This window comes from Schistocerca cancellata, chromosome 4, assembly GCF_023864275.1.
Source record: "Schistocerca cancellata isolate TAMUIC-IGC-003103 chromosome 4, iqSchCanc2.1, whole genome shotgun sequence".
NCBI lineage: Eukaryota > Metazoa > Arthropoda > Insecta > Orthoptera > Acrididae > Schistocerca > Schistocerca cancellata.
Window position 1 is genome coordinate 512,846,756 of NC_064629.1, and position 72,089 is coordinate 512,918,844.

Genomic DNA, 72,089 nt, shown 5'->3' on the forward strand with positions numbered 1-72,089 from the left:
AAAATAACACAATTCTATGTAAAAAAAATATTATATGAAATTGTAACAAAGTGCACATCATTGCTTGTTGAGAATGAAAGAAATGTCTCAGTCTCCTGACTGATACAAATGTAATACTATTTACCATTCCACATACATATGATTTATCACAGTGGTCTTGCATAAACCAGGAAAGTAGTCAAGCAAATAAACATAAGAAAATATGCAATCATTTATAAAATATGTCTTACTACAGATATAAACGTTGTGGGCTGTAGTTTCTGTACAACACATGGGTTACATTTCAATGGATTAGGGGAGAGACTGCTAGAAAATTTAGTGCCCAATGAAGCAGTGAAAAACCAATAACACCCACCTGTGAACACTACTATCTCTCATTTTTTGAGAATAAACCACTGTTGGACTAGATCACCAAAAAATATAATTTGTAATGACACACAAGCAAAAACCATAACATACCACACAATGATAGGAATGTATTTCAATGTGACAAAAATGAGGCAATTCTATTTCTCATTAATATGTTGTCACTCGTGGAAACTTCATTGACAACACTGGCTAGAACATACTACAGCATACTCTGCCAAACAATGGCTAAATATTTCAAAAAGAAATGTATGTCCCATTTGGAAGCACACAGATCACAAGCTATTGCAGAACCTGTACTGCATACCGGTATGGTGGAGTATCAATCACTTGGAAACACTCTACATATAATGTAGTTCCAAATTTTGGTTTGAGGAAGATATATTTGAAAGGTATTACACACACACACACACAAAATTATAGTTGTCTGACTCCATCACACACCAGGAACAAATTTTCATAGATACACTGAATATGCTAGTACTAATAGTTTTAAGATACAGACATCACAAACATTTTGTAGTTGGTTATAACAACATAGACATAACGGAAAAGGAAGAATGTGCATCATTTATTAATTACAATAAGGTTACATTCCCAGTTTGCCTCAATATAATGAGTGCTTTATACAAGATGCCTCACACACTAGACCTCTGTGTACAAATATCAGTTACTGACCTTTAAAGAGTACCAGTTTTGTATAGGTTGTCCTGATTTTATTTTCATGCAATGCATCACTTATTCTCTTGGCCGCATGTTTTTGCTGTGTCAGGAGGTATCGTGTGGCAATTGCTTTAATCAGCAGTATCATATGATTGTCCAAGGGATGCTGATTTTTCATGTGGTCTGCTAACTCCTTAAACACTGGCTTGAATATGAATTCACTAAGCACCTCAGACACACATTTGGAAAACTGATTTTTCAAAGGAACTTTAGAATTACCTGTAGTATAGCACTTGAACACTTTTTCTTCACACACACAGATGTCAACAACATCATTCGATGGCAAAAACCAACCATCCCCTACTCTTTCTATGAATGGTAGAATAAGCAACATGGCTACCATCCCCTCTCAACACAGATAAACATGGTTCACATTTTAAGGTTTTCTCTAAGTGACGCATCACAAATCCAGCTATATATACTACAATATGGACTGCCACTTCAGAGAGATAAATTCCAGTAGCAAAGTAATCGTGGTCGTTGTCAGCTGTCGCTGCACTATTTTCCGTGCTTAGTAACTGCCACCGTTCTGAAGTGTTATTTATGTGATCTTCAACATCGGAACTGCTGAAAGTAAGAATGGGAATATCTTCCAAAGTTATACAATTCCCTCTTTCTGATCCACGGATCTCACTATGAATTAGTAGCCTCTTGTATGCTGCAACAAACTGGCGAGCAGTGGGGTTGTTATTCCAACCACCACGACTTCGGATGGCACTAAAAAACATTTCCAAGTGGTCCTGAGAACATTTGTAAAGAGGCAGAAAATTCAATAGAGGAGCATGAGTTTGTGTCCCCACTACTTTGCTATAGATGTGTAAAACACTGGATATACACACCAGGAATCCAATAAACCCTGTCTTTCTATTTGAGTCAACAACTCTCATTGCTTGAGGATTTGGAACAACAGTGAGTTCCTTGATGTACCTCTGTGCCTTTAAAAGAAATCCCTCTACAGCACTAAAATTTGCTGTATTTAATGCCTGCTTGAAACCACTTTGTAAAAGTGTTCTGGAATTGCAGACATCAAAGAGACAGTTGAAAATGCGTATAAATTTTACTGTTGCAGATGCCTGTTCAAAACCTGGGAGTTTCAAGTCACAACAGTACTGTATGGCATCTGCCACAGAATTGCTAAGCAGCTGAGTAGCCAGTTTCACCTTCACTTTATTTTTTAAAAAATTAAGGTGACTGGCAGTGATCTTGTTGCCTATGTGGAGCCCTTCCTCGACCTGTAATTTATGTAACAGTTCCAAAAAGTGCCAATAAATGACACCACCTTGCTCATCCCAAAGAATTTCTTTATCTCCTAAAGCGTTGCGCACAAGTTTCAACATATGTAGAGGGTCTAGGAAAAATGACATTTCATGATCATTCCCTTCAACTGAAAAAGTACTTTTCAAAGTTTCACAATTGAGATTGCAGCCTAAACATCTAGCCATTGACAAATTGCTAGCTGAACCATCACATGTGAGCGAAACAACTTTCACACCACTTGAATTGGTAAGATCAATGCACTGTTTAACTATCTCGGCTTTTTGCTCACCAGTTATACCAGCAGTCACGAAATACCCAACTGGGAGCTTCCAAGAAGCATTAATAGCCACAAGCATGAGCACAAATGCTTCTTTGGCATTGGGCAAATTATCTGTCTCTACAGATGACCCCATGTCAACATAACCGTAATAGCATGTACCATCAAATTCTACATGTTGCCTGATGGCAATTTCATCAACTACCAAGCTACATATAGTTGGAAACTTTGTGTCACGGTGACTAGCTTCTGCCGTGATTACCTTAAACGCCTCGGATGTGAAGCCAGGTGCTCCACCCACACACTGGTACCACTTTGTTAATGTTCAGGGGTGTGGCAAACATGTATTAAAACAGCACCTAACGTAATTATACGCCCTGTGGGAATAAAAATGCAGTGTTAAGGCAAAGGAACGCAGTATGACCTAGGTACAGCTTGTGCCCCAGCTTTCGCAGTTTGTCGCTGCAGCAAGTCTCTCTGCATTCCAGGTATGCTTTCTAGTATATTTAGTGAACTTTCATCCACAAGATGCTTGTCCTTCAGTACCTTAATGATAGCACTCAAAGAAGCCACTTTCTTCTTAAGTCGTCGCTTAGACTGCTGAAGAGTTTTAATTTGTTTTTTGTACTGATCAGTTTTTCTTATGAGGTGTTCACACTTCGTCTTCAGTTCCTCACTTTCAGAGGATGTCTGACTACGTTCTGGTGGTCCTGCAGTGTACTCAGGAACAAGAGCAGGAACTTCTTCATCCTGCACTCTGCTGACGGCAGCCAAAACTGAAGATGGAAAGGAAGAGCTCTCCTTCCGCAATGGTGGCTTTCTCTTCTTGTCTCCCTAAATGAAATAAACGGATGGAAAACATTAAGAACTGTTTTTAACAGATGGTTGAAGGTGTTACAGTCTTTGTCATGAACAGCATGTTACAGCCACTAATTACTCCTATTCTTAGTCCTTTCCAGAAATATAAATTCTATTTTTCCAGCAACTATTTATCTTGTTCATAAAATACTCATTACTCTAACAAAAACCGTTGTTGTGTTCAGCAGACAACTTGAAATGCCTCCCATGTGTGAAGCTACAATTAATACACACTTATTGAAAAAATATAAACTTTGAACATGTAAAATATTTCTGCTGGGGTGTCTTGTTTAACTATCACACTGTATCGCTATGGGTGCTGTCAGTTAACAAGTTACCGGTCCAACAGTTAATGATATAAAATTGTGTGTTATATCTAATTTTGCATTAGTGGTTGGTGCATATTCAATGTTCCACAGTTGTGGATAATGTTAACAAGAAGGTACTGCCAAAGCTTTTTAATCAATGATATCTTTCAATGGAGAATGTCAATGAATAGTGCATCAAACAAAAGAAATGTTCATTTGCTGTGCTTAACCCAAATACAGAGTTATATTTAACACAGCCCAAGTGGTAATTTCTGTGACTTCACTAAATAATTATACCAGACAAACTTGTTAGCTTCAGTAGTCTCATAATCTAAACAGCGAACCTGAATTTTCTTCTCAAATATTCTCTTGTGTGCAGAGGCTGATGCTCATCAAAAAGGAGTTTCATAAATTTGTTTCTACATGACAATGTGGAGAACCAGATTATCTCTTTATAACATACTGTGTAGCTGCAGAAACACTTCAGTGTTCCAGCACCTCCCCTCTTAAATTCTATATACAGCATGTAATCATTACTCGGCAAAGGCTATACGTAAGGATCTAATCAGGTGGAAAGTGAAATTAATGTATTCAAATGACCTGAAGGAATCCTCCCAAAATCAACATATATAAGTAAAACTAGAGCTGTATCAATTACTCCTAAAACATAACTGCCATTAACTAGCAAAGACAGTGCAATAAAAATGTTGTACAACACAGTGGACCAGACAAAGTGAGATGTTCACACACTACTGCCTTAAATATTCATATAACTGATATAATTTACTTCACACATGTATTCCGTTACTTTCGGAGTTAGAGCTAAATAATAGAAACTGAAAACTAAGTTAGCTATACCCTCCCTCCAAAGCCCCATAAATACATTTTGTTTGTAATACGTACTGGGACATTTCAGTTACGTTACTCTACTGGGAAACATTGTTCATTACCACCAATATTTACTGAAATACGGTACATAGAATGGCAAATCTACACAGTGTACTGTTTAGGCCTATACTTTACGCCAGTTAATGTAGTGTTAGCTTTTAATTTGGTACATGATGAAGACAAAGTGAGTTACTCAACGCTTCGATTATGGACGATACATACGTATTATACTGAAATGTGAACTTGAAAACTAATAATTTAATTCTTTGAATTAACATACCTTTTGCAAATGTTTTGGGTGTGTAGGGAAAACTGATGGTACAGCATTTCCTCGGAGCCTTACTGTTGAAAGGGAAGTTCGGTCTATGTCCTCTTCTCGGAAATGCTGAGAACATATAGTGCTCCATTTAGACACACGCCAATTCTTCCTCCTCACGGCATTCTCCCACAGAGCTTTCCGACTTTCATTTTTAGGAAATCTAAAATCATACAGGAGAAAAACACGCTATAGTACAAGTACCGATGTAGCACACGTTCATTCACAATGAAGTTGTAAAATCACGCTTAACGAGACAACTTACACATGAAATGTTATTCCCTTCGATTTCGCATCACAATCAGAACGATTCGTACATCTGAACACCACACAAGTCACCATAATAATGCAAAATTCTTCCAAAAGCAAGCGACAAGCCTATGCACACAAGCTTACAGCAGCAATGTTTTGGTCGGACTGAGATGGCTACCCTGGGCTTCACATAGCTTCGCAGCTGTGACATCACGGCATCTCCCTCTATTCTTACCTCCATGGAGCCAATACAAAAAGACAATAAAGACAGTGGTGTTAAAAATTTGCCAGACTGATTTTGCGAGCATTCTGTCCTACAACATGATGTCTGATGGTACAACCACAGAAATCGTTGGAAAGTAGTTATGATGTTGTCCTGAAATTTTTGGGAGATATGTCAGGAGAAAAAAATGAAGTCTGTTTTAAGGCTAGAGGATATTTTTCAAACCTACGTCACTTCAGATTTCTTATTTTTCTGAAAATGTTAACTTCACCATTCAGCGTTATTGAACCACTTCATTCTTCTTTTCCAAAGAAATCGTTGTCATGCCAAGAAATAAAAACTTTTCTGGCAACTATGTCTGCAAACCTTTACAAACGAATATGTGAAAGGTGTTTGACAAACAATTATTTTTTCTGGAAATGGGTTGGTTTCATTCAGGACTCCAGTATATCATATCGCAACCCACGCTTTTGGCTACAAAACCCTCACGCCACTTTATGATGAGGGCCTGTATGACCACACAATACCACTCTACTGGTCGATGTAGGAGCCAATCATGGGCGCCGACTTGTAAAGAATTTTGGGGGCCCATACTGGCAGTCTTGCCCCTGGAAATTTTCTAAATTTTAGATAAAAAAAGTGATTTTTAAAGTTTTCTAAGCATTTTAGAGTCATATGATCAACATTAGAACCCCAAAAACTGGACTCTCGATAACTCGACACTCTAGGAAACTGGACAAATTTTTTGGCTTTGAAAAGAGAAACAAAACATAAACACGCACGGTATTTTCGTAAAAAGCTAATTTAATTTACAGTAATAATCATGCAAATAGACTGTTACGTCTGAGAAGACTGAAATTACATTTAAATAAATCCTAAACAATCATTAAAAGAATAAAACATAAAATATTGCTGTCGCACAGTAATAGCACTTTGATTAATAAGTGAAATAGCTAATTTAAGCTTACTTTGAATAAGACTCAGAGTTCATTAAATAAAAACAATATCTCAAAGTCAATGCTTTAATACAGTTAATAAAGTTATACAGTATGCCTAATACTTCTAGTGAAAAATATGTAAAAAGCGGGTTTTAATTGGGTCTTACACCCTAAAAATATTTAAGTATTTGAAAATATCTAATACAGTACTATAGTAATACAGTACTAAACTAGTACTAATATTTCAAAACTGAAAATTTAACAATATTTATGTATTTAATTCCCTATTTTATAAAGATTTTTTAACATTGCTCTAAATGACATTATTAGGGCTAGAGTGTCTTTAGAAAGGTGCAAATGTCGATCGTCTGACTGGATTACTGAATACGAAATCATTGATGACTGGCTGTATACCCAATTCATCCAAAACATCTCCGTGGGCATGAAGAACAACCAAGTTGTTCAACTGCTTTTGTCCCATTGTTGATCGGAGATATGACTTCAGACGTCTAAGGGCGCTAAATGACAATTCTGCTGTTGCTATCGTGACTGGAACTACTTGGAGAAGCTTACTGCACTTCACTACTTCACATAACATTTCTCCAACTGCAGGCTCTTGTGTAATATACTTGTTGTTTTTTATTAGCGATATTGGTTAACATATTCAAGTTTAAGTGCAGTCTCTCAATTTCCAGGTCATTTTTGAAAAACTCAGTTGATTTTTCCAAATGTGTTTCACCTCTGTTTACTAAAAGCAAGGATTCTTCTTCAACTGCAATGACCTGTGCGAGTCCAGTTGAAGCAAACCGCTCAGTAATGCAAGATTGCACTGTTTTACAAACTTCAATGTAAATAGCTTTGTAGTATTCCTTTGGGGTTTTAAAAGTGTGTGGTGAGTTGGCTTCATTGTTTTCATACTTCTTTAGTATACTTCAATTCCGAGGAAGGGAAGGATCAACAATTTGTGAAGGTTTTTCTTTTAAACACAATTCCCAAAAGTAAGTGTTCAAAACTATCAGGCTTTTCATTCAACATACAAATCAAGTACTCATATATTTGTTTCCGGATCAGCAACACTTAGATGAGGGCATTGAATTTTTTCATTGGCATCCTCTACTGGGTTCATTGCATATCAATAAAAACGTAAAAAGAAATAAGTCTTGAATTGTGACATTGACTCAAGGTAGTCTGCACATTTGTAACCTGCCTCTATTTTGTCCTCTGCAGAAAATGTTTAAAAAAAACTATAGAAATTTTTCAATTGTTTACAAGAGTCTCAAGATACTAGAAGCTCGCATAGTTGGGCAAAGGGGTTGTAGACCAGCTTGGTCGTTGGCACTCTCACAGCGTATGCTTCTGAAAAGTCCCATCCTTTTGTTGGATTCCCTTACGATGTTTATTAAGTCCTTCGCTAAAGCCATTATATCCCTCATAGACGTCTGGCGGAGACTGTCTACAACTGCCAAGTCTAAACTGTCATATTTGAGGCACCATCATAGCACTGTCCTCTTAAGTTATCCATTGACAAATCAGTACTAGAAAAAATGTCTTTTAAAATACTAAACAGAGTTTGTCATTCAGAGTTGTGGGGGGGTCTCATATAAGCCAATAAAGTCTTCGTTGATGGTTAAGAAATCATTGACAGTACGAGTACAAAATGACAATTGTTCGTGAATTGAAGAATCACTTGTTTTGTCAACCATAATAGAAAAACGTTCAGTCTTCTTGATTGAAGCCAATACCTTTTGTCAACACAGACTTTCCTAGTAGATCAGTGATCTCGTTTTGAATATCGTGGGACGTCCACTTATACCCCAACCGCTCTAACCAATCTTTAAACTCATGTACGTCATTCTTTCAGAATTCCAACAACTGAAAAAAAAATTGAGTTTACGTCTTCGTGCCCTCTAATTGCTAGTCCTTGTCGGCGTAGAAATTGCACAGTAGTAAAAATTGTCTCAAGAGCTAAAGGGCCTTTCTTCATATCACTATCTGTTCATTCAATTGGGAGGCCACACTTCGGCTAGTGATAGAATTTAATTGTAAGAGACTTTTAGCATCTGCCAATTTGCAGATTTTGCAAAAAACTTTTTCGGTAAATGCTTCATATTCTAGCCATGTTTATTTGATCAACCAAGACTTCTGAAATGATCTTCCCTTACTGGATGGTCCAGGTTTCGGCTGTGAACGGTTCTTACCTGAAGACGACAAAGCAATTGACGACTCGATAACTGTTGGAGGTTGAATTGCAGTGTCATCAGCTTCCAAGCGTGCCTGTTTGGCAACAAATTTATCCATTGCAAACTTAATTCACAATACACTAAGAGACTAAAGTAAATGAATAAAGTATAGTCATACAAAATAGTCGACTAGACACTAGAAGCCGCAGCACTGACCCGCCGGCGCCAGACTTTACCCGAAGGTTTGCACACCGAGACAAATTCTAAGTGTGCCTGCAGCACCGTAACACTATCATGATTCACACCACTTGTTTGCAGTTAATCTTCTTAATACCATAATAATTATTTGTTTTAAGTCATTACTGAATGTATTGTGAAAGGTACTATCGTCAAACAAGGAGAATAAAAATTCCAACATAATTTTGTGATTTTACAAAGCATAATATAACTAATAATTTTCTTTTCGAATTTTTAAGGGGGCTCGGGCCCCCTCAGGCCCCATGGAGTCGGCACCTGTGGAGCCAATTACGTGCTTCTTCCCACCATCCACGTTCTGCTTCCTGCAGAGAGCATCCGCCATTGGACCAAACTGCATGAAGTTGGAAGGTGCGAGATCTGGGCTGTAGAGGGGTTGAGGAAGAATAGTCCAATAAAGTTTTGTGAGTTCCTCTTGGATGTGCGGACTTGTGTGAGGCGTTGCATTGTCATGGAGATGGAGAAGTTCATTTGCATTTTTGTGGCGATGAACTCGCTGAATTAATTCCTTTAATTTTCGGAGGGTAGCACAGTACGCTTCAGAGTTGATCGTTGCCCACGAGGTAGGACATCAAGCAGGATAACCCCTTCGGAGTCCCTGAAGACCGTTGTTGACTTTGTAAGCTGAGGGTGTGTCTTTGAACTTTTTCTTCAGAAGAGAAGTGGTGTGGTGTCAGCCCATGGACTGCCACTTTGTTTTCATCTTTTATCGCCTGTGACGATATTCGACAAAAAATTGTAATGAGCAGCCTCGTACCGCACAGGCAGGTCACACAGATGGTTCTTCGATTGCTCTTTATGGTCTTCTGTAAGGTGATGCGGATCCCAGTGGGCACATTTGTTTGAGTATCCCAACTGGTGGATGCTTGTGTCAGCACTACTAACAAAAATGTCCAGTTGTGCAGTGAGGTGTCTGATGGTGATCCATTGATCGCCTCAAATGAGTGTGTCCATACGTTCCAACACTGCAAGAGTCACAGATGCAGGCAGCCAGTAGGCATGCAGAAGATTGGACAGGTACGTGTCACCTTGTTGCGATGATAACATACACCGCGCCCACGACTCACCACGCTTTTGTTCACTAACAGTTCTCCATAGGCATTCTACAGCACCTATTAATATTTTCAATGCTCTGGTTTTCCATCAAAATAAACTCAATGATGGCTCTCTGCTTGGAAGGTACCTCCGTTAAGGACACCGTTTTGAAGGCTATGTATGTCGCCACCACCAATCAAGACTTGAAGAAACTGGGCTTAAGCAGGAATATCCACAATGCCCCGTAACAAATTCATCTTTTCAAGCGAAACTCTCTGAGAAAAGAACTGTATTGCATTACTTATTGAACACCCCTTATAAAAGATGGGATGCAATGATTGAAAGTGTTCGGATTGAGAGATCTGAGCTTAATAAAACAAGGCTTACATTAGCAGAGTTACAGAACATTCACCAAAAAAGACTGTATTTGTTTCAAAGAAGCATGTAGTATCACAGGTGCCAATATTCCAAAATTTCTGTGGATGCATACCAATGGCAGAAGGTAGTATATGTTTTCAGGGGAGTCTTCATATTTTTTAAAATGATTACCTTTTATTTATAATCTTTTATGAACACTGTCTTGTCATAAAGGGCTGTGCTATGTTAAAGTAAAATATACTTGTAAAGATAAGTTGGGGCTGCCCTAGCTCATTCAGTAACAGAGCTGACTTAAACGTAAGACAAGTGGTTCAGAACTTGGTTCCAAGTGTACTTGGATGCAGCCACAGGCCACACATTTCTGAGTTTGACTCATTATCTCAGTCTCAAAGGGGCAGGGTCAATCGTGGGACCAGAGTGACGGACTGACTGACCGACCAGGTGTTCGCCCACAAAAAGGCCTTTGTGACAATGCCTGGCCGGAAAGGGCTGTCATGTTAGTGTATTTGGGTTATAAGGATAAATTACTGTTATTAGTATTCTTAACATATGTCATCCTAACATAAATAGAGTCTTCCTGAATTAAATTATTAGTCTGATTTTCAAGTTTTAATTCACCAATAAAATGCCAGTTAGATCTGTAATTATCAAGTATTGGATACTTTAATCAACTTACGTGCACAATGAATGCGAGCGGAAATGATATTATCAACACAGAGCCACGTCTATGTGATCCTTGAGTGCTTCCTAGTGCTTCACAGAGAACTAGAAAATAATGTGAACCATCTTTGAACTATACCCAAAAAATATAGCACAATTACAGATGATTGACTGCATCACTAACAACCGAGTTCAAGCCGTGAGCACAGTAAAGGATATAATGAGCTATTAGATTTTTTCGATGATACAAGCTTGAGTACCACTCATCTTTCTCTCCATGTTAATTCCATTGTCGTACGATTGTCCTTGACAGTCTGCATGTGGTTATGTAGTATTGAAGCAACAGTTCTGTAGGACCTTTCCCAGTAGCGTAACTCGCTTATATAAAAAAAAAATTCTTTAGTTGCATCTAGCTTGGAAAATATATCTACCACTCTAAAAGCCATGTTTAACTGCTCCTTGTGACTTAAATCTGAGGTACAATCCAATATTATTTAATAATATTTCTTTTTGAGTATGGCGTTATTCAGGACAGATACAATCTCATCAGTAATTATAGTAATGATTTCATTTTGTATGTTCTTATGTAAGTAACCAATCTTTCAGGTTTAACCACACAATTAATATTATCATTTTATATGGGATTGAATTTGGCCATAAACTTATTCTCCTTGCACTAAAAAGTTTCCTGTTTCATGGTTATCTCTTAATGGAAGATTTCCTTCGGCATGGAAACATAGGCCTACTGTGGAAAATAACCTTAACAGAAACAATCTCCACCTGTTTTAATCCTGATCATTTGGATCTTGTGTTGTCTTATTAATTAATTTTGAATTTTAATTCTCTGCAAGAACTCTTTTCACTTGCTCATTTCAGGAATATGGTTGTGGGACAATTCGCGATTAGAGAGTAATTTTGAGAAGCTTTGCCAGCCTCTTAAACCATTTCTTGTGAGAGAGTCAGCACTAGAATTTAAAAAAACTTGCAGGAAAAAGCAATACACTGCACCTTTTGTTCGATAATAAACTACCACGTTCGCTTAGCTTTTTCGTCACTTGAAAGATGACGGAAGCAATCGAAAACAGTAAAACACCTTGTCTAGCTATCCACAGGAAACTTTACATTTCTTCACAAATGTCCTGTGAACTTTCCCTACGTGCTCTTATCCTAAAATTATCATTAATAATATCTGGTCAGGTTCCCAGATTGCTACGATCATTGACAACTTGAAGGCCGTTTCTTCCTTAGATGATTTTCTTTCTTCTTGGTGTTGTTGACCTGCTCTGGTTTCTTACGCAGTAATAATACTGTCACAAGCTATTTCCGCTGGTGGAACTGTTTCACCAGCCACTAGTTCTTGCTTGCACAAAACATACGATTCTTTAGCATTGTCAACTGATGAAGCTTCAGCATCCGAGTCATCATTGCATTAAATGACACTGCCGCTCAGTAGAGGGACGATTCAGAATTGCAGAAAACCATTGAAGCCTTAAAGAATAAAGAACTGACCATAGGAAGATTCCAATTAATAAAGGGAACATTTTATAAGAGGAACTATGCTGTGGTGGAGTGGAAATAGTTGCTCATTATCCTAGGTCATCACAGCTATCCTGTAATTTTCCACGATGCTACGTTTGGTCACTTGGGATTTGTGAAGACTCTACACCAAATCAGAAGCAGGTATCATGGGCCACATCTTTACTGACCTGTTAGACACTGTGTTAGCCACTGTAAGGAATACTAACAACAGAAGCACATACTGTAGTTACCTTCGAGGCATCTGGTACCAGCTCTGCCTGTAGGAACACCATTCCACCAAATTGGAGTCAACCTCTTGGAGAGGTTCCTGAAGTCGGCAAACAGAAACTGATGGATCATATTCTTCACTGGCCATCTCACCCAATTTGCTGTCACCAAAGTTGTGCTGACTGCCAAATCTCTAGAGATTGCAACATTTCTTATAGCAGATATCATTTTGAAGAACAGAGTAGCCCATATGATGATTTCAGATTGTGGAAAAGTTTTCCCATCGAGACTAGTATCAGGGGTAATTCCTGGTTGCAGCATCACCCACAGGATTAGCTTTCATAACACTTTAACCCTCTGACTATCGATTTTATTTCAAAAACATTAATGTATGGTTATTTTAATTATATCTTAGTCAGAAGAAACACTACAAAAAGGATCTTTCCCGCTATTTGGTTTCCAAGGGGGTACGATGGAGGGGAGGGGGGGGGGGCGCAGGACATACAGAATTATTTGTAAGTACCTTCAGGGTTTCAGAAGATGACTGTACAACAACTATGACATGCGGAAAACAGATGACATAACTGAAAACAGACACATATCAGTAGATAGAGTGCCTCTCCAAGTTTGTAACTTACACTGTAGGTGCTCAATATGGGCTTCATTTGTGATGTGCCAAGGATCAGTTCATAGGTGCAAGTCACCGACATCATATGTCTGGAAAAGCAGCCCGCTTTGCGAATCTGGTCATTGGGTTGCCTAGATGCAGATATGAACTAATTTGATGCGATAGTATGGAGACGAGGGTTAACAATGAAACTTGTAGACAGCACAGCCTACAGGTACTATCTGTAATTATAAGAATTCTGCTAACCACTAGTAGGCTCCCCTTTACCAGTGGAACATTGATACATAGCACTAACATGCGACAAATTCCAATTGGATCGCTGATAACCTATCGTGAGACACACACATCCCAATGGTGGTCCATGGGTTAATGACGTTGGCAGATATGCTCTTGATGAAAGTTAATGTCAAAGAGAAAGTCTGGCGTACCAAACCATCCATTCGCATAAAGCAAGACACTACAAGCTTCACACCATTCTTCCTGCTCCATGGTATCGAGGTAAAAATGACAGTGTATACACTGTTTCCATTTCAAGTGTCTGACACTCAAGATAACTCTCATCACTAGATTCAAAGAAACAAAACGGCTCACACTGAGATGCTGGATGCCATGGAGAAAGGTCAAGAGTGCCATAATGCCAAGCATCGGCCAGTGAGGTATAGCCCGGAATACTGGGTGTGGGTTTTCACATCTGTGTAGGATGAGGGACTACTGGTAAAGTTAATAAAGTGATACTTGGATCATATCATTACCTATTATTCATCTCTTGTCAGATGTTTAAATGATCCATTACACATCGATATGGAAAACACAGCACATAGCTGCAACTGATTAACAACTTCAACAAGTTGGAGACTTTTTGCCCCCTCACTTTAATTCATCACTGTTACTCCTTGGTAATATTATGTTTAGTAAATACTTCATGATAGTGGCTCCAGGCCAACTGATGCCAGAACAGTGCACATGCACTAGAGTCAATTAGGATTAAGTTTCCCTAGTGTGTAGCTTTGATGAAATTAATGCAAGCTGCATCTCACTTTCACAACGTTGTATGGTATTATGTCCACAGTATTGACATTCGAATAACCTCACTGGGCTGTCAATCTACCCTAAGGTGGATTAATTCAATATTTATGATCTGGTAAAATAGGTCCACTGAAAATCAGTGTAGATGTTACTGTCCTCCTCCTCCTCCTCCTCCCCCCCCCCCCCCCCCCCCCGCCCAAATCAACATTTAAATTCTTATGTTTATTTTCACATACATCTTTTTACCAATATTTCTTTAATTCCTGAGTATTTGTGTTAATCAAATTGGAGCATTAAACTGACTCATCCTCCAATCTTGCTAAAAGTCAATGTATTCTGAAGCTTCATCATGACGAGAGAGAGAGAGAGAGAGAGAGAGAGAGAGAAGGGTGGGATTCCGAAATTGTATTGTTTGATGGAATTTAGACGCTCCTGTTGAAACAATCTCATTTCTTGATCGTTTAACTGACTAGTGATGCAGTGCCAGTACTCTAAAGCCCTTTAGTTTGTCTTCCATGTCCTCTTTAGACAGTTCGGTGGGTGCAGGGAGGGAGGGAATCGTAAAAATTATTGTCCTATTAATTGTCACTGCTTCTTCTTTACTTGTAGCTGTATTGGGATTATTCCTCAAAGCCGTTTTTGTCATATAAATTGTATTATTCCCTGATACAGACATTCAAATGTGAGTTTCTTGTTAGAAAAATGGAAAACACTATAATTGCTAGCAAAAATTAACACATTTAGAACTTGATGGGTTACAACATGAGAACATTAAACTACTTTTTCAGCAGTGACTAAATCTAGAACTGTGGCAAAGAGAAACAAGAGACGACAGAGGAGGAATGGAAGAAGAGCAGTGAGGATTTTGTAAACAAAGCAGCCACGGAAGTTTTAGGGGAAAACAAGAAAATTTAGGAGAAAGAAAGGCATGATGATCTGGACTGAAGAAATACATGAGGTTGTAGAGGAAAAGCATAGAACATACAAAATACTTTTATGCAGCCCTACAGCAAATAAACAGAAATTCTATAGGATAAGGACAATTATAGCACAGAATCTAGAAAAGAAGAGCATCCATGATTCATGCAATAAATTCATTTAAAACATTGAAAATGATGTACATAGTTGACAGTCTCTCTCTTCCAAGGCACTGAAAATTTTACACAAACAACAGAAAGATACTGTGAAACCAAACGTGATTGAACAAGGAATCCTGGCACTTGTAGAATGGAAATCCTTGGTAAGAAGATAAGAATTCCAAGCAACAGGCATATACACATGGACATCGTGGATTAGAAATCATCTCTTTCCAGGATGTTAAAAATCACACAGGCAGCAAGAATGAAAGGCATTGATGCTGAATGCTGGAAATATGGTGGAAACTCCTTAAAGAAATGCTCCATAAAGAAATGCAAATTAACTGACAAAGGCTTTACAAACAGGGCTACAGACAGACAAAATTCATGGTTCACTAAACAATTATCAAATATGGAAAACCAAGTTATGGTGTTGCACAATATATGTAGCAATCAGAAAACAGAACATGCCAGATTAGCCTATATAAAATGCAGGAATAAGTATAAAAAATCCATTGTGGAAGCCAAAAAAGCACATAATTCCACAAATAAGTGCAAAGCTGCATGGAAATTAATAAATGGTGTTGCTAAAGATGTAAGAAGCAAAAAAATTAATATAAGTCCCAAAAATTCAATGATTTCTTTATTAAATCCGTTGAAGATGTAGGAAATACTATAATCAAACCTGATATCAGTTCATCAGAGTTACTTTCTAAAAATGTTTGCAGAACACCAACAGACACAGGTACGTTTATGTTCTCCGAGGTCTCATCTAGTCATGTCCTACGCATTGTAAGACAGATGAAATCTTCAGACAGTGTAGATATATATGACATATCCTGTAATTTACTAAAGAAAGTAATAGACTATATTGTGTACCCCTTAACATTCTGTATAAATAAATGCATATCTGATGGATACTTTCCCAAAGAACTCAAAGTGGCTAGGGTAGTCTCAATATATAAAAAGGGAGATATAGACTCACCTTCCAGTTACAGACCAATCTCCATAGTCCCAGCTTTTTCTAAAATACTGGAATGTGTAATTTACCAACACCTATCTGTCTATTTTGAAAAATTAGGGACAATTAGTGAATCTCAGTATGGTTTTAGGAAAAAGTTGTCTACTGTGGATGCTATAGACTTTGTAGTCAAATACTGACATCAAGTGTTTGAGGATAAGGGCTATGCTCAACTCACATTTTGTGATCTAAGCAAAGCTTTTGACTGTGTAAACCATAAGCCACTCCTAGAAAAACTGGAATTATATGGCATTAGACATAACAGCCTTAAATTAATAAAATCATATCTTCAGAATCCTAAGCAAGTTGTTTGTGTAGGGAAAGAAATGTCGAGTATAGAACAAGTCAAGGTAGGTGTTCTGCAGGGATCTGTGCTGGGACCCTTTTTGTTCCTGATAATGATAAATGATCTGCCGTCATTTATCAAGTCCACCACTGTGTTGTATGCAGATGATACAACATTTCTTCATGCTAGTGATGATTTCCATAGCCTTAAAACTTGTGCATCAAAGACAATTGACCAAGCATCCTATTGGTTCAAGGCAAATGGATTCCTGCTGAATGAAAACAAAACACAGCAGATGGTCTGTAGTCTTAGAGACAAGCTTCTGTCAGATGATCCAAGTTGTCTCAAATTTTTGGGGGTATACATTGATGATAAATTATCTTGGGGTCAACATGTACAATATATTAGTGGTAAATTGTCAAGAGTTATTTACCTGTTAAGGTGACTTATGGATTGTGTTCCTGAAAAATATGTTAGAACATCCTATTTTTCATTCTTTCAAAGTATAACAGCATATGGAATTATTTTGTGGGGGAACTCTAGCTGTGTACATGACATACACTCCTGGAAATTGAAATAAGAACACCGTGAATTCATTGTCCCAGGAAGGGGAAACTTTATTGACACATTCCTGGGGTCAGATACATCACATGATCACACTGACAGAACCACAGGCACATAGACACAGGCAACAGAGCATGCACAATGTCGGCACTAGTACAGTGTATATCCACCTTTCGCAGCAATGCAGGCTGCTATTCTCCCATGGAGACGATCGTAGAGATGCTGGATGTAGTCCTGTGGAACGGCTTGCCATGCCATTTCCACCTGGCGCCTCAGTTGGACCAGCGTTCGTGCTGGACGTGCAGACCGCGTGAGACGACGCTTCATCCAGTCCCAAACATGCTCAATGGGGGACAGCTCCGGAGATCTTGCTGGCCAGGGTAGTTGACTTACACCTTCTAGAGCACATTGGGTGGCACGGGATACATGCGGACGTGCATTGTCCTGTTGGAACAGCAAGTTCCGTTGCCGGTCTAGGAATGGTAGAACGATGGGTTCGATGACGGTTTGGATGTACCGTGCACTATTCAGTGTCCCCTCGACGATCACCAGTAGTGTACGGCCAGTGTAGGAGATCGCTCCCCACACCATGATGCCGGGTGTTGGCCCTGTGTGCCTCGGTCGTATGCAGTCCTGATTGTGGCGCTCACCTGCACGGCGCCAAACACGCATACGACCATCATTGGCACCAAGGCAGAAGCGACTCTCATCGCTGAAGACGACACGTCTCCATTCGTCCCTCCATTCACGCCTGTCGCGACACCACTGGAGGCGGGCTGCACGATGTTGGGGCGTGAGCGGAAGACGGCCTAACGGTGTGCGGGACCGTAGCCCAGCTTCATGGAGACAGTTGCGAATGGTCCTCGCCGATACCCCAGGAGCAACAGTGTCCCTAATTTGCTGGGAAGTGGCGGTGCGGTCCCCTACGGCACTGCGAAGGATCCTACGGTCTTGGCGTGCATCCGTGGTCGGTCCGGTCCCAGGTCGACGGGCACGTGCACCTTCCGCCGACCACTGGCGACAACATCGATGTACTGTGGAGACCTCACGCCCCACGTGTTGAGCAATTCGGCGGTACGTCCACCCGGCCTCCCGCATGCCCACTATTCGCCCTCGCTCAAAGTCCGTCAACTGCACATACGGTTCACGTCCACGCTGTCGCGGCATGCTACCAGTGTTAAACACTGCGATGGAGCTCTGTATGCCACGGCAAACTGGCTGACACTGACGGCGGCAGTGCACAAATGCTGCGCAGCTAGCGCCATTCGACGGCCAACACCGCGGTTCCTGGTGTGTCCGCTGTGCCGTGTGTGTGTGATCATTGCTTGTACAGCCCTCTCGCAGTGTCCGGAGCAAGTATGGTGGGTCTGACACACCGGTGTCAATGTGTTCTTTTTTCCATTTCCAGGAGTGTATTAATACTGCAAAACAAGCTATTAGGATAATTAGTGGTTCTGTATATAAGGCACACTGTGAACTATTGTTCTGTGAACAAAAAATCATGACTGTTATAAACTTGTACATATACTATGTTCTAATTTATATGAAGAAGAAATTACCAGAAACAAAAACCAGAGAAAATGTACATAGCCACAATACAAGAAGGAATAGGTGCCTCTATATTCCTTACCACAGATTGTCAAAGTCACTCAACAGCTACGAAATCATGGGGTACAAATTATTTAATAATCTTCCTCAATCTGTTCAAGAATTACCTGAACAATTATTCAAACAAACAGTTCATGACTGGCTAGTCCTCCACCCATTCTATGATAAGAGAATTTATCAACTGTAATATAATACTATAATGTTAACAAAAAACCTGTTGTTTCTTTCAAACTATTAATTGTATTTTAGTATGTATACGACATTGTCTATTGCTGTAATGGCCGAATGACAATAAAATTATTATTATTATTATTATTATTATTATTTCTTTTTCTCGGACGTTATGTCTGGTCAAAAATGGAAAGTGACGCAGACCTTGATCAAGCGTGACTTACTTTCAACTGTACGGTATATGTTATATTGCATTTAGGAACTTTCGGGTAATTGAACATGTATCAATAATTACGGATTTCTGTAGTTGCATATATAAGTTTGGATGTAGCTGTATTGCATTGATGTAATGGTGGATATTGTGTGGTATGACTCCTGTAGTTGATAGTATAATTGGTATAATGTCAACTTTATCCTGATGCCACATGTCCTTGACTTCCCCAGCCAGCTGGATGTATTTTTCAATTTTTTCTCCTGTTTTCTTTTGTATATTTGTTGTATTGGGTATGGATATTTCGATTAGTTGTGTTAATTTCTTCTTTTTATTGGTGAATATGATGTCAGGTTTGTTATGTGGTGTTGTTTTATCTGTTATAATGGTTCTGTTCCAGTATAATTTGTATTCATCATTCTCCAGTACATTTTGTGGTGTGTACTTGTATGTGGGAATGTGTTGTTTTATTAGTTTATGTTTTATGGCAAGTTGTTGATGTATTATTTTTGCTACATTGTCATGTCTTCTGGGGTATTCTGTATTTGCTAGTATTGCACACCCACTTGTGATGTGATCTACTGTTTCTATTTGTTGTTTGCAAAGTCTGCATTTATCTGTTGTGGTATTGGGATCTTTAATAATATGCTTACTGTAATATCTGGTGTTTATTGTTTGATCCTGTATTGCAATCATGAATCCTTCCGTCTCACTGTATATATTGCCTTTTCTTAGCCATGTGTTGGATGCGTCTTTATCGATGTGCGGCTGTGTTAGATGATACGGGTGCTTGCCATGTAGTGTTTTCTTTTTCCAATTTACTTTCTTCATATCTGTTGATGTTATGTGATCTAAAGGGTTGTAGAAGTGGTTATGAAATTGCAGTGGTGTAGCCGATGTATTCATATGAGTGATTGCTTTGTGTATTTTGCTAGTTTCTGCTCGTTCTAGAAATAATTTTCTTAAATTGTCTACCTGTCCATAATGTAGGTTTTTTATGTCAATAAATCCCCTTCCTCCTTCCTTTCTGCTTAATGTGAATCTTTCAGTTGCTGAATGTATGTGATGTATTCTATATGTGTGGCATTGTGATCGTGTAAGTGTATTGAGTGCTTCTAGGTCTGTGTTACTCCATTTCACTACTCCAAATGAATAGGTCAAAATTGGTATAGCATAAGTATTTATAGCTTTTGTCTTGTTTCTTGCTGTCAATTCTGTTTTCAGTATTTTTGTTAGTCTTTGTCTATATTTTTCTTTTAGTTCTTCTTTAATATTTGTATTATCTATTCCTATTTTTTGTCTGTATCCTAGATATTTATAGGCATCTATTTTTTCCATTGCTTCTATGCAGTCGCTGTGGTTATCCAATATGTAATCTTCCTGTTTAGTGTGTTTTCCCTTGACTATACTATATTTCTTACATTTGTCTGTTCCAAAAGCCATATTTATATCATTGCTGAATACTTCTGTTATCTTTAGTAATTGGTTGAGTAGTTGATTTGTTGCTGCCAGTAGTTTTAGATCATCCATGTATAGCAAATGTGTGATTTTGTGTGGGTATGTTCCAGTAATATTGTATCCATAATTTAGCATTTATTTATTTATTATTTAGCATGTTGGATAGTGCGTTCAGAGCAAGGCAGAACCAGAAAGGACTTAATGAGTCTCCTTGGTATATTCCACGCTTAATCTGTATTGGCTGTGATGTGATATTATTTGAATTTGTTTGGATATTAGGTGTGGTTTTCCAATTTTTCATAACTGTGTTTAGGAACTGTATCAATTTAGGATCTACTTTGTATATTTCCAATATTTGTAGTAACCATGAGTGGGGTACACTATCAAAAGCTTTTTGGTAATCAATGTATGCGTAGTGTAGCGACCTTTGTTTAGTTTTAGCTTGATATATCACCTCTGCATCTATTATCAGTTGCTCTTTACATCCTCGTGCTCCTTTGCAACAGCCTTTTTGTTCTTCATTTATAATTTTGTTCTGTGTTGTATGTGTCATTAATTTCTGTGTAATGACTGAAGTTAATATTTTGTATATTGTTGGTAGGCATGTTATGGGGCGATATTTCGCTGGGTTTGCTGTGTCTGCTTGATCTTTAGGTTTCAGATAAGTTATTCCATGTGTAAGTGTATCAGGGAATGTGTATGGGTCTGCAATGTAACTGTTAAATAATTTAGTTAGATGTGAATGTGTTGAGGTGAACTTCTTTAGCCAGAAATTTGCTATTTTATCTTTTCCAGGGGATTTCCAATTGTGAGTAGAATTAATTGCTTGGGTGACTTCATGTTGCAAAATTATCACTTCAGGCATTATTATTATTATTATTATTATTATTATTATTATTATTATTATTATTACACATTAGGTTTGTGTATCTGCTGAATGTGTACTGAGACAAGGAAGAGTACTTCAGGATTAGCTAAAAGTGAAGATGATACTTATTTACAAGAAAGGTGATGGGAGTGTATGTGGAAATTATAGGCGCATCAGTTTACTGGACAGTGCTCATAAAGTATACTTCAAAATGATCAGTAGTATAGTTAATGGCATAGCAGACACTATCATTAGCAAAGAACAAGTGGGGTTTAGGCAGGGACACTGTACATGGTATACCATTTTCATAGCGATTTAGACCAGATTAAAATTTAACATCCTATCAACAGCAAGGTCATTAGATATGGAGCAGAAGCTCAGATTACAGAGGGATGGGGAAGGAAATCTGCCATGCCCTTCAAAAGAATCCTCCTGGCACTTGCCTAGAGTAATTTAGGAAAACAGTTGAAAACCAATGGCTGGATGGGGATTTGGACTATTGCCCTCCCAAATGCGAGTACAGTGTGATAATCGCTGCGCAACCTCACTCAGTTTTCATAGTGAAACAAATGACTGAGACAAGAAGGGAATTCCATTTCGAAACTTACATCACCTCTACTGACTTTCCAAAGGGATTTTAGGTCTGATATAATGCTCTCGCCGCAGAAAAGATTAGGCAGTATTTTATATGCAGACAATGTTATTGTGCAATGGACAGAAGATAATTTACATATCTTAAGAAATATAGCAGAAGAAAATTGACTCATACCTCCAGATCAATCAAAAGTAATGGCATTTCTGGGGCAAACCATGACAAAATCCAAAAGCAGGATAAAACTGGGAAAATATTTTTTTCTCATTTGGTCAGTATCCATCTTCAATGTGAAATATCCCCAATGACAGATCATGACATTGAAAGAAAACTTCACAAATTTAAACATATATATGTGGAAAAATTCATACAACTCTTAAATATAAAAACAGAAGGGAAACTTAACTTAAGGTTTAGAAAACAATGGCAGCACAAGAAATATTATATGGAAGTGAGATGTGGGTACTTTCGAAGAAAGACAAAAGTAAAATTATGTCAGCCGACATGAAACTTCTCTGGACGGTCAAAGGCTGCGCACAAAATATGAAACACAGAAATAAGAAAACTGCTACAGAATTTCAATCCGGAAATCAAAATTTAAAAATTTAAACTCAAATGGTGTAACCATTTACAAAGAATGCAACAAGATCATATGTCTAGAATCACCACGAACTACAAGTGAGGTGTGGGATGTCCAAGGACAAGGTGGTTTTCATAACAGGCTGTGCAGCCTACTTCATGCAGTAGTAATTACACTGGTCAACACTCATTTTCTTGCCAAGGATATTTGAGTGGCTTTAGGATGGGTTAGTGGTGCTGAGGACGAATATAGCAACCATTTATGCAGTTTGGCTCTAGTTTTTGAGATAATGCATGATTTATTCATAAAATTAGAAAAAATTGCTAATACTGAACTCGAGCGCTACAAACTACAATAAAAAAAGAAAATAATCTTTATAAATAGCTTCTATGAAAACCTGATAGGCATTTGTCCACATATAAAACATAATTGAAAAGTTTCTCTGTAAGTATATCGTTTTCCGTCCATGACGAACCGCTTCCTGCACGCTTTCCTTTTATAGGTCTCTTCAGAACAGTCACGTTGCAGATTCCAGCAATAATCTGCCATCATATGCCTGTCCCACCTTCCTTTATATCTTTCCTCTATTCCTTTCATATCTTGATGGAACCGCTCTCCTTGTTCCTCACTGAAGTCACCTAGATTACGAGGAAATCGATCCAAGTGGCTGTGAAGGAAATGCAATTTTATGCTCATGTTAGCTCCTAAGTTTTGAAAGTTAGTGAGCATGTTTTTGACCAGTTCCTCATAATTGGGAGCTTTATGATTGCCCAAAAAACATTTTACAACAGCGACAAAACTGTTCCAGGCCGATGCTTCAGTGACAGTCATGACACTTGTAAAATTGGTATCGTTGATGAGCCTGCGAATTTGAGGACCATCAAATATTCCTGCCTTAAGTTTTTCACTACTGAATCCAGGGAATGTATTGCAGATGTATGTGAAGCAATTACCATTTCTGTCTAAAGCTTTGGTGAATTGCTTCATTAGTCCTAACTCAATATGTAATGGTGGAAGAACAATCTTGTCCCTACTAACCAGAGGTTCATTAATGATGTTTGCTTCACCAACAGCCATATGTTCCCTTGGAGGCCATGTTTTCTGCTTCCAATGTTCGTGCTTTGCCCTACTATCCCACATGAAGATAAAACATGGGTGCTTTGTGTATCCACTTTGTTGTCCAAGCAAGAAGTTCACCATTTTCAAATCAACACAAATCAACCACTGGTGCTGCATATACTGAATTTTCTGCAGAACCATCTTGATGTTAGCATATGCTTCACAAAGTTTTGTTGAGTGGGCAATTGGAATAGATGCGTAATGATTGCCATTGTGTAGGAGAACACATTTTAAACTTCTAGTGGAACTGTCTATGAAGAGACGCCAGTCCTCTGGTCTATATTCCGGCAGCCCCAATTCAAGTAAAAGTCCAGGTATATTGCTGCAATACACTATAACCTCTTCTTGGTTGAAGTATGGAAGAAGGTTTTCTTCTCTCGTCCGGTAAGCTGTTATTTTAACACTTGGATGAAGACAGTTCTTTTCCTTAAGCCTGGATGCTAAGAGTTCTGATGCTTGCTTTGAAAGATTGAGTTCTCGTATCAAGTCACTGAGCTCCTTCTGGTCGAACTGCTGGGGTTGTGTCTCACGTCCTTCGTATTCCGAACCACTACTTGTACATTCCTCGCCGTGCACCTCGTCATCTGATGATGTTAGCGTGGGTAATGTTGTGAAGGTTGGTACAGGAACATCGTTGCTGTGCACCACCGGTCTTCTTGCTGACTCCAAATCGGGATATTCCCACTTTTGTTTTTTGAACCTATTAAAACCTTTCACATTAACAATGCAAAAATAGCAATCATCTGTATGGTTCTTCTGCTCTCGCCATACCATAGGCACTCCGAAGTTTAAGCTTTCCCTTTTTCGTTTTGTCCACTGCCGTAAGCACTCCACACAGCATTTACAAACTTTATGGGGTGCCCACGCCTTGTCTTGATCTCCAAGTTTAATTCCGAAATATGCCAGATACACTTCCTTCACAAAAGGAGTGATATTCTTCCTGTTCTTTTGAAGAACGTATTCACCACAAATGTAGCAGAACTCATCTGGATGGTTCACGCAAAGACAGCGTGAAGAACTCATGTTTTCCTAAAACAAAATTGCACAAATACTACATATTATGCAGAACTTTCTTGTATTTGCATGTCAATCACATCCAACAAACATCATTAATTGTTTTGTGTGAAATGAATACTCACCTCTTATTTGCTACGTCACGATGAAAAGGTTCTATCTCCTTGAAGCTGCACTGCACATGTGTGTGACTTTCGACCATCGCCATTTTTCTTGTTTACACTGAATGCTAGCTATCGGCTGTTGTGGGGCTTACCTCGGCCAACAAATGAATGTCGAGTACCGCCGAATTCAAATCTGCACAACCCTCAATATCTTCAACACACGCACCGCACAACAGGACTGAACACATGCTGACAGTGTGATGTTTGCATGATGTAATCCTCAACCACACAGATGCACTCCCTGAGCACAATTGTTTAATAAAGGTAGTACAATATCACTAATTAAAAAACAGGTAGCAAATACATTACACCATATATGGACCCTGCAGTCGATATTATCCACATGAAACTCTCATTTCCACAAATAACCTATATCTCAAAAACCAGAGCCAATTTGGAAAAAGTACAGATATACTCGGAATGAGTATCATAACAATATCCCATTTTCGTTCAAACTTCCCTGGCAACGAAAAAAAAAATTTTATTTTGTAGAGCTGTGTGATAGTAGTAGTAGTAGTAGTAGTAGTAGTAGTAGCAATGATGATTATGATTATGACGATGAATTGCTGTCACCATGGAGCATTCCCAGCATTTCTTTTAAATGGTTTACCACCATATTTATGGTCCGAAGCAGCAATGTTAAAACTCCCATTCACTGCAATGTGTGAAGTTCTGCTGTCACGTCTGCTGGTCAACAATAAACCACACAGAGAATTTAAGGTAACAGAGGATTGCCAGGTGTTGTATTCACCAAACTTTAAATTAGGCAATGTTAATTTGCTTCTTTCACATACAAGGCAGTAGGAACAATCCACGGGGCATGTGTAGCATAATTAGCTCTACAAGCATGGTGAGGTCATTCTGCGTAACTAACAGTTGCACTTGCAAACTATTATGTTTCACTTTATTGTAACCTAATAATGTAGAAACATTATTGTTTCATTCAGTTACCAATAACTGTATTAAGAAATAATCATCATGACAAATCGAGATAACACTGAATATGTTCATTAAGTATTACAGACCTAGTTGTCTCAATGTCGACTCCTTCTGGGGGACTGCAACGGGCCAGTTGCTAAGTGACCATATGCCACGAACCACAGTGACATGCTTGGTAAACAGATGAGTAAGTGGTGGAATGGTATAGCTTTATAAACAAAATATTTACTGGGGGTATAAGTTGGCCTTGAGGATGACATAATTCATAGTACCTGAGGTTGTTAGTGATAATCACAATCAAATCTGCAAAACAGTCAATACAATACTCAATGATACATATCTGAATATGTATTTAATACTGATACTTCAGGCTATGTAAACACATCTATAGAAAATAGCATGTGGATTTCCAGATTATTTCCAAAGCACTGTTCCATGTTAATATGAACTACTGTCAACATTTCAGTTGCAGTAGACATTGCTGAAATTATTACTGGTATTTTGTGCCTGTATGCACTTAGAATCAATAAAGTGAACAAACAAAATGGTAAGAGAAATGTTATCATCATGGGTTGTCTGTCAACTGTACCGCTGTACACTACTTTGCTGTCTTGATTAAACACCTAATCATAAGACAAATACAACCTTAAAGTCTTTGTAGCACCACAACTAGAGCTGCTTTCCTCATTTGCAAATTTTTCATTGTCACAAACTCAACAGGTACAGGATACAGTCATTCAGCACTTATCTATTCAACAGTCTTCAGTAATTAACCTGGATGGAAGCATTTGGATAAGTAATTCACCCATTATGCACAACGTCTAGTAAACAATAGCTGAAGATGAACAGATAGATTCTGTCTTTCTAGGTTTCCATAAGGCATTCGGCATTGCCCCACGTCATCAACATCTAAGACACAATCATACACTGCATCTTACCAAATATTTGATGGCTTGAGGAATATTTAACTGATAGAACACAGCACATTACACAGAACAGCAGTCACAAGTGCATTATTTACCTGCATATCTACACTCTTTTACTATGTCAGACTTCATTGATGTTGCTTATATACATATAGATATAATCACACTGGAAAGTGGAGGAAAGATAACACTAGAACAAAAATAAGTAAATTCTATATATATCAAGATAGAGAAACATGTGCTTCTGAGTTACTGAAGGAAAATGTATTATTTGTTATTTTTATAGCATACAGGTCTCCACTGGGTAACTGAGAAACTTTCATGACAAATTTTGATGGATTATTGTCCTCTGTATCAGACACAAGGATGGGATTATTAATCTGTGGCAACTTTCATGTAAATTTCTTAAAGGAATCTGCGGAAAAAGTGATCTAGAGGTGCTTTTAACCAATTATCATTAGGTATCAGTCATAAAATTCCCTACCCAAGTTGCTCACAAGAGTACTATCGTTATACATAATGTACTCATTTAACAAGCCCAAGTTATAGTACCACATGCCTGGCTGGTGGTAAATGGATCAGAAACACTCCCAGAAAATAGTGAGGCAAGTAGCTAATGGAACTACCACTCACTTTCAGCAAACAAGCTAACCACATAAAAGAAGAATAGGTGCCATTCACTCACAAAAAAGCAAGAGACTTTCCCATTGACCGAAGAAAGGGCAAACAGCAACCTTTATGCATAAAATGCACATGTAAATGTCAGATTTTCACCTATTTGACAATAAAAATCTTTTATGAGTAAACATTTATGAGATTAGTATTCTTCACAATATTTGAAAAGAGCCACAAAGACATGTTGAAGAAATAAACCTTTTTAAACACCAGTTTCAGTCAATCGATCATCTCAAGATACCACAAATTATTTACATGTCTGTATGGCAGTTGCTCAAATCTCATAATCCATATATTTTCCGTAATACTACCTAAACTCTTTTCATGTTTGTTTCAGCATTAGAGTATGGGACATCTGAAATGGTTAGATCAACAATAACTTTTAATCGAAGACTAAAGCAGCAACTACACCATATCAGACAAATGAATCCAATCAATCACACAGTTGTGTGTGGTACACCGCCTTGAGAGATGAATATAATTCTGGACTGCGAATAACATCTTCTCATGCTCAATTCCTTCCAAAGGCCATTTTAAAGAAGCAACATATGCCACAGTGTTCTGCTTTCCATTAGCCTTGCCATATGAAGCAAAAAATTAATGGTTGGGTTACAAAATATTCTGTGATGCAGTGTACAGTTTAAAGATCTATTTCCTTAAAGACTGCCACAGGAATTATCTACATACATTGTTTAGCTCAAATAAATGCTCAAATATCTCACTGCTAACAAATTACAATAACACATAACTAATGAGGAAGTATTGAATAGGATTGGGGAGAAGAGGAGTTTGTGGCACAACTTGACAAGAAGAAGGGACCGGTTGGTAGGACATGTTCTGAGGCATCAAGGGATCACCAATTTAGTATTGGAGGGCAGCGTGGAGGGTAAAAATCGTAGAGGGAGACCAAGAAATGAATACACTAAACAGATTCAGAAGGATGTAGACTGCAGTACAAATTGGGAGATGAAGAAGCTTGCACAGGATATAGTAGCATGGAGAGCTGCATCAAACCAGTCTCAGGACTGAAGACCACAACAACAACAACAACAACAACAACAACCGCAGAATTTGCTCACAAACTACTGCCGAATTTAACATATTGATAGACAAAGAGACTGGCTGGTTAACAGAAGCATGTTCTACAGCCAATGAAATTCAAGTGGCACTGCAGAATACATATGTATTAATTTTTAGAAGGACACTTAAATTTGGCAAATGCATTGTTTTATCTTCATTCACTCCCAGTGTAAATACTTAAGAAATGTGAGAGTCCTTGTTCATCGCAGTTTTGTGGCAATTGGAGTTCTCGTTTCATTAGTGTATACAAGTTTACAGAGATTAAATTATGGAAATGCTGGTTTCATCCACTAGGATGAATGCAGAATACAGCATATCAGTTTCTTAGTACAAAACTATGGCAGTTGCACTGCATAATAAAAAAATGTCTAATGAAATTATCTGGATGGACAGCTTACTCCAGACACAACTAGGAGGGTCATTTTGAAAGTCCTGCACACTTTGCATGTGCGACTGTTATGGTTGCATGATTGTGTTGGAATTCATATCACTTGTGAGCAAGACTTTAGGCATGACAGTCTTATATGAGTTTACTAGTTTGCATGATTTTGTCAAGAGTAACTTAGTTTTAAAATGGAAGCTGAAATCAGGTAAGGTTGGATTACACGTAGTGACCAGCATATGTGGGAATAGTATGGTGAATTGTAGGACAGTATCAGTATCATGGTGGTCTGCTCATTTCTGTGAAGGTTGAGTAAGCAGTGGAGACAACCCAAGAAGTGGAAGGTTACTGGTAATGACATTTTGAGACAGGATCACCGAAACGCATGTGAGGAAATTGCATATGTAGCCCGAATACTTGTCACTTCAGTTTACACAACCATTACTGAAAAGTTAAAGAGGAGAAAAGTTGCTGCCATGTGGGGTCCCTGTACGATCTAAATGAATATCAGATAGCAGGTCCCAAAAGAATCACAGAATAATCCCTTCAATGATATTTAACAGAAGAACAGTTCCTGAAAAGGATTTCTGCACTTGAATATGAGATTTTGAGAAAGAACTGAAGTCTCAGTAATGTAACATACCAACTCTTCACACTTGAAAAAAATTCTGTCACCAACAATCAAAGGTGAAATTGATTCTGATCTTTGCACATGGCATGAATGGCATAATTGCTACAAATAGAGTGCCCCAAGGGACTTCTAACAGGTCCATACTACAAGCTGTTTCTGCAAAATATTTTATGCTCAAAAATTTGTCAAAGAAGGTCTGACATGCTTGTAGCTGGTGTCCTCATTTGGTATGATAATACAAGACCACATACTGCCCAAACAGTGAGAGAAATGCTCGACAAATATACTTCCCCAATCACCACACAATCCTTACATGGGCCCAACGCACTTTGATTTCTTTCCAAAATTGAAGGAACAACTTCATGGAAAACCTTTTTATATATTTCAATACGCTTCCAGCGAGGTGGTATGAGTAATCAGACAGCTCAACAATGAAGGTACTCTGTCCTGAATACAGAAGTTGCCAAAATGCTGGGAAGCTGTCATAAGCAAAAATGAAGATTATATTGAAGGCCTGTAAAGGTATTTTGTAAAATAAATTATCTTCAATTTTATCTTACAGTGTGCAGAACTTGTGAAATGAGCTCAATTCCCAATCCAGCACATTGTTTAAACCTGTCACAAAGTTTCAAGTGGAGTCTCCAACAGTTTCTTTAACACCAGTTTACTAACACTGACATTTCATTTTATTTTATTTCATTTCAGCTGTAAGAAATCGTCAAATTTTGAGTTTCAAGCAGTTTTAACAATGCTTTCACCAATATAATTGGCATTTTGGTAGGAATATCACCTGGCAAAACTCAAATCTCACACAGCAATACGAGGTGTGCAAGGGAGATGAGGACTAGAATAAACTAATAAACTGTGTGGAAGTCAGGAACTAATAAGTAAAAATAAAGGTGATACTGGGTGCACACTATGGAAAGTTTTGCTATTACCAAATATTACAGTCTACACATATAAACAATTACTGAGTACAGTACCATTTTATTCACAAATGGATGAAACTGAATACTGCGCTGCTATCTGTTATTGCGATTACTGATTTGTGTTTGTTTCACTTTTTACACAGACGTCTATATACATTATTATTTAGTCTTACTACACTTATTAAACAACAGAACACACATTAGTAACAGTTGCTTATTCCATTACCTCTATCAAAGGAAATATAGCAACATTACTAAGCCAAAAATTAAATCTCACTCCTTAGTACTACCTTGTAGTCATTGACTTTATTATACAATGAAACTTTTTTTCTCAAATCTATGTTCCTTTGTGCTTTACTGCACATTTCTGTTTGTTGCTTCAGGTATTGAATACCTGAAGTAACAGTGGTAGTACTACTGGCTCCAACAACCAATAAAAAACATTGTCACTTGACCAACTTTGACAGTTTACTAGGCGAGTACTTAGTGTCATATCTGGTGAACTGTCAAGCACAAATGCTTCAGAATTTATTTATGAGACACATAATGCTACAAACACCGTTTATTTACACTCAGTCATCTCACACTTCGCTGAGAGATGAAATAATGTGGTAGCATTATCTGCCACCAAAACTACTATTGTATACAAAAAAGGACAATTTCTAGCCAGACAATAATGGTGTCAGCTGGTAGATAAACATTTTTATTGATGCAGTGGTTGGTACAATACATAAATATAATGAACAAGTCCATTTAATACATTTAACACACACATAATTTTGGATTAAAGGAGACCACTCACTGAAAATCAGAAGTGATGAGTTGTTGATAGGCACACAGAAAAGAAAGGGAACTTGCTAGCTTTTAGAGTTATTCTTTGATCTGCTAGAGTAAAATATTACTCTACCTCAAAGGATGGCTCCAAAAGATAGTTTCCTTTCTTTTCTGTGTGCCTATTGACAATTCAACTTTAATTCTAAAGTACTTACATCCTACACGAACTTTCGTACAACATTAATGCATACACATATACATACATACAATACATAAAGAAAATTTAGTTCACATCAATTATAGTACTCTTATATATTACATTTGGTAGTTTAATTATATTCAATATCACAGGAGGAAACCTAATAAAAATAGGGGAGAGAAAGATGGTCAATTAAATGTAAGCTGAGTAAGTTAAGTTATAAAGTACAAACAGATCTATGTGGAAGGATACTGAAGTACCTCCTGAGTTTTGTGTGTATTATTATTTTCAAGCAGTAACAATAATAATATGCTACTTAGCTGTCACAAATACTTTATTTTACTTGGTACCATATCAGATTCTTACTAACTGGGTTTGACCTCTGATCTTCAGAATTTATGTGAACTTGCAAGGCTACAGCCTTCTCAGAAAAGAAGTACGAGAGAATAAAATTGTGCTAGAGTACACTGCAGAGACTTTTGTATAATTCCTCTGAAAACAAAAAGCCACCTAAAGAATCCTTACTACGACCTACAAGCAAAGAAGAAATGTTGTCTTCAAGATGTTCACGTGATACGAAAGAATCGCTTATCTTTTCTTGCATTCTGCAGATGTATAAGGACAGTAAAATATTTGGCACAAAAATAATGATCCAGCTGTGTTCTCTCTCCACCTCTTTTATACATAGTTTATAAAGATTCAACTTAGACCGACTAGAAACATTTTTAAAAAATGAACTGGTGAAGACTGAAAACCATGAACAAAACAAAATGTGGAACATGTACACAGTTTTCTGAGGCTACAACACTTAATTTCATGTAAGCCATGTTCAGATCAATTTCTCACCACTGGAAACCAGTACAAATTGTAGTGACTGGATACATAATGAGCAGAGAAACATCTGTTTAAATTTTAAAATTACTCTCATTCATTTTGGAATGTTATTTTTGAGTATTTTTTTCTACCTCTATCATACACATATTACACAGATACAACAATTATCCTTGAAAGAATGGCACTCTCTGGGATGCCACCTCTCCTGAATTAAAACAAAGTTAATGAGGAGATGTACAGTTGATAAGAGTATTGAAGCACTGAACCAGAGTTCAGTTCCGAGTAGTCTTATGGTTGCTAACATAGGAATATACTGCAATGAAACATCGTATGCTGTGGGTCAGACTTGAACTCAAACGTTCACCTTTTGCAGGCAATGCAATTACCGACTGAGCTATTCGAGCACAACACATGACATGACTCAAAGCCTCATTCGAGTTCCGATCTGACTCGCAGCTCTGATGATCAAGATGACAGTTTGTAGTTCAGAGATCTACAGATGCTTCCCTTTCAGCTATGATTTTTTTCACGGCACTTTCAAGAGGATATAGATGATGGTCCTTATAATTTGGTGCTATCAGCCTCATTTCTGCAACAAGATTATACAGATATTCAGCATTGCTGCCATTGGGACCATGGGCATTTGCTATGCATGAAGCAGTCTCATTAAGTGGCTCATTCCTCTTGAAACACGAATTGTTATCTGTTGCCACATACAGTGTTATATCGAAAGGTTTGACATGAGAAGTGAACTGTGCTCTTTTTGTCAGCACAGGATAGAATGTTGCAGTCTGTTTAACAAAGCCAGCCCTTCCAAAAAATTCTGGTTCAGAGGCAACACTTGCTTCATTTTTTTTGTCAATTTCATATGTTGCACCCCACACCATATCCTGAAACAATAACACTGCATAAGTGATCAGCATTATTTTTTGCTTAGAATTACAAAGCCATATTTTAATTTATCTAACTGGTTCCAAATTGTTGTGACATCTCTTTCAAACTGAAGTCCTTCAGACATATTTCTGTATGTAATTATAGCAAGAAATGTTCACCATGGTTGGTCAGTTGGTTTAAAGGCAGGAGAAGGGACCAAACTACGAGGTCATCGGTCCTGTGTTCCTAATAAAACAATGCCACAAGTGTGAGAATAAAATGGACAAAATATATAACACAAAACGGAAAGAAAGCAAAAGCCACAAGAATGAAGGGAAGGCAACGAACACTAAAAGGAACAAAAGAGGACAAGAAAACAACAGAGACACACTTGAAATAGAAGAGAGTAAAACATGAAAGCAGATTACAGTGGCTGGCCAACCACGAGAATAAAAAGGGAAAGCCAGCCACTCTGCAACACATTAAAACCTCCACCCTAAAGGCACTAGGGTGGAGGACACAGAGGGACAAAGGACATGCGCTAAAACCTACATGGAAGTATAAAACCCACTCTTCTCACAGATAAAACGTTAAACTAAAGCTGCTGTGAAGGCATTGTCGCCCAACACTGAAGGCAGGGTGCTAGGAAAGTTAAAAGTCTGCCGCAGAGCGGCTAAAAGTGGGCAGTCCATCAAGAGGTGGACGACTGTCATTTGGGAGCCACAGCGACACTGAGGTGGGTCCTCGCGATGGAGTAGGTAATCATGCATTAGCCATGTATGGCCAATGCGGAGCCGGCAGAGGACAACTAATTCCCTGCGAGAGGCCTGCATGGAAGACTTCCACACATTCATAGTCTCCTTAATGACACACAGTTTCTTGTGCGTGCTGTTACGCCATTCCGTCTCCCAAAGCCAGAAAACCCTGCGGTGTGAGACTGACCGCAGGTCAGCTTCGGACATGCCTATCTCCAGAAGCTGTTTCTGTGTCGCCTGTTTGGCCAGCCTGTCGGCAAGTTCGTTGCCAGGGATTCCGACGTGTCCTGGGGTCCACACAAACACCACGGAATGGCAGGACTGTTCCAGGGCATAGATGGACTCCTGAATGGATGCTACCAGAGGGTGGCGAGGGTAGAACTGGTCGATAGCTTGTAGGCTGCTCAATGAGTCAGTACACAGGAGAAATGACTCGCCAGGGCATGAGCGGATGTACTCATGAGCATGAGATATGGCCACCAGCTCTGCAGTGGAAACACTGCAGCCAACTGGCTAGGAGTGCTGCTCAATATGTTCTCCATGAACATATGCGAAGCCTACAGGACCATCAGCCATTGAGCCGTTGGTGTGAACCACTTCAGAGCCCCGGAACATGTCAAGTATCTAGAGGAACTGACAGCGGAGAGCGGCGTGGTTAACGGAGGCCTTAGTGTCATGCAAAAGGTCCAGATGAAGCTGTGGCCGAGGCGTACACCATGGAGGCGTTCATGAACGGACCGCAAGTACAGGTGGTAAAGGGAAGGACTCCAGTTCGGAGAGAAGGGACTGCGCACAAACCACAATTGTTAGCCCCTATCTGGGCCGCCGATGCGGGAGATAGACTGCAGCAGAAGAGAAAAGGAGACAGTAATTCAGATGCTCAGGGGAACTATGAATGTGTGCTGCGTAACTGGCGAGCAGTTGAGCACGTCTGATCTGCAGTGGAGGGACACCAGCCTTCACCAGTACACTGGTCACCAGACTCGTCCTAAAACCTCCTGTCACTAATTAGACCCCACAATGGTGCACATGGTCGAGTAAATGCAATGCTGAAGGTGCTGCCGAACCATAAACGACACTCCCATAGTCAACTCAGGCTTGGATAAGGGCTCTGTAGAGCTGCAGCAGCGTACAGCGATCTGCACCCCAATTGGTGTTTCTCAGGCAACGGAGAGCATTGAGGTACTGCCAGCATTTCCCCTTAAGCTGACAAAGATGAGGGAGCCAAGTCAATCAAGTGTCAAAAACCAGTCCTAGGAATTGATACGTCTCCACTACAGTGAGTGGATCGTCATTAAGGTAAAGTGTGAGTTCTGGATGAATGGTACGACACCGACAGAAGTGCACGAGACACGACTTTGCGGCTGAAAACTGTGCCTTGTGGATGGCTCCCCGGAGGTGCCACTCAGCAACAACAGTACTGGAGCTGCAGTACTAAATGCAGAAGTTGTCTGCATACAGAGAAGGTGAGACGGAGGGTCCGATAGCTGCTGCTAGATCATTAATGGCCACTAAAAATAGAGAGAGACTCAATACAGAGCCCTGTGGGACTACATTCTCCTGGATATGGATGGAACTATGGGAGTCACAAACTTGGACACGGAAAGTACGGAGTGACAGGAAGTTTTGGATAAAAATCGGGAGTGGTTCCCAGAGACCCCACTCATCGCACCAGAGCCGGTTGAAGATGATGAGAAGATGTCACTTGTAGTCAGATGAGAGATCATCTGGGTGTGGATGCGATCAGGCCCTGGAGCTATGTCGGGGCAATGTGCAAGGGCACTGAGGAGTTCCCACTCTGTAAATGGGGAGTCATAGGATTCACTGCATCGTGTAGTGAATGAGAGGACATTCCCTTCCAGCTGCTGTTTGAGTGTGTGAAAGGCTGGGGGGTAATTCTCTGACGCAGAGGGTCTAGCAAAGTGCTCGGCAATCGCGTTTGCATTGGTACATAACTTGCCATTTATGGTAACACTGGGAACAGCTGTTGGGGCCTGGTACTCAAAAAGACATTTGATCTTGGCCCAGACTTGTGAAAGGGACGTGTGGCACCCAATGGTGCAGACGTATCTCTCCCAACACTCCTTCTTCCGTTGTTTGGTAAGGTAGTGAACACAGTCACACAGCCGTTTAAAGGCTATGAGGTGCTCCAGGGAAGGGTGCGGCTTATGCCGCTGTAGAGCTCGCCAACGCTCATTAATTGCTTCAGCAACTTCTGGCGACCACCAAGGGACTGCCTTACGCCTCAGGCACCATAAAGACCGAGGGATCGCGTTTTCTGCCACAGTAACAATTGTGCTAGTCACCTGCTCAACCATCACACTGATGTTACCGTGTGAGGGACATTCAGCGGTGACAGCTGAGATGAAAGTCCCCCAGTCTGCCTTGTTCAAAGCCCATCTGCGCAGGCATCCATGTGGCTGATTCTGGGGCAGTGACAGGAAGATGAGGAAGTGGTCACTACCACATAGGTCATCAAGTGCTCTCCAGTGGATAGATGGGAGAAGTCCTGGGCTGCAAATTGATAAATCAATGTCCGAGTAACTACCATGAGCCACCATGAAATGTGTGGCAGCCCCAGTATTTAAGAGGCAGAGGTCGGATTGCAACAGTATAGTTTCGACATCTCTGCCTCACCCAGTAAGCATGGTACCACCCCACAAGGGGTTATGAGCATTAAAATCTCCGAGAAGTAGGAAAGGTTTGGGGAGTTGATCAATCAGTGCAGCCAATGCGTTCAGGGGTACTGCACCATCTGGAGGAAGATATACATTGCAGACAGTTATTTCCTGTGTTGTCATTATTCTGACAACCACAGCTTCAAGAGGGGTTTGAAGGGGCATATGTTCACTACAGACCGAGTTTAGGACATAAACACAAACTCCACCTGACACTCGATTATAGTCGCTACGGTTCCTGTAATATCCCTTATAGCCACAGAGCGCAGGGATCCACATTGGGAACCAGGTTTCCTGGAGGGCAATGCAGATAGCAGGTGTAAAGCTTAAAAGTTGCCGCAGCTCAGCCAGGCGGTGGAAAAAACCACCACAATTCCACTGGAGGATGACATCGTGAGACTGGGAAGGCATGGAACATTCAATGAGGCAGTTTATGCCTCAGAGTCACCTGCTGCCACCGATTTATTGCCTGAGCAGTCTATACCCATTGTGTCTGAGGGTCTGGTGAGATATAGGTCCTCAGCAGACGCCAAAATCTCCACCCCATCCTCAGATGCAGAGCTTATAGGTAGCGGTGGTGTGGGTGCCACTGCAATTTCCTTGGTCTTAGGGGTTTTCTTTTCGATTTCTCTCGCTGCTCCTTGGGTTTCCCTGGCTGGCAGGACTTCACTGGCTCAGTCTCCGGGACTGAGGATGAGCCTGAAACCCTACGACCAGCTGCTTTTGGGCTCTTCAGCCACTGGCGGGTGTCGTCTTTCCCACTAGAAGTGGGTGCATTATCTGAAAACTACCCTAAGCAGTTAAACAGAGAACCAACTCGAGGCAATAACATATTAGACCTTCTGGTGACAAATAGACCCGAACTGTTTGAAACAGTTAACGCAGAACAGGGAATCCGCAATCATGAAGTGGTTATAGCATTAATGATTTCAGCTGTAAATAGAAATATTAAAAAAGGTAGGAAGATTTTTCTGTTTAGCAAAAGTGACAAAAAGCAGATTTCAGAGTACTTGACGGCTCAACACAAAAGTTTTATCTCAAGCACAGATAGTGTTGAGGATCAGTGGACAAGTGGACAAAGCTCAAAACCATCGTACAATCTGCATTAGGTGAGTATGTGCCAAGCAAGATCGTAAGAGATGGAAAAGAGCCACCGTGGTACAACAACTGAGTTAGAAAACTGCTACACAAGCAAAGGGAACTTCACAGCAAACATAAACATAGCCAAAGCCTTGCAGACAAACAAATATTACACGAAGCAATATGTAGCGTGAGGAGGGCTATGCGAGAGGCGTTCAATGAATTCGAAAGTAAAGTTCTATGTACTGACTTGACAGAAAATCCTAGGAAATTTTGGTCTTATGTCAAAGCAGTAGGTGGATCAAAACAAAATGTCCATACACTCTGTGACTGAAATGGTACTGAAACAGAGGACGACAGACTGAAGGCTGAAATATTAAATGTCTTTTTCCAAAGCTGTTTCACAAAGGAAGACTGCACTGTAGTTCCTTCTCTAGATTTTTGCACAGACGACAAAATGGTAGCTATAGAAACAGATGACAAAGGGATAGAAAAACAATTAAAATCACTCAAAAGAGGAAAGGCCGCTGGACCTGATGGGATACCAGTTCGATTTTACATAGAGTACACAACGGAACTTGCCCCCCCCTTCTTGCAGTGGTGTGCTGTAGGTCTCTAGAAGAGCATAGCATTCCAAAAGATCGGAAAAGGGCACAGGTCATCCCCATTTTCAAGAAGGGACGTCGATCAGATGTGCAGAACTGTAGACCTATATCTGTAATGTTGATCAGTTGTAGAATTTTGGAACACGTGTTCGAGTACAATGACTTCTCTGGAGACTAGAAATCTACTCTGTAGGAATCAGCATGGGTTTCAAAAAAGACTATCGTGTGAAACCCAGCTTGCACTATTCGTCCACAAGACTCAGAGGGCCATAGACATGTATTCCGTGGATGTTTCCTGACTTCCGCAAGGCATTTGATGCAGTTCCCCACAGACGTTTAATGAACGAAGTAAGGGCATATGGACTATCAGACCAATAGTGTGATTGGATTGAAGAGTTACTAGGTAACAGAATGCTGCATGTCATTCTCAATGGAGAGAAATCTTCCAAAGTAAGAGTGATTTCAGGTGTGCCACAGGAGAGTGTCGTGGGACCATTGCTGTTCACAATATGTATAAATGACTATGTGGATAACATCAGAAGTTCACTGAGGCTTTTTGCAGATGATGCTGTAGTATATCGAGAGGTTGTAACAATGGAAAATTGTAGTGAAATGCAGGAGGATCAGCAACGAATTGACGAATGGTGCAGGGAATGGCTATTGAATCTCAATGTAGACAAGTGTAACGTGCTGCGAATACATAGAAAGGAAGATCCTTTATCATTTAGCTATAATATAGCACGTCAGCATCTGGAAGCAGTTAATTCCATAAATTATCTGGGAGTAGGCATTAGGAATGATCTAAAATGGAATGACCATATAAAATTAATCGTCGGTAAAGCAGATGCCTGACAGATTCATTGGAAGAATGCTAAGGAAAAGTAGGTTACAGTACACTTGTTCGCCCACTGCTTGAATACTGCTCACCGGTGTGGGATCCGTACCAGGTAGGGTTGATAGAAGAGATAGAGAAGATCCAACAGAGAGCAGCGCGCTTTGTTAAAGGATCATTTAGTAATCGCGAAAGCGTTACAGAGCTGATAGACAAACTTCAGTGGAAGACTCTGCAAGAGAGACGCTCAGTAGCTCGGTACGGGCTTTTGCTGAAGTTTCGTGAACATACCTTCACCGAGGAGGCAAGCAGTATATTGCTCCCTCATATGTATATCTTGTGAAGAGACCATGAGGATAAAATTAGAGCCCACACAGAGGCATACCGACAATCTTCCCCTTTCTTTCCGTGAACAATACAAGACTGGAACAGAAGGGAGAACTGATAGAGGTACTCAAGGTACACTCCGCCTCACACCATCAGGTGGCTTGGGGAGTATAGATGTAGATGTAGAAGAAACCTGGGAAGGGAGTGACACAAGGGACCCTTCCTAGCGAAAGAAGCCAAAGAAGACTTATGCTTATCTGGCTTAGAAGTGAGGACGGACGTCCACGATGGTTGGGTGGGTGGGGGGGGGGGGGGGGGCGGCATGCTCCTGAAGTAGGTGGTGCAGGAGCAAGAGGGAGGGAAATGCCCCCCACCATCAAGGGGGCAGATGTAGTTTTCCGACTTTGAGAGGTGACCTGGGTTGGCGGAGCTGATGGTGCCAGAACTGTTGTAGCGGTGGCATAAGACAATATCATAGGCACAGGATGCAGGCGTTCAAATTTTCTCTTAGCCCCAGTGTAGGTCAGTCAGTCCAGGGTCTTGTACTCCACAATTTTCCTTTCTTTCTGGAGAATCCTGCAGTCAGGCGAGCAAGGCGAATGGTGTTCTCCGCAGTTGACACAGATGGCAGGCTGGGCATATGGAGTATTGAGATGTGATGGGTGTCCGCAATCTCAGCATGTGACACTGGAAGTACAGTGGGAAGACATATGGCTGAACTTCCAGCACTTTAAGCACAGCATCGAGGGAGGGATATAGGGCTTTACAGCACACCAGTAGACCTCACCTTGACCTTCTCAGGCAATGTATCACCCTCGCAGGCCCAGAGCAAGGCACCGGTGCCAACCTGATTATCCTTCGGATCCCAGTGGACACACCGGATGAAATGTACACCTCACCACTCTAAATTGGCGCGAAGCTCATCGTCAGACTGCAAAAGGAGGTCTCTGTCAAATATGGTACTCTGGACCATATTTAAGCTCTTATGGGGCATGGTGGTTACAGAAACATCCCCCGGCTCATCACAAGTGAGTAAGTCCCGTGACTGGGCTGTTTCGATCAAGACTGACCCATATCTCATTTTGGACAAGCCCCACACCTCCCCGAACTTGTCCTTTAAATGCTCAACAAAAAACTGAGACTTCATCATCATGAAATATTCCCCATCAGCTCTCGAACATACAAGGTACCAGGGCGAATAAGACCCGCTGCCATTCTTCGTCTAATGTTCCTCCCATGGTGTGGCCAGGGAGGGGAACGATTTGCAGTCGTACTTCTGTGCGTTGAATTGAGCTCATGATCGCTTAGAGACTGCTGGTGTTTCACCACCAGCAAGAGATGATGAACATCAGCGATGATGCGATGCTTCATCGCATGTCGTCCGCCCTGTTGCCACTCACTCCGACCAGGGGCCCTCCCCCACGGGCGCCACCCAGCCGCAGCACAGGCCACCTGGCAGGATGGCCATTGCCGGGAGTCCAGATGCCCCAGGGTTTGGGCATCTACCCACTGGCACATGTGGGGAGTTAACGGTGCAAGTATCAGCAGAGTGAGCCCTGTGTGGTCAGGGGGCTGCAACCAACAGGGTACATGGCGGTCCCACCACAATGGACTGGCTACCATGCTGGATATCAGGTGCAAAGAAGTCCATGGTCATCATCAATGCAGAAATCCACACTGCATGGTGCATGGTGGAAAAAGCACCCAGGAAGGTGTTCTCACCCAAGAGATGGAGAATGAGCAGGACTGCAATGCGACGACGAGAAAGTGGGCTAAAGATCTCAATGCACGATGGACACAATGCACCTTGTAAGACGCCCTTCCCCAACTGGCTCGCTCTTCAGGAAAATTTTGAAGAATGGAGGTCAAACCCTACAGGGGATCATCACATAGAGGCTGGAGCATGTGAAACTCCTTCTAGTCACCTCGTACGACAGGCAGGAATATCTTGGGCCTATTCTAACCCCCGGACCTGCAGGGGGAAAACGTTCAATGCACAGTTTAATCTTAACAATGTCTTCCTAATTATCTGGGACTCATAGCAAAGAAAACCAAATTAAACTATATTTTTTTAATGAAAGGCAAAATTTTTTTTACTAAAAATTCTAAAAACTAGCATAACTCGATGATAGAGCTGTACACAAAATACTGATGGCTTTTAGTGACTACAATGAGATTTAATCATTATGGATGCAAATGTAATGACTCAGTGCAAATAATTAATTTCTCATGCTTGTCTTAGGGTATCTATGCCAATACCTACCCCTGTAGTCAAGGTTGTACTGTGGCATTTGAGCTAATCAGGTTAAATTCTATGACTAAAAGAAATTTTTATTGCCAGTAATTATTGGGAAGAGGAAGTTGTCTTTTGGAATTAGTGCATATGGTACAATTGATAGTAACTGTACACTGGATGGAGGCATTAAGCTACAAAATCTTTTGTCAGTTACTAAGTGGAGTTAGCTGTGTACTGCCTTTGCCCTCTCCACCACCACTATCAAAAACCACCATCACCATCAGATATATGACAGGCACAGTCCACACACGATGGGCATGTGAGCTGAAGAAAAGGTATCTAGATGAAAGGCTTGCCCTTGGCAAAGAGAGCTTCACAAGAAAGTAAAGTAATATTGCTATAAATATTGCTACAAACAAAGTATAAATACTGTTTCACATCTAACAAAAGGGTATGTGATACAATGTCAAAACAAAAGACAGTATTTCTTTAACAATTACTAATGTTCATTTACTCAATCTGATTGAAAGTCCAAACGATACCGTATCTTTAAATTTGTCCCAATTCTGGTCCCATAGCCTTTCACGTGCCAAATAAAGAAATTTACTACTGTTTTGCTATTTATGCATCAGATGGCATTCAGTAATTAACTTTTATACAATATTAACAAGATAAATGTGATTCTCTCTCTCTCTCTCTCTCTCTCTCTCTCTCTCTCTCTCTCTCTCTCTCTCTGTGTGTGTGTGTGTGTGTGTGTGTGTGTGTGTGTGTGTGTGTAGGCCTGTTTGAAGCTGTGTTTGAGAGTCTTTTTGTTGTGCCTATCTGCAACTCAGTATTAGCCTTTGTCACATTCTTTATCATTGCTGCAAGACCTAGGTGTGAGGTTAGAAGTCCATTTTATAGTACATAACTGATCCCAAAGATGAGAACCGAGGAAATATAAACATGTAAACTCTTAAATCTATCAGTTCTTGACTTAAACCATAGAAGTTATATCTGTTTACAACCTTGAGAAATTACAAACGGATTTACACAATTAAACAGCACAGCAATCACAAAATTCATTAGTACACCATTTACAATAACTCTGAGTAAACATACATGAATTAGAGCTATGCTGAGGAATGAAATTTTTTTGTTATGTGTATGACGGTACCAAGGTTTTTCTTCTATGCAGGGTTTGCAATAGTATCTAAAAGGAGTGAATACTTTAACTCAGTTTGCTCACTCAGTAATAAATGTGGAGATACAAATGCTTGTTCCTTAATATCTAAGATTTCTACCTGTGTGAGCTTCGCACCCTTTCCTTTTATGTGTTGGACTTCTATATCTATTACTTGTGGTTTTCATTTACACAATGTTTGACACAGGATTAACCTGGGTTCTTTAATTTGCAATTTCTATGGTGTTCTCTGAGCCTATGGCAGATTAACCTTCCAGTCTGTCGAATATAGCAACTCTTGATACACTCAGCTGATGATCTTATAAACCTCACTTTTCATGGTTTGGTTTTGTTTTGCTTTAGGGCGAAAAAAACAACTGGGGTCATACGCACCCAAGTCAAAACTATACCTGTAGAATACGAAAACAGAGGGGCATTAAAAATGATTATACGTCAGTCCCTATTGACATAATAGAAGACAGCTAAAAACAGGTACATGAAAAAAAAGGCTAAAAAAAAACAATACCATACTGAAACAGAGGTCCAAAACTGAAAATTAAATGGCCTTCGCTCTACTGCTTTGGCGGATAAAAAGTAAAACGTGGTCGACAGCCTGTGTGTCATTTGCTAAAATGGCCAAACTCAGATGGCAAACCCAAGTGGGAACATAAATGGTTAAAAAAGGGGCATTCCATCAGGAAGTGGTAGACAGTTAAAACTTGGGTGCAATGTGTACAAAGTGGTGGGGTAGTGGCACTTATCAAATGACGTTGGCTAAAAAGGCAGTGCCCAATACGCAGCCTAGTTAAAATGACCTAGTCCCGGCAGGAGGGCCGAGAGGAGGTTGTCCAAGCCGTTGGGAGAGGCTTAATAATCCTGAGCTTATTCCCGTGAAGGGAGGACCATTGGCAATGCCTAAGGGACACCAACTCCTGACAGATGGCAGTACAGAGATGATCAGAGGGAACATAGGAACTCGTGGGCTGGGGTACAAGGACTGCAGCCTTGGCAGCATCGTCAGCAGCCTCGTTTCCTGGCAGACCGACATGACCAGGAACCCATAGAAGCCTCACACTGGCTTCACCAAGAGTGAGCAAGTGACAGTTTTCCTGGACCCGCTGCACTAATGGATGGGCGGTGTAAGCGTACATAGACTTTGAAGGGGGTTGAGTGAGGAGTGAGTCTGAGCAGAGGACAGAATTGAGAAGGCTGTGTTGCCGGATGTACTCCGTGGCCTGACACAGGGCCAAGAGCTCGGCTGTAAATACTGAGCAGTTTGCCAGAAGCCAATATTAAAAGATGGGTGCCAATGACGAAGGCACACCCAACCCCACAGTCAGTCCGAGAGCCATCAGTGTATACAAAGGTACTATCACGAAGTTCCATGTGAAGGTTGTGAAACTGAAAGTGATAGACCAGGGCTGGAGTAGTGTCCTTAGGAAGTGAATGAAGGCCAAAGTTAACACAGAGTGCTTAATGAAGCCAAGGTGGTGAAGGGTTCACACCCAGCGAGAAAGTTGCAGGTAGTGTAAAGTTAAGCTGCTATAGCAAGTGGCAAAAACGGATTCCAGAAGGTAACAGAGAAGAGGGACGCACGCCATACTGGTAATCAAAGAAATGTTCGAAGGAGGCGGCATAGGATGGGGAGCCATGCATGGCAGACAAATGGCATGCATACCTGCTGAGGAGAAAGTCATGGTGGTAGGACAGTGGTAGTTCAGCAGCTTCAGCATACAGACTCTCAACCAGGCTAGTGTAAAATGCACCTGGGGCCAAACGGATGCCACAATGGTGGACAGTGTTCAGACGACGTGAGAGGGATGGACAGGCAGACACATAAACAAAGCACCTGTAGTCAAGTTTTGAATGGACAAGGGACCAGTACAAATGGAGGAGGGTGGTTCGATCAGCACCCCAGGAAGTACCACTGAGGACATGTAGGACACTGAGGAACCGAGTACAGTGGGTTGCCAGGTAAGACACATGGGAGGACCAAGAGTGTTTCCCATCAACCAGGAGCTCCAGGAATTTCATAGTTTCAACGAACGGAAGGGCAACAGGCCCAAGATGTAAAGATGGTGGGAGAAATCATTTGCATCACCAGAAATTCATACAGACCGTTTTGTCGGTGCAAAAATGAAAGCCACTGTCGATGCTTCAGCAGTAGAGATGATCAAGACATTGCTGAAGGTGCTGCTCAGTGAGACAGGTCCGTGGAGAACTGCAGTAGATGGCAAAATTGTCAACAAAAAGGGAGCTGGAGAGGCCCGGTGGGAGACAGGCCATTATAGGGTTAATGGCGATAGCAAAGAGGACACCGCTCAGGACACAACCCTGAGGCATACCATTTTCCTGGATAAAGGTGTCCAACAAGGCACAACCCAAACGCACCTTGAAAACTTGTTCTTTTAAAAAAGCTTGAAGGGAACAGGGCATGTGCCCACAGAAGCCCCACATATAAGGAGTATGGATGATACCAGTTCTCTAGCAGGTGTTGTAAGTCTTCTCCAAATCAAAAAACATGGCCACAGTCTGGGATTTCCGCAGAAAACCATTCATGACATGGGTGGATAAAGTAACGAGATGGTCACACTGTGTTTGAAATCCACAATGTGCATTCATCAGTAAATTATGAGACTTGAGCCACCATTCCAGCTGGGCAAGAATCATATGTTCCATCACCTTGCAAACACAGCTGGTAAGAGAGATGGGACAGTAGCTAGAAGGAAGGTTTTCATCCTTACTGGGCTTAGGTATGGGTATGACAGTGGCTCCACACAAAAGTCTGGGAAATGTGCCATCTGCCCAGATGCGGCTGTATGTGTTAAGCAGAAAGTGCTTGCCCGCAAGAGAAAGGTGCTGCAACATCTGACTGTGGACGGCATGTGGCCCTGGGGTGGGGGATCGGGGTGAACTGAGAGAATGATCTAGCTCCCTCATAGTAAAGGCAGCATTGTAGCACTCGAGATTCGGAGAAGAGAAGGGCATTGCCCGAGCCGCCTCCGCTGATTTCCGATGGAGGAAGGCAGGGTGATAGTCAAAAGAGCTCGAAACTTGAGCAAAATTGCGGCCCAACATGTTGGAGATAGCAATAGGGTACACGATGTCATCGTCAGCTACTGTCAGGCTGGAAATTGGAGAATGGACCTTGGTCCCAGAGAGGTGTTGGAGGTTGGCCCACATGACAGAGGAAGGGATGGAACTGCTAAAAGAACTAGTGAATGAGATCCAGATAGCTGTTTTGCTATCTCGAAGAACGTGATGACACTTTGCACACATCTGCTTATAATGAATGTAGTTTGCCATCGTAGGATGGCAGTTAAAAATGCGGAGAGCACGTCTCCGTGCGTAAACTGCATCACGGCATTCCTCAGTCCACCAAGGGACTGGGACACGGTGTGGTGTAGAGGAAGTGTGGGGAATGAACATTCTGCAGCAGTAAGGATAACGTTCATGAGATATTCCACCTGGTCATCACAAATGGGGAAATCTTGTTCTTCAGAGGTCGCCAAGGAGGAGTAAAGTTGCCAGTTAACCTACGGAAGCTGCCATTTGGGCATGCACGCTGATGCACATTCCATTGGAGGAGAGTCATAATGAAGAAGAGATGTAGGGGTGTCATCTCGGTGGCTGCCAAGTGACAGCTGGGGAAGAGTTGCTACTACGGGGCACAGAAGCAGGAGGATACTGCTACATGGGGTCCACAGAGGCATCAGCTTGCCCATGCCACTGGTCTGTGGAGTCCAATGCTGAAAAATGGTTGCTGGTGCGCACCAGTGACACGGAGGCTGGCGAGGCTAAGGTGTCACGTGATGACACCACTGTAGAGGATCTACATCTACATCTACATCTATACTCCGCGAGCCACCTTACGGTGTGTGGCGGAGGGTACTTATTGTACCACTATCTGATCCCCCCTTCCCTGTTCCATTCACGAATTGTGCGTGGGAAGAACGACTGCTTGTAAGTCTCCGTATTTGCTCTAATTTCTCGGATCTTTTCGTTGTGATCATTACGCGAGATATATGTGGGCGGTAGTAATATGTTGCCCATCTCTTCCCGGAATGTGCTCTCTCGTAATTTCGATAATAAACCTCTCCGTATTGCGTAACGCCTTTCTTGAAGTGTCCGCCACTGGAGCTTGTTCAGCATCTCCGTAACGCTCTCGCGCTGACTAAATGTCCCCATGACGAATCGCGCTGCTTTTCGCTGGATCATGTCTATCTCTTCTATTAATCCAACCTGGTAAGGGTCCCATACTGATGAGCAATACTCAAGAATCGGACGAACAAGCGTTTTGTAAGCTACTTCTTTCGTTGATGAGTCACATTTTCTTAGAATTCTTCCTATGAATCTCAACCTGGCGCCTGCTTTTCCCACTATTTGCTTTATGTGATCATTCCACTTCAGATCGCTCCGGATAGTAACTCCTAAGTATTTTACGGTCGTTACCGCTTCCAATGATTTACCACCTATGGCATAATCGTACTGGAATGGATTTCTGCCCCTATGTATGCGCATTATATTACATTTATCTACGTTTAGGGAAAGCTGCCAGCTGTCGCACCATGCATTAATCCTCTGCAGGTCTTCCTGGAGTACGTACGAGTCTTCTGATGTTGCTACTTTCTTGTAGACAACCGTGTCATCTGCAAATAGCCTCACGGAGCTACCGATGTTGTCAACTAAGTCATTTATGTATATTGTAAACAATAAAGGTCCTATCACGCTTCCTTGCGGTACTCCCGAAATTACCTCTACATCTGCAGATTTTGAACCGTTAAGAATGACATGTTGAGTTCTTTCTTCTAGGAAATCCTGAATCCAATCACAAACCTGGTCCGATATTCCGTAAGCTCGTATTTTTTTCATTAAACGTAAGTGCGGAACCGTATCAAATGCCTTCCTGAAGTCCAGGAATACGGCATCAATCTGCTCGCCAGTGTCTACGGCACTGTGAATTTCTTGGACAAATAGGGCGAGCTGAGTTTCACATGATCTCTGTTTGCGGAATCCATGTTGGTTATGATGAAGGAGATTTGTATTATCTAAGAACGTCATAATACGAGAACACAAAACATGTTCCATTATTCTACAACAGATTGACGTAAGCGAAATAGGCCTATAATTATTCGCATCTGATTTATGACCCTTCTTGAAAATGGGAACGACCTGCGCTTTCTTCCAGTCGCTAGGTACTTTACGTTCTTCCAGCGATCTACGATAAATTGCTGATAGAAAGGGGGCAAGTTCTTTAGCATAATCACTGTAGAATCTTAAGGGTATCTCGTCTGGTCCGGATGCTTTTCCGCTACTAAGTGATAGCAGTTGTTTTTCAATTCCGATATTGTTTATTTCTTCGAGTTGGCAAAGGATAAGACCGTTTGCCTTTGGTGGATTTCCTTGAGCCTTTCCTGTTAGAGGAAGACTTGGGTGTTGTTTGGCTGGAGGGACAGAGGAAATCTTCATGGGAATACCCCTTCTGTCCTTTCCCGCCTCCCAGTTTTGTAGCAGGTGGCTTCACCTCTTGAGGCAAGAGAGTGACAGCTGGTTGCACAGCTGGTTGGGGGGGATGGTGATGCTACTTTGACACTGGGCAATTTCACAACCTCAGAGCTGAATTGGAGGTCGCATGTCTGTGTGGCCATGTCCTTCATGGAGCAAGGGGTAACAAGGACAGAACTACAGGTACCAGACGGGAGAATGCAGGGGTTGCAACTAGCCAGTAACTTGTGAGTGTGTGGGTGAGGTACTTTTTCCTTTACCCGGATCTCTTGGACAGCCCACTCATCAAGAGACACGGGATAATGCCGAGAGGCAGCAGCATGGCTGCCGATGTAGTTTATACAGCAAGGAGAAGGAGGTGGACAATTGCCCTTGTGTGCATCCCTACCATAGGAGATACATTCGGCTGGGTGTCGAAAAGATGTTCTAGCGTGGTTGAAATGATGATACTGGTAGCAGAGCATCAGGTTCAGAATGTACAGCCGGATTGTGATAATTTCATAGCCTGCTTTGATCTTGGAGGGAAGCATCACTCTATCAAAGGTGAGAAAGAGAGTGCGGGTGGGCAGTAAGGAGGAATCTATCTTTCTCATTACACGATGGATGGCAATGACACCCTGATCAGAGAGGTATGATTGGATTTCGGCCTCAGTTAGACTGTCAAGCAGTCTGGTGTAAATTACACCATGGGAAGAATTCAAAGATCTATGGGCCTCGACATGAATAGGGTAACCATGGAGAAGCAAGGCAGCAAACAGTTGTGCTTGAGAATCAGAAGTGGTCTCCCAAAGCAAAGTGCCATTCCATAAATGAGAGCAGGATTTCACAGGGCCAACAATTGCATCAACACCTTCCTGAATAATGAATGGTTTTACCGTGGTGCAGGACTGACTGTCTTCAGTACGTAAGACCACGAGGAACTGTAGTGCAGTGGATAGGGTCTTTGAATCATTAGCCTCATTACGTTTTGTAGACGTTGAGTGGGAAGATGATGGACCAATCGTGAGGAAATCCCCCATGATTGCCAGCGTCTCCGATGGTGCACTCCTTCCAACTGGGGGCCCCCTTCACAAGAGGGCGGACCCACCTTAGGTGATTGTTCACACCTGCCCAACACCTGACAGAGGGACCAATTGACAATTTGGAAAGGCAGCAGCACAGACAATCACCCGTCCCTGGGCCTGGCCTGTACCAGGGGGTACGTGTGAACCCTACCTGTTGACCCAGGGCTGGGAATCGTGTGTTACCCAGTCACCTGTTACACATCACATGTGTGGGCTGGCCCTTCAGGAGCGCACATGGAGGAAGAAGAAAAAGAGGAACCTCAAACACTGAAGCGGAGGAACAAGAGGAGATGGGAAACAAAGAAAGAAAAAGGGAGCAAAAAACAAAGGTGAGACTGTTCTTACGTAAGCAACAGAATGAAGAACATTGCCAATAACACCCCAGACATGTTCCCCAAGGGAGAGGCAAAAGAATAGTAAGAGCATAGACATGCAGCACAGAAGGGAAAAAATGCTGCAAAGGCTGGGGCCCTGTGGTAGCCAAGCATGAACCCGCCAAAGAGTGGCGAGCCCACTGGGGTGGGGAGGGCTTTTCATGATGTCCGATTGTTTACCTTTTAAATTGAAGAGACATCTACTTGCTGTCTGTGGGACATCAAACAGCACAGAGAAACCTTTGGCTTTTAAAATACTGTTATCCTATTTGAAGTTTTACCTATAAAATGTAAACCGCACCACTTGCTTTTCTATCTGCCTATACAATAAAAACAGTAGCCACCGGTTCCTTGTACTACTCTTCCTGGGACACAGAATGGAGGCACAAACTGTGAATTTGATTCCAACATTACTGAAAATACTGTCAATAAAAAACTGAATAAACAAGCTAGGTCCCTGCTGTACCCAGTGAACAGCATAGATACGCCAGATTCATCTTTTGCCAAGCATTGCATACATGAAAACCATAAATACATAATAAGAACTGAAGACATACACATAGAAGAAAAGTGTGACATTAGTCATTAACAAATTTTAGATATTAAGACACACATATGTAACCCCACATATATTATTGAATGAACAAACTCAATTCAATCATTCACCCCTCTTAAACAATATTGTAATTTCTCCATAGAAGAAAAACCTTGGTGTCTTCATTTACATAACAAAAAATTCCATTTCTGTGCATAACTCTACTCCAATGTATGTTTAGCAATAGTTACTGCAAATGCTGCACTAATGAATTTTGTGAATGCTGTGCTAATGAATTTTTTAAATCCCTAGGTAATTTGTCAAAGTGGTCAACAGAGATAACATTTATGGTTTAAGTCAAGAATTGATAAATTTAAAAATTTACATGTTTATCTTTGCATTTTTGCTTGGTTCTCACCTTTGGGATCAGTTACGTTCTACAAAAGGGGCTCACCTAACAGTCATAGTAAAGTTTGTGAAACTGGGCTAAAAAAATGTTTCATTTAGTTAATACAATATACACTGTTTGACTAAGAACCCACAGTTGAAACAATTACATTTAACTATTTGTTGCCTCAACACCTGCTCTGTTAGATTGTCCCTTCTTTTAGTCAAGCTGCGCAATAAAGATCTTTTCTCAATTCAGTAGTTCTCATCGGTCACCCAAACTACCTATCTGATCTTCAGCATTCTTCTGTAGCAGGACATTTCATGAGCTACTATTCTTCCATTGCCTGTACTGTTGCCTTCAATGTTTCACTTCCATATGAGGCAACACTCTACACATACACTTCCAGAAGAGACTTTCTGCATTGGCATTGCCTTTTTGTCTAGTTATACTTCTACTACCTTCACTGCCAACTGAAGAGATATTTGAATGAGAATTAGTGGCTAAAAGGTTTGGAAAATTGGCAAAACAGCTTGAAGAGTGATGTGCTGACCACATGCCCCTCCATACTGCATCCGCATGATGAAAAATGTAAGACAATGACATGGCAGCTGGTCAACATCTCTTGGAGTCTTCAGGGCCTAGAACAGCAGCTCTCTCTCTCTCTCTCTCTCTCTCTCTCTCTCTCTCTCTCTCTCTCTCCCCCCCCCCCCCCCTCTCCAGTCATTGCTTCAGGTGTTCATTGAAATTCTCAACAATCTCTACTTGTTTTAACTTATCCAGATCAAATCATCTAATTTCCTACCTTTCTCCTATCTCTTCAGTTTTAATCTACATTTCGTAATAAATAAATTGTGTCCACAATCCAATTTTGCAGTTTAAATCTCTTTTCAAATTCTCTGACCTACCATTACATAAGTATCTGAAACAGTCTGACATCTTCAGGTCTCTACCACATATGCCACCTCCTTTCATGATCCTTAGTGTTAGCAATGATTATGTTACGCTCCACATAAAATTCTGCCAGGTGGCTTCCCTTTACTTCCACTATTTTTTCTTACCTTGTTATACTGTGCTATTGCTGCAGATCTTAGCTTTGTCTGTCTGTCTGTCTTGGTTACAATATGCTCCTCATAATGATACTAACATTCCTATTTTCTTGTTCATTATTAGACCTACTCCTGCACTACCCTTTTTTATTTTGCATTGACAACTCCATACTCTCATGTTTTCCGTATCATTGCACCTCAGTAACTCCGATTTTACATCCTCTGCAGATATATAGCAGTAGTTCCCTTTTGCGTTCAGCCATCTGCAGTGCCAACATAGTAAGACAATATTGGTTAATGTTACAAGGTCAGACCAGTCAATCATCTAGATTGTTGCTGCTACAATTACTGAAAAACCTGCTACCATATGTTACTGTGCCCTGAATACAAATGCTCCTCTGAAGTAGTTGCATCCACGGTATGACTGTTTCACTGATGCACGAAACCCACCCCACTGCAGCAAGGTCAACTGTTTGTGAGGGGTTTATTGCACAAAAGAGTAGGAAAAATGAACAAATGACTGTTGCTTTATTAAATGTTCTCAATACAATTATGCAACTAACGTCCTAGAAAATTTTATTTCAACCAATCAATTGCAAAATTCTTCATGGTTATAAATGGCTTCTGTGGCAAATCTTTCCAGAACAGGCACTGAATCTAGTTCACTCTAGCAGTTCCACAAGGCCTATATGGCATTCTTGACTAAATTATTAATTATATTTGCCAATCTTGATGAAGTTAATATTTCTATGAATGTTCCATAACTCTAAGATCTAACAATCCTTATACTTGAAAGGAAACAATCTCAGACTGTCAATTATGTCCTAGACAGGTCTCTAAATGAAGCATACAGAAAAAGGTTTCTTTTGATAACTGATATCCCTATGCAGCTTTAAGATGTACACTTGCAGACTCAAAATGAAAGTTAATAATTTTGGAACATTGTGCATTTACATAGCTTTTTTTAGTTATCAATTATGAATTATTTCGGAACAAAGGAGACAACTCACCTAAAGGCAGAAGTGCTGCATTGACAGATACACGCGCGCGCCCCCCCCCCCACACACACACACACGCACGCACACACACACACACACACGCACGCACACACACGCACACGCACACACACGCACGCACACACGCACACGCGCACACACGCACACACGCACGCGAAAGGTACAGAGTTTTACTTTGTTAGCTTTCAGTACGGAATTCCTTTCCCAAGCTGGGTAGACACTTTTTAATATAATATTGTGTAAGTAATGTAGGAATGAATGATCCATTTCTATTGGCAAATGGTGCAAGTAAGGACAACAGGCAGAGGGGGGAGGGGGAGGGAAGAGGAGGCTAACTCACTACCCTAGGGAACACTTACTTCAACTTTCTTTGCATCAGATACTAATCTGATTTTGTGGTTAGTACAAGCTCACATCAGCTCATCCTAATCACAAAATCAGATTAATATCTGATGCAAGGAAATTCAAAAAATTTGTAGTCCACGGTGGTGTGTTAGGTCCCTACAGCTCCTTATTTATATAGATGACATACACACCTCAGAAACTGCGGCCACGATCATGTTTGCAGATGACACTAGTGTCATAGTAAGTGATGTTAAGGAGCATCTGTCCACAACAACCAATCAAGTCCTGAAGTCTTTGCATTCATGGTTCAGTGCCAGTAGGCTGACCCTTCATGTGAAGAGTACAAATTATATACAGTTTGGAAAGATGAGTCAAAACCAAATGACTTAGAAAGGGTACACTGTAAAAAACTTTTAGGAATGCGTGTTGATCAAGCCAAACTGGAAAGATCCTGAACCTAAAATCTCCAAGACTCAGCTCTGCATCTTTTGCTCTGAGAATTATTTCTAAAGCTTGCCCCTAAGACGGTGCTAGAATGACTCATTTTGCTTATTTCCAATCCCTTGTACTTTATGGAATAGTTTTCTGGGGCAAAATTAATAGTCAATCAAATGAAATTTTTACATTACAGAACAGGGCACTCAAATCTTGTCATACAGCTCTGTTAGGGCTTACTGCAAGCCCATATTTAAAAAGTTGACATTAATTACTGTACTCTCCTTGTAAATATACACATGTGTGTTGATGCCAAGAACTTGACTTTATGAACTGTAAACCAACTGATTACCACAGTTATAATACTCATAACTATGGGTCCACCCCAAGAGAACATGTTAGAACAACTCAAAGACATGTAAGCCATTTTGGTCATTGTACTTTTCAGCAGTATTATGTAATATGTTCATGTGTTTTCACTTTTTCAGTAGTGTTTTTATTTTCAAGATTTCATTTTCTTGTCCTGTCACTGATTTGCTTTTTGTGCATGTTACAGTGTAGTTTATGTAATTGTGATTCCCTTCCCAAATACATACTAAGCAAGATGGCCATGCCAATCTTAATGCACCAGACTCGCATTCAAGAGAAGGGTGGTTAATTCCCCATCCGGCCATTCTGACTTGGGTGTTCCATGGGTTCCCTAATTTACTAAGGTGAATGCTGGTATGGTTTCTTTGTTGATGTCATGGCTGACTTCCAGTCCAATCTTCACCTAATTTGTGTGGCTACTTGAGAATTCAGGTATGGGAGCAAAATTACGTCCTGTGTTTTTAAGCATCAATAATTTATAATGGATAATATTCATATAGGCCTACCACTCTTCAAAATATTAAGTATTTTAAAAGTGTGATTTATAAAACTCCATAACATTAAATTCCAATGCTAAGTTGAAACACAGAATTCCCTGGGGGTTTATGAAATTTATGAATTTTCTTGATTTTTCCAGGTAAAATGTAATTCCTTGAGAATTTCAGGTTTTCCAGGTATTCCAGAAGAATCACCACCCTGCTAATGCCATCCTACAAATAAATAATACTACGTCTGTACTAGTGTCCTGCACCAGTGAAGCATGTTACAGTTCTGAGTGTCTGTGCACACTGTGTCCACAGCCAAAAATTACATCTATTTTTCTGTGTACTGCACTTCTTAGGAAAACAATATCATTAGAAATGATATACAAACTGAACTGGGTACATATGGAAAGCAAAACAGTTATACACTCTGAAGGAACCATTTGTCATTCACCCTAAGTGTTTCAGGAAAACCGTCAACACACAAATCAGGCAAGACAATTACTGTTACTCAGAAACAAATGCTCTCTGTGATAAAAATGCACAGTTAGGATAAATAACAGTGTCTTAGGGCATGGCTACGCTTCAGTGGAAATCAGAACATTTAATAACTCCATGACAATTTTTCTTAAGAATGTTTTACAACGGGTGACCTGCATTGAAATTTATAATGAACCAAATGCTAACATAAAATTTAATTTATCCCACAATAAATTCATATTATTTGGAAATAGATTTCCTCAAACTGTTCTGTGAGGACATTAAACAGCCATGTAACAAACCATGTATCACTACAGGGATTAAGGTATCTTGGTACATGAAAAGAGAAATGTACCCATTGGCAAGAATAAGTAGAGACCCTGCAGTACATGCACACTACAAAAATTACTCAAAATTACTACAAAAAGTTAGTCAAAAATCAAGGAACATGCACATAATGGCAGAAATCAGTTATTCTGACAAACATAAGGCTATATGGAAAGCAAAATGAGAGAGAGGTCAACCAGCCTCAGAATAGTACAGCATCACTATTGAACTGAATGGAAGGGCTACAAATGATGAGTCACACGTAGCAAATATATTCAATAATAATTTCTTAAACATAGTAGAAAGTATAAGGACTAACAGCTCAAGAGAAAAGTCAAAGCAGTATGATGAAAAAGCATAAAAGTCAATCATATGAATGTATCACCAATTTCCCCTTCTGAAATTAAGAAAATTATATATTCTCTCAAAAATAAAAGCTCATTTGGTTTTGATGCTGCTTCCAATAGAGTAATAAGGATTTGTTCCCATATAACAAGCCTTATCTTATCTGAAATATAAACTGCATCACTAACTCGGGGCATCGTTCCAGAGAGATTTAAATATGCTGTTGTCAAGGGCCTCTCTAAGAGAGGTGGCAGGAGAGATGTCAATAACTACCGACCCATTTCACTGTTGAAATCATTTACAAAATAGCTGAGAATGTGATGTATTATAGAACAGTATCTCACCTGAGCAACAATAATACCCTCTGCAAATGACAGTTTTGATTTCAAAAGAGTTGACATATGGAGAATGCCATTTACACGTTCACTCACCAAAGTTTACAAGCATTAAATAACAAAATAGCACCATAGTTGGTATTTTCTGCAAAAATTTATGGGGTTGATGGTATAGCCAACCAATGGATAATGTTATTTCTAACCAAAAGAGTGCAGAAAGCTGTACATAGTAATTCAACCAATGCAGTCAAAGGACATTATTCTGAATGCGTTCCCAAGGCTCAATCTATTGTCCCTCATATATGAAAATGATCTTCCCTTGGTAAAAGTTACATATTGGAGCCCCCTTGCAGTTTTCAATATGGCACTGACAAACATTGGGCTTCACTACTGGTCAATTTGTTACCACAACCAGACATTCTGCTTTCACATTCATTTGCTTCAACTCTCAACCAAATTGTCACTGCCCAACCTCCGGCTGTGCCGCAAATCAGTCTGTCACCACAACCAAGATTTCTTGTGTGTGTATGTGGGAGGGGGGGGGTTGGTATGTAATGTAGCCCTTCTGCCTAATATACAACAGTCAGAATTGGTTCTTTTTGCAAATTACACTAGTACTGTAATCAATCCTAGCATATATACAGCAACAGAAGATTAGTGAACAATGTTCTTAAAAGTATCATTGACTGGTTTTCTGTAAATGATCTCATATTTAGTTTTGAAAAGACATTTATTTCTGGACATCTATGGGTACTACACCAGTGGTAAGTGTAAAACATTGTGAAGAAATAATAAATAGGATGGAAACTTCAAAATTCTTAGGTGTCCATACTGATGAGAATTTAAGCTGGAAAAAGCACATTTTGGAACTCTTAAAACAAGTTAGTTCAGCCACATCTGCTTTCCAAATCACTGCATATCTTTGGGAGAGAGAAACTGGTAGTTGACATATTTTGCATATTTTCATTTAACAATCTCATATGGAATAATGTTCTGGGGTAACTCATCTTTAAGAAAGAAAGTCTTCATTGCTCAAAAATTTGCTGAAAGAATAATATGTGGTGCTCACCCGCAGTTATCTTGCAAACATCTGTTTAATGAGTTACGCGTTCTGACTATTGCTTCACATTGTATTTATTCCCTCATGAGGTTTTTTAAAAAATAATACACTGCAGTGCAAAAGGAACAACAATGTACATAATTACAATACCAGAAGGAAAAATAACATTCATTACTCCATATCAATGTAGTCTTTAGCACAGAAAGAGATGCACAACAGTGGAACTAAAATTTGTGATAATTTACCAGTGCCCAGTGATATAAAATGTCTGACAGGCAGCAAAGTAAAATTTGAAAACAAACTGAGGAAGTTCCTCCTTGACAACTACTCATATTCTGTTGCAGATTTTTTTTTTAAATGTAAATTTTCAGCATGTGGCTACACTTACAAATTAACTTGCAATGTGAATGTAAAATGAACTCTTCCACAGCATTACCATTTATCGTGCAAATGATCCATGTAAAAGTAAACAAACTAACTAACAGCATTGACAGACCAGAATTAGCAACTGGTTCCTCCTAAACAAAGTTTCCCTGTTTTAACTGGGAGAGAACTTTCTCAGTATCTGACTAGTACATAAGTCCTTGTATCATAAAAGTGATTTTTCTTCCAACACAATATTTAATAGTGAACAGGCCAACAAAAATGCTTCATGCATAAGACCATACTTCTCTGTCATTATCGAATACATAGCTAAGTTTGACACTCACAAGGTGAGCACTGAGCACTCAAATAAGAAACATAGCAGCACCACTGTGTGCACAACACTGTTGCCATAGTTTTACTTCATCTGGTGATGAACCACTACTGCTCATGAGACAAAGATGGTGCGATTTAAAGTTTTCCCATGCACATTTCATATACTACACATGCTCAATGTATGGTCATACTGGATAAGTATGTCCACTGAAACCAGTACTGCTTAATAAAGCATTAAATATATTCTACTATTTTTTAATTGTAACAGTAATACATAAAGGTGAAAGTCAAGCCATAGACAGATTTCAAGCCATCAAAATTAACATACTGACACACACTCAATGTCAGTGTATCTGTAATAAAAGAAATGAAAGCAGTTGTAAATAGGCTGTTTACTCAGAAAAAAATACTTCTTCAAGCATGCCTACTGCTGGTCAAGTTTTGAAATGATAATAACGTGAGACATAAAAAATAACACCAAAGTTTGAGTTGATTTCTAAGGAACTGTAAAATATGGGCAGTACTCATCACAATTTAGAGGAAAATCCAAGTCATACTTGGAAAAATGAATTTTCGTCACAGAATTAGTTTCCCACAACACACATGCACACGTTCAAAGTATGCTTTTCTCATGATTTGGGTTTTGTATAAATGCCATATATGTAAAGGTATGCCAACGAGTTCAAGTAAATATAGCCATTCGAAGAAATCTGGGGAATAAAATGTGGCATTTCTGTATTTATGGAACCTTGGCATTATCAGTTTCTTCCTTGACACATCATTGGCATACCACTTTACGCAAAATTCTTCGTGTTGCTAGGCGTGCGTCTGCATTGAAACAGAACTATGAACAAGTCCCAGGCAATGCCAGCTGCTCGAGCAAACAAAGTAGTAAATGATGGAATGAACTCTCATTGCTAGAAGTTCTTTCATTTTGTTTCAACACAATGCGCTTTATTTGGCTACTGTTTATTGTTACCAGTATTAGAGTACACTTACCCTGGGGCACCCCGTCCGAACTAACGCAACTACACGGCCACGCTGAAACATTTTTGAATAAATTTATCACTCCCATACATCAAGAAAATTGTGAATTTATTTTGTACAACGATCCGTATCATACCTTGTTGGGGAAGCACTGATAATCGTCACTTGCCACCCAAAAACGCCTTACATACCCGGTTATACAGCCGGTAATTTTTTGCAGGAAAGGTAAATCTTCCTTCCAAAGCATAGCTCCATATGCAAAAACCCACATGGTTTGAGATTCACTTTCACTTTCAGGCGAACTCATACAATCGACAATAATTCGACGCCTCAGTATCAACAACACGGCTCGCTTCCCGAGTCCTGACGCCACACTCTATTCACACCTGGCAGTCACTTAGTACTGACAGTGACAACCAGCATGCGCCCTGCCAGGGCTCTGGTTGCTGTGGCAACTACCAATCGCAAAGTGTGACGAAATGCTGTGTTGCCACGACGTGCAAGAGCAAGGGAATACGTTGATTTATTGATCCACCTTCCGGCATTTTTGATGCAATTGACGTCTATCGTTGTTGTAGCAACTACCATTCGCAAAGTGAGGAGAAATGCTGTGTTGCCATGACGTACACGAAGAAACGATTTATTGATCCATCTTTAAGCATTTTAGATGCAATTCATGTCGTCATTTTACATGCATTGTATAGATGTAAAGGAGTATATAAGGTTTATACTAAATATGTGTACGGTACAAATCATTAAATATAAATGTGTCATGCAGAATGAAAAAAGGAGAAACAGTGCGTGACATAATACACACGCTGAGAAAAACGTTTTAACAAATATAAATGAGATATGCTTGATACGTGTTAATCATTAAGTATAAATGTCTTATGAAAATAACGCACAACAGTCTAACACAATAAACATTTTTTAAAAAAACCTCAAATAATATGGTGCGTTAGTCAGATCATGCAACAATTTTAGTACGGTAGATTAGATCATTTTTATTGCATATTTTAAATTCTTACACAGTATAGAAGGCTTTTTTTTGTTCAAGCCACTTTTTTGCAATATTTCTGAGGACATGTAGATACATATATACTCTGTGAACCACTGTGAAGAGCGTGGGAGAAGGTACAGGCGTGCGCAAAAGTATCCGAACGACCTGAATTGCATTTCGCCTGATACGCATGCAACCCTCATAACGCAGCTGTCTAGCAGCTCTTCTAATCGCTCCTTGGTACAGTCGTTCGACTATTGAAAGTGGTTCCAACAAGTCACCACTAGAAAACACTGCTCTGTATCGCAATTCCTCGTGATGTAAACAAATACCACGATACTACAAATATCAGGGAACACCTTATCACAGATAAGACTGTCCTTAAGGCTTATAACACAAATTTATTACAATAAATGACATACATGAATACTCTCAGTTGCAGGCCACGGTGGCCGAGCGGTTCTAAGTGCTTCAGTCTGGAACCGGGCAAGCGCTACGGTCGCAGGTTCGAATAATTGTTTCCTAGGCCAGTATTTGCTTGTCATGGCTGCAGTAGCATACATGGTTGCAAAGAACACTTCTGTCTGGAAAGATCTTGGCGTTCCTCACAAAAACACTTGCTTTCCACATCCAAATCATCCTCAGAACGTGTGTGGGTGCTCGTTGATGTCCCACATTTGCTAAAACTCTTCAGGAACTGTTTACTCTATGAACGCATAAGCCGGAAAAACAAGGCTGTTACAAAAGGCGTGTTCGAGAAACTATTCATTTTGGCCAGTAACGCATGAAAATATGCCCTAAGGTATCTCAGCAACACATTACAATGAAGGGCAGGGAAGGAGAGCAAGTGCACCCAGCTGTTCAATTACTATCTCACTTAATTGCGAAGGCGATTCGCGATTTATGTCTGAAAAGGTGCACGCCAGTGATTTCATATGGATGGTGGGATACCTTCCATGTGCTCAATTCAAGGACTTGTGAAAGTAATAAACCATTAACCTGTGCATTCGGTATTCATTTCCAAGCCCAAGAGCAATGCCTACGTAAATTTTGTAAATGCTGCAAGAACATGCGCATTGGCTCCTTAAGGCATCTTCTGCCATTTCAAAAAGGGTTTTTGAAATCTATTCAGTCACTTTTCAGCCTGTTCAGTGACTTAGCAGCTTCTAATATTGAATACATTCTCACTATAAAGCTAAATCAAGACAGTCAGGAGAACTTTTTTTTCTCTTGCAAGAGGTTTTGTACATTTTTATGATCATCCATTGCCAATTGAGGTAAAGATCTGGATAAGACACTTGTTGAGAGCAAACGTCTCCCAATATTCCTCTTTCAAATGCTTCGGTTATTGGGCCAGGTATATAAGGAAGATTTGTAACAGCAAGATTGTTTGGCAGCATAAGTCTGAGCCGTTGGCAATGGTTGTAGAAGAGGAGAAGATCGAAGACTTAGATCTCACAGTATTAGATTCCGATATTTCATCAGTGTCATTGGCTTCTGAATGCAGCGTTGAAGAATTCAAATATATTGCTGGATATGTAGAATACTGGTGCAGGCAGTCTGTAAGATCACTGGCCACAACCACTGGTGAATTACTGACAGTGTCAGAGGATAGGGAGGCTGGGGTTAACTGAACCTTAGCGTTAATTGGACCATCACATTAATTAACAATTCAAGAGGGAAAATTATTTTTTCGTACCATGAAGTTGTTGTTGTAAGTACCATTTGAAGTTATATGGCTGCTGTATATTTCCCAATTTCGCAGATATAGATTGACCAGCCGGAACATTATGACCACCTACATGATAACCAGTATGTCCACCTCTGGCACGGCTAACAGCAGAGACGCATCATGGCCTGGAAGAAATGAGGCCTTGATAGGTCCCTGGAGCGTGTCGGCACCACATCTGCACCCCCAAGTTACCTAATCCCCATAAATTCCGGGGAGATGGGTGATGAACTCTGACGCCACATTCAGTCACATCCGAGATTTGTCCGATCGGATTCAGATCTGGCGAGTTGGAGGGCCAGCACATCAATTGGAACTCGCCAGTGTGTTCCTAGAACCACTCCATCACACTCCTGGTCTTGTGATATGGCGCATTATCTTGCTGAAAAATGCCAGTGCCAACAGGAAACATGATCGTCATGAAGGAGTGTATGTGGTCTGCAAGCAGTGTACGATACTCCTTCGCCGTCATAGTGCCCTGCATGAGCTGCACTTGGCCCATGGAAGCCCACTTGAGTGTTCACCAGAACATAATGGAGCCGCCACCAGCTTGTCTCCATCCCACAGTAGAAGGTGTCAAAGAGCTGTTGCCCTGGAGGAAGACAGGTTCGCGGCATGATCGGCATGAAGGTATCGGAATTCATTAGACCACGCAATGCTCTGCCACTGCGCCTACATCCAGTACCCATGGTCACATGCCCATTTCAGTCGTAGTTGCCAATGTCGTGATGTTAACATTGACTTATGCATGGATCAGCAGCTGCAGAGACCCATCATGCGGAGTGTTCAGTACTCTGTGTGTTCAGGCACGCTTATACTATGTCCAGCATTACAGTCTGTTGTTAGTTCCGCTACAGTTCGCCGCCTGGCCTGTTTTACCAGTCTGCCCAGCCTACGACGTCCGTTATCTGTAATGAGGGGTGGCCGCCCAAACCCACAACGTGTGGACGTGGTTTCATCTTGGTTTCGCCAAATGTTGAAGACACTCACCATAGCACTCCTCGAACATCCGACAAGTCTTGCAGTTTCCGAAATGCTCGTGCCGAGACTGGGCCATCGCAATCTGCCCTCGGTCAGTCTCAGATAGATCGTGCGTCTTCCCCATTCTACACATGGACAGCACACTCACTAATACTACATGCACTGTGCGTGTGTCTGACTAGCAGTCATTCCTCGCCCGGTGACGCTGCTATCGCCTGGGCGGGTTTATATCAATATTACGTCGGTGGTCATAATGCTCTAGCTGATCAGTGTTTATAAAAATGTGAAATCGAGCGGTAAGAGTAATTTTTTCGTGCGTCTAACAAATGCTCCTAAAATTTTAGTTACCAATTGTACACAATTTTGTTTCTTTGAGTTAAATTCTATGTTTATTGCTTTATGATATTCCATGAAATATAAGCTGCGCATGGAGCCATTTTTCCACAACTTTGAAGATTTTTGATAAAGTAAAGGTGCGATTATCTGGATCATTAAAGTTTGAAGTTAGTTGGACCGGTTCATTTAACCACAGAAAGTTTCCTATGAATGAAAATAATGAGTAACTTCACAGGAACACCTGCTAGTGTCCCCAGAATTACCAGTGGTACTGAACCTTTAAATTCAAACATATTTACTGACCAAAATTTTTTGGTCATCAAATGCAACGGACAGATCTCTACCAATTCAGCAATAAGCAGCTGATGACTCATTGACAGAAGATGCTAGCAAATTTGCAGATGATAGCGTGGAGAATATTGGACATCAGACAAGACCACAAAACAGAAATTACGTATCCTGTTCAAGTTTGGGGATATTCTAAGATTGGTGCTAGGAAAATAACAACAGGTGGAAAGAAAAGAAAATCAACTGTCCTCACCAGTACACCTGTTAAACAATAGTTAGATGCAGCTGCAAAAGACAGAAGATCAAAGCAGTTGCCAAAAAAGCATACATTCAACCACGTGAAGCCTTCAGTAAAACGCCAAATATTGGATGACAGCAGCAGAAACTCGGAAGATTCTGTTTATGTCCACTCCATTGATTCCGCTGATACTGACTTGTACACAAGTGGTGATGAAAATGTTAAAACAGGGAATAAGAGGACTTCATTGTAGTCAAAGTAGAAGGGAAAACTGCGAGGAGTGGTCACTATTATGTTGCTCAAGTCTTTAAAATGTACGATGATGGCTGATAAGTAAAATGTTTAACTAGTGTTGCTTTAAATTTGAAGCTGCAGAAGAAGAAGATAACTTTGTTGCTTCAAATTGCTTTGGTAGTACATGTTTTCAATCCACTGTTTTTTTAATTTTTTGTAGAAGTGGCAAGGGCCTTATCGACCGTACTCCTGTTCTACAAGCGTCCATTTCCAAATACTTGCCAAACTGCCCAGTCCAGTACACGGCATTAGTGCTGACTATGAAAACAGGATTTGGTTCTGGACTGATGTTGTTAAGTTCATTGTGCGCTATTTTTGTTATTTCCAAGATTTTTTCATTAATGTACTTCTAAAGGTGTATTTAGCATTGTTACTAATATTGTTGCAATAATTTCTTTGTATTTATAGTCCTGTAATTAATTTATTTAATTGAGAGGTTCAGTTAACCCAGCCACTGGGGTCAAAATTCCTTTCCAGTCCTCTAAAATCTGTGTAAGATAATTCGCAAACGAAAGCGCCTGTAGTTTTTGTACATGTTTACCTGTAGATTCATGACAAAAATTTTTTAAAAGACTCATTCTTTACGTAAGATTTCAAGGAAAGAAAAACAAAATAGGTCAAGTTAACACCAACTTCCCCTACAACAAGTGGATGGCTGGGCATGATTTCTCGCAGAAAAGTGGCTTGAAACAGCTAGCAAATTTGAATTAATTTTTGCCAAGATCTATTGAGAAGACAATTTATCCAGGGAAACTGGCATCATACCGAGCATTTCACCACTGTTCACTCAGAAATAATGAAAACTTATGTCAGAACGAGAACATTTATTCGATTACGCTGGCTGTCATCAAAAGATAAGGCAAAGAAGGCATAGACAGCTGACCATCACAAAGCAAGGAAGTGGCACTTCTTATCGCTTTTTAGTACAAATGAACAGTATTTGCGGAAATTAGATTGCGTAGGAACCGAAAGTAGCGACAGAAGTGAGGGTCACCTTGTAAGTAGGCTGTTTAGATTTTTATATTGGTAATGCCACGTAGCGCTCTGTATGAAAATCACTGGCTGTTCTGTGTGCAGTATGTGGCTAGTTTGCATTGTTGTCTGCCATTGTAGTGTTGGGCAGCGGCAGCTGGATGTGAACAGCGCGTAGCGTTGCGCAGTTGGAGGTGAGCCGCCAGCAGTGGTGGATGTGGGGAGAGAGATGGCGGAAGTTTTGAAATTGAACTGCTATATATATTATGATTATTAAGGTAAATACAGTGTTTGTTCTCTATTAAAATCTTTCATTTGCTAACTATCCCTATCAGTAGTTAGTGACTTTCGTAGTTTGAATCTTTTATTTAGCTGGCAGTAGTGGCGCTCGCTATATTGCAGTAGTTCGAGTAATGAAGATTTTTGTAAGGTAAGTTATTTGTGAAAGGTATAGTTTAATGTTACTCAGGGCCATTCTTTTGCAGGGATCTTTGATAGTCAGATTGCGTTGCGCTAAATAATATTGTGTGTCAGGTTAAGCACAGTCGTGTATAAATTGTTCTAAGGGGACGTTTCATATGGCGACCCTTAGCCTAGGATACCTCACTGGAATCTTCTGATTTTTTTCTTGTAGTTTGTGTATTTAGTGTAGCTTTTGTTTATTGCTAGCGCGTAATTATAGAGATAATTTCTTTGGTAGTTGTGGTTTTTCATTGTTGCACAGTTGTGGCATGCATGTAGATTTGCACCAAGTATTTAGCAGCTGCAATTAACTAGATATTCAGTTCTATGTTAATGTGTTCTCTTATTTTTTCTCTTAAAATTGTGCTTTTCTGTGTTGTCGTGTGAAATATTGTGACAATAATGGCGTGTGAAAAACGTAATACTAGGCTCCAAAGTAAACTGAGAAATGACAGTGAAGACGAAAGCAGTGTGTTAGCGCCACCGAGTAATGAATTAACTAATGTTCAAAGTAGTAATTTGGTAATTGTTCATAGGGAAATGGTGCGGGCTGCAAACAATGGTGTAGACAGTGAAACAATTAGTGAACAGGGAAGCATTATCGATCGATCGGTCGGCAACAGCTCGCCTCAGGAATCCGAAATGACAGGACACAGTCTTGCAAATACTGTAGATTCAGGTTTTGCGTCCTCACCCTTTTCTCAAATAAGTCAAGACACATTTTCTGCTATTCAAACTGCGAATATTTCCGGTTCAAATGCGTTGCCGAATAGCACTGAGGAACATGTTTCAGACACCAGTGCACTGTTATTACAGTTAATGCAACAAATGGGACAAAGGCTACAAAAGTTAGACACAAGCTTGAACAAAATCAGAAACAAATGGAACAAAATCAGAGACAAACACAGCAAAAGCTTAAAAAGTTAGACACAGTGGAACAAAATCTTAAAAAGTTAGACACAGTGGAACAAAATCTTAAAAAGTTAGACACAGTGGAACAAAATCTTAAAAAGTTAGACACAATGGAACAAAATCTTCAAAAGTTAGACACCACACTTGAACAAACACGTGAAGATTTAACTACTGAGTTACATAACATCGAATCGAAATGTCAAAAAATCTGTAATGTCGTAAAAATACAAATTTGTGAGCATTTCCAACCTATTTTTTCGCGTCATGAAAATGCATTACAGAATCACGAAGCAGCCATAAAAGAACTGCAAACTATTGTTCATGAAAATCATGAGACCTTGCAAGCTAAAATTGACTCAGTTGCATCTACCGATTCGGTTACGCAACTTGCAAAAACTCAGGAAAACTTAAAGGACACAGTAGATTCGATTTCAACACAAATGGACACTCTGAAACTTGGTTCAGAAAAACACACTGAGGAAATGTGTTCACTATCGGAGAAAGTAGCCGAACTTTCGGATCAGGTCACTAACTTATCTACAAAGGTAGATGATGATCTGAATGACATAAGACCTGTAGCCTTTACTGACACAGAAGAGTATGAACAAATAAGAAAATTCAAACAAAATCAAAATCAAATCAATACACAGTACAAAAGAGAAATCTGGGAAGTACAAGATCAGTTGACGCAGGTGATACAAGAATGACATATTTCAGAGGACACTCGCGCTCCAACACGGGAAGAGGAACTTAGAAATACGGAAAAGCCACAAAATAATAACACAGGGCATTTCGGTAATTATGAAAGGAATTGGCAAGGTGGACCGAATTTTGAGATGGAACCGCCGACACGACGTAACAATGACCGATATGCTACTCGCCGACATGATGACTTTGACTATAAGCTGTTCATTACTACACGTAAATTCAAAACATTTAAGAATTCTGCCAACGACATTCATCCACAAGCGTGGCTCCATCAATTCTCTCATTGTTTTCCTCCCAACTGGTCATTAGAACACAGATTAGAATTTATGTGTGGCTACTTGGAGAATGAACCAGCTGTAAGAATGCGATCGGTCATTCACGATTGTCATAGTGAAGGAGAATTTTACCATGCGTTCCTCTCAGCATATTGGTCACAAGCTACACAAGACCGAGTAAAACATAGCATCATGATGATGAAACACTTTGAACAATCTGAATTTTCCAGTCTTGTCAAATATTTTGAAGACATGTTGCACAAGAATCAGTACCTGTCAAATCCATACAGCCCCTCAGAACTCATCCGCATTTGTTTAATCAAATTACCTGAACATTTACGGCATATTATTTTGGCAGGACGTTGCAAAGACGACATTGAAGCTTTTCAGGGACTCTTACAAGAATTAGAAATTGACACAGACAGTCGCGGGATGCAAAAACAGGAAAACAATCACTACAGGTCACATCTGTCACAATTCCGTGACGACAGAAACAATAAATGGCGACGACAAACCTATTCTTACAACGTAAATCGTGACCAAAACAGACACCACCCATATGACAACCACTGGCAGAGTAATAGTTACAGGGAAAGATCACCTTTCCGCGGTAATGACTATCACAGAGACAATCAGAGAAACAGACGATATGGGAACCAAAACAATTATTATCAAGGGAGACAGAATAACTTTAGACGCAACGGTCCAGCGTGCAGTTACGACTCAGGGAGAAATTGTCCACCACGTGACCGCCAAGAAAGAAACTATGGAATCTACCGACATGACGACAGACGACATGATCGTAACGACAGACCTGAACTGCATCAGAACTGGCGGGATTCTCGCCACGGTGAATTTGTAGAAGTTAGGTCTCCAAATCCCAATAACGACGCACGCCAACAAAGAGACAATAGGCAATGACTCACACCGCTGGCAGCCACAAGACGTACTTATGAAACTGGCGACACAGCTGCCGTAGCTAGTAATTACGTAAGAATGGAAGACATTAGAGACATCTTACTACAGGAACACGACGTAAATCATAACAACATTGCATATCCTGTGATTCACATTACAGTAAATGACGTAAAATTTACGGCAGTACTTGACTCTGGCAGTCCCATTTCAGTAATTAGTGAAGTAGCTTTTAGCAAATGCAACAAATCGAATGATTGCCGCACACTTCCGTTACGTAAGATTAAATTACAAGGTGCAATCTTTGGAAAAAGTGTAGATGTACGCCAAGAAACCAATTTAGAATTCTTTTGCCAAAGCCACAGCTTCTCTATGAACTTTCTTATTGTTCCATTATTGTCAACGGAAATTATACTGGGAGTAGACTTTTTGAATGTATACAAAGCAGTCTTAAGCTTTCACGATGCTGAAATAAGTTTAGAGAAAGAAGGTAAGTCAATAGCTTTGAAATTTGAAGACTGGCTCTCAAACCATGATGAGGAAATTAATCGGCTTTACGTTCTGTTAGACAACAGTTCGGAATTTTCTACGGAACTAGACACTAACAATCACTCTGCAAGTACTGACAGGGATGACATCGACGGCATATTTGAAATTAATGAGTTAATTCAGAATAAAATTCAAACAATTGAGAATTGTAATGACACTGATAGGCAGGACCTTTTTGAGATTTTACAAACACATTCCACAGTTTTTACTCACAAAACAGGAACAATCAAGGGATTTCAATACCAATTTCGTGTTCGTGAGCATACTAAATTTTGTGTTAGACCATACGTAATTCCGGCGCATTATAGGGACTGTGTTAGAACATAAATACAATCTATGCTTAATGAGGACATTATTGAGCCTGCAGTAAGCTCATACAACAACCCATTACATGTTGTTGAGAAGAAAAATGGATCGATCAGGCTTGTCTTAGATTCGAGACAAATCAATACTATCATTATTCCTGAAACAGACAGGCCGCAGACGATGGAACAACTTCTTCAAAATTTTAATGGTGTAAAAGTGTTGTCTTCCATTGATCTCAGATCCAGCTTTTATCAGATCGAACTTCATCCGGAATGTAGAAAATACACAGCTTTCCTTTGTTTCGGCGTTTGTTATCAGTTTCGGAAACTTCCTTTTGGTTTGAACATTTCTTCGGCAGCATTCATTCGTGGGTTAAATTCCATATTACCTGAGTTCTTAAAACGTCACATCACCTTATATGTGGACGACATTCTAATAGCAGAAGCTTCATGGGAACAACATAATCGCATCCTCAACAGTTTGTTACGTATTTTTGCAGAATCTGGAATTACAGTTAACTTGGAAAAGTCTGAATTCGGTAGGACAAGGGTGAAGTTTTTGGGACATATTATTTCTTCTGAAGGCATTCAGCCGGATCCTGAAAAGTTAGAAGCAATCAGAGCCATTCCAGTTCCATCCACAAAAAAACAAGTCCGCAGTTTTCTAGGTCTCGTAAATTTTTACCGTCGTTTTCTGAATATGCAAATTCTTGTTACACCAAAACTTTGTTCTCTCACTGGAAAAAATACTATTGGAACTGGGACGAACAAGCACAGTTGGAATTCAATTCTTTGAAAGAAGCGTTACTTCACGCGCCAATACTAGCTCATCCAGATCTGTCACAAGATTTCTGCCTTAGCACGGATTCTTCCAAAGTCGGTCTTGGTGCCCATTTATTTCAAGAAGCCATAGAAGATGACATTACTGTTCAGAAAACCATTGCTTTTGCTAGCCGAGTGCTAACAAAATCTGAAAAAAATTATTCCGTTACTGAATTAGAAGTTTTAGCTATCGTTTGGGCATTTAACAAATTCCGTTTCTTTCTTTCTGGCAAGCACGTAAAAGTATACAGTGATCATCGTGCATTACAATTTCTTATGTCTTCAAAATTAAATCATGACAGGTTAAAACGTTGGGCATTGTTTCTGCAAGAATTCCGCTTCACAATAGTCTACATTCCCGGCAAGGAGAACATTGTTGCAGACGCACTGTCACGCGCACCGGCTGGGCTTGAGAAAAGTAACACAGAAGGCAACCTTGAGAAAAATTTCAGTATTCTTTACATTCAGAAAGTCGCCTTTGAAAACTTCATCATCTCATCTTTAAAGGACATTGCTCATGAACAAGATAAAGATCCGATTTGGAAAGACATCAGTAGTAAATGGCATGAAAAGACACACACTCAGATTCGGCATTATTACCTGGTTAGAAACAACATACTCTTCAAACGCTGCACTGTTGATGACAAGCTGTGGGTACTTTGCATTCCAGACGATTTTGTTAATAAGCTCATTTGGTACATTCATCTCAGCTACGCACATTTTGGTCCACGAAAATGTTATCATATTCTTCGAACGACTTGTTATTTTAACAATATGGAAAAGCGAATTCGAAGAGTCTTGTCTATTTGTAAACTTTGTCAAAAGGCGAAACCATCTACTATCTCACATCGTGCTCCGTTGTTTCCTATTATTCCTTCTAAATTAAAAGAATTTGCTGCTGTTGATCTCTTGGGTCCCCTTGTCAGAACATCGAATGGATTTTCGTACGTTCTAGTCGCTGTTGAACTTACTTCAAAATTTGTTTCTTTCACTCCGTTACGTAAAGCCACTGGACGGTCTGTATCCAACGCCTTTGTTAAAAATTTCTTACGTGAAGTTGGACACGTTAGTAAAGTCATTTCAGATAACGGACCGCAATTCAGATCTGCTGTTTGGTCCCGCATGCTTCGGAATCATAAAATCAAACCTGTTTTTATTTAATTGTATTCACCACATTGTAACCCCTCCGAACGGATTATGAAAGAAATCAATAAGCTTTGCAGACTTTATTGTCACAGAAAGCATCAGCATTGGGACAGATATTTACACTTATTTCAAAACGTGCTGAATGAAATGCCTCATGACTCCACTGCTTTACCACCTACTCTTGTACTGAAGAATGAAGAACCACCGAACAGAATCAGAGAGCTTGTACCTTTCCTGAATACACGTAAACTTCGACACAAAGACATAATTGATTTGGCTCTTAAAAATATAAAATCTGCAGCAGACAAAAGGAGAAAACTAACGGTAAAGCAAATGCAAAGAAATTATATATTGGTCAGAAAGTTCTCATTAAAGCTCATTCATTGTCACATAAGAAGAAACACTTGAGTCACAAATTCTTTCTAGTTTACAATGGACCTTACAGAATCCGACGTATACCACATGATAATTGCGTTGAAGTTGAAACTCTGCGTACTGGAAAGAGTAAAGGTTTACACCACATTTCACATGTAAAACCGTTTATTGAAAGATAATCTGCTTTTTAACTTTGTCTTTGCCATAAAACGTTTCACTTCACGTTACTAGTATGCTTTAGAAACTGTTACCATGCAACAATGTTTGAAGTTAAATATCCAGTCAAGAACCAAGAGAACTTATTTAAACAGAAATTACGAATGCATTGTTATTGCGAACAGACGACACAGTGTAATTGTGTGTGTACATTCTTGCTTGTTAGTTGCACGATTAGAACATTTACCAGTACTGCTAATGAGATTTTAATGCAACATTTTGGTTTACTGGAAAATACATTTGGGATTTAAAGTACTTTCTGTGAGATTAAAGATGACTTAGTATTTGGTTTCTTTGACAGCTACACGGTTATATTACGACACTACTAATGTGTGACACAATTTACATTGTTGCTTTTGCGGTGTATCTGTTTTATATCTGCACAGTTTTTCTGAATTCTTCTGGAAAGCAAAACATGTTTTATCAGTAACTTTTGTGGTATAGCTACAAGGAGACAGCCTTTTCCATAGCACAACAATACGTTACAGCACAGTACTTTCATCATCACAACAATAAGCGTAATAACTAAGATATCTCTACGCCAAGCATTTCACTTTTGTTTATCATGAGGTAAGTACATTGGCTTCTGCAGAACTTAGCTTTCGGAAGAAAATAACTACGATACTTCCACAGAGATTATCTTACAACAAGATGCACCTTTAGCGCTACAGGACACGCATTTCAGTAATTAATTTTGTACTTAAAACATTTATTTTTAAAGATTTTTGAATTACAAAGAAAGTTTTCCGTGATACATTTCATTCCATTGGTGTAATCTGTAACACCTGAGGGTATAATTACATTAATC

The 72,089-nt window shown here is 40.1% G+C and overlaps 1 protein-coding gene across 1 annotated transcript; it reads right to left on the reverse strand.

The window, feature by feature from the left end:
- Positions 1-31,262: 31,262 nt before the first annotated feature.
- LOC126184686 (putative glutathione-specific gamma-glutamylcyclotransferase 2) lies at positions 31,263-59,256 on the reverse strand. Its single transcript, XM_049927180.1, has 3 exons — positions 58,895-59,256; positions 58,771-58,812; positions 31,263-33,305 (listed from the first exon to the last, which is right to left on the reverse strand). Exons 1-3 carry the CDS (start codon positions 59,063-59,065, stop codon positions 32,901-32,903), a joined length of 618 nt encoding a protein of 205 aa, XP_049783137.1. The 5' UTR covers positions 59,066-59,256; the 3' UTR covers positions 31,263-32,900.
- Between the last annotated feature and the right edge of the window lie 12,833 nt (positions 59,257-72,089).

What these genes read in the sequence shown, in the direction of transcription:
- LOC126184686 (XM_049927180.1), bottom strand. Translation starts at nt 59,065, where the DNA reads ATGAGTTCGCCTGAAAGTGAAAGTGAATCTCAAACCATGTGGGTTTTT. An exon ending in ATCAGTGCTTCCCCAACAAG is followed by an intron (nt 58,813 to 58,894) that starts GTATGATACGGA and finishes AAAATGTTTCAG; the next exon opens with CGTGGCCGTGTAGTTGCGTT. An exon ending in TTCGGACGGGGTGCCCCAGG is followed by an intron (nt 33,306 to 58,770) that starts GTAAGTGTACTC and finishes TTATTGTTTCAG; the next exon opens with GATATGGTGTGGGGTGCAAC.